General features: G+C 34.0%; 4 protein-coding genes across 5 annotated transcripts; 2 read left to right on the forward strand and 2 right to left on the reverse strand.

The window, feature by feature from the left end:
- The first annotated feature begins 11197 nt into the window (after positions 1 to 11197).
- Positions 11198 to 15987, forward strand: LOC120089687 (transcription initiation factor TFIID subunit 6-like). 2 transcript variants are annotated; one of them, XM_039047050.2, is made up of 13 exons: positions 11198 to 11350; positions 11472 to 11709; positions 11991 to 12077; positions 12762 to 12863; positions 12947 to 13055; positions 13205 to 13299; positions 13368 to 13505; positions 13600 to 13695; positions 13885 to 14009; positions 14407 to 14539; positions 14798 to 14911; positions 15030 to 15153; positions 15461 to 15987. In XM_039047050.2, exons 2-13 carry the CDS (start codon positions 11584 to 11586, stop codon positions 15811 to 15813), a joined length of 1602 nt encoding a protein of 533 aa, XP_038902978.2. In that variant the 5' UTR covers positions 11198 to 11350; positions 11472 to 11583; the 3' UTR covers positions 15814 to 15987. The 2 variants fall into 2 exon arrangements, with proteins under 2 accessions (XP_038902978.2, XP_038902979.2); XM_039047051.2 differs by having other exon boundaries at positions 11217 to 11350; positions 11491 to 11709.
- Positions 15988 to 16774: 787 nt separating this feature from the next.
- On the reverse strand, positions 16775 to 21667 carry FTSZ1-1 (homolog of bacterial cytokinesis Z-ring protein FTSZ 1-1). The gene is made up of 6 exons (XM_039050336.2): positions 21155 to 21667; positions 20723 to 20822; positions 20340 to 20569; positions 19738 to 19905; positions 17421 to 17654; positions 16775 to 17278 (listed from the first exon to the last, which is right to left on the reverse strand). The coding sequence occupies exons 1-6, from the start codon at positions 21410 to 21412 to the stop codon at positions 17000 to 17002; spliced, it is 1269 nt and encodes a 422-aa protein (XP_038906264.2). The 5' UTR covers positions 21413 to 21667; the 3' UTR covers positions 16775 to 16999.
- Positions 21668 to 24983: 3316 nt separating this feature from the next.
- Positions 24984 to 38440, reverse strand: MSH5 (MUTS-homolog 5). Its single transcript, XM_090306571.1, is given in 36 exon segments — positions 24984 to 25246; positions 25714 to 25808; positions 25933 to 26048; positions 26291 to 26314; positions 26491 to 26522; positions 27057 to 27142; positions 27225 to 27278; positions 29411 to 29472; positions 29569 to 29630; positions 29876 to 29962; positions 30052 to 30128; positions 31343 to 31401; positions 31493 to 31557; positions 31646 to 31735; positions 31866 to 31962; positions 32039 to 32138; positions 32212 to 32319; positions 32322 to 32344; positions 32696 to 32777; positions 32867 to 32917; positions 33188 to 33265; positions 33516 to 33560; positions 33648 to 33749; positions 34346 to 34402; positions 34539 to 34625; positions 34760 to 34817; positions 34909 to 34940; positions 35015 to 35042; positions 35108 to 35209; positions 35310 to 35464; positions 36047 to 36110; positions 36295 to 36367; positions 36441 to 36521; positions 36756 to 36850; positions 37296 to 37327; positions 38321 to 38440. Coding segments are annotated over 35 exon segments (2481 nt in total). The 5' UTR covers positions 38357 to 38440; the 3' UTR covers positions 24984 to 25246; positions 25714 to 25727.
- Positions 38441 to 55232: 16792 nt separating this feature from the next.
- LOC120091781 (Rab3 GTPase-activating protein catalytic subunit) lies at positions 55233 to 62549 on the forward strand. Its single transcript, XM_039049902.2, has 14 exons — positions 55233 to 55627; positions 55740 to 55816; positions 56332 to 56532; positions 57123 to 57220; positions 57444 to 57634; positions 57763 to 57941; positions 58211 to 58552; positions 58631 to 58695; positions 58779 to 58827; positions 58930 to 59077; positions 59383 to 59467; positions 59564 to 59633; positions 61248 to 61388; positions 61908 to 62549. Exons 1-14 carry the CDS (start codon positions 55528 to 55530, stop codon positions 62220 to 62222), a joined length of 2061 nt encoding a protein of 686 aa, XP_038905830.1. The 5' UTR covers positions 55233 to 55527; the 3' UTR covers positions 62223 to 62549.
- The last annotated feature ends 9540 nt before the right edge of the window (positions 62550 to 72089 follow it).

Raw genomic sequence — 72089 nt, forward strand, 5'->3', positions numbered from 1 at the left:
ATTATTTCTCGATGGCTCGAATAATTGCTCTTTCTCCCTCTATTAGGGGATTTCGAGTGATGCCTCATCTCTTGAATTCATCAATTAAGTCAAACAATCGTTCGGTCGCTGTGTACGCAGCTGGAAGATCCTATACTCTTTGTTCATATAATTTCGTTTTTGCCCACAATTTCAGACCTACGGCAAAACAGAAAACTTTATCTTTTACGGATATATCTCGTATGTCCAACATCAGCTTGGAAAATTGTTTTACATAGTCCCTAATAGTGTCAGTATTTTTCGATTCCTGTAGCTTACGTCTTGCCAAAATTCAATATTCTCATGGAAGAATGAAAACGCAACTTCTGTTCTCCCACGTGTTAATGGTGCACTGACCCTCTTGGGTGTCCATGAAATGGGACCTTCACCATAACTTGGCATCCTGCTAGATGCATCATCGCTAAGGTGATATTTGACTCTTCAGTAGTTATGTTCATAGCTCTGAAATACTGCTCCATATCAAAGATAAAATTTTCTAGCGCTTGCATCACGAGCCTCACAGAAAGGCTTAGGCTCGGGTACTTTTACCTTGTTGAATTGGACTGCACCCACAGTTGGGGCCTGGTTTCCCACTGTTCTCATGGTGAGGTTAACTCTTGCATTGATGTTCGCAGTCTCTGCCTGGACGACATTGAGGGTGAATCGAAAGTCTTCAAATAACTCAGTCACCATCTGAATTATCGCTTTCTACAAGCTGTCTAGTTCTTCAACACGCTTTTCCACAGGGGCAACAAAGTTCGACGAGCCATCCCCAAGTTCGAAACTATCATTCTCATAGCTTTCACCTCTAGGGTCTCAACCTTAGTTAACATTTCCTTGATGGGCATCCCGTCTAATCGGCCAGCCACCGCGTTGATTTCATCGGCCTTGTCAGAGACTTCTTGTAACCAAGTTTCTATGAACCGAACCTGATTAAGGTCTATTAAATAGAGCATTTGCTCTTCTATCTTGATCAACCGATCAACATAGGACTTGCCCAACTGTTTCGTAGCAGACATGATTACATCTTCTCGATTCCACGAGCCGACTTGGCTTTAATACCAACTATCACAATTGCACCTTCGTAAGAGAATCAAGGCGATTGTGCGGCACTTGTTTTCGCCTTCGAACAAGTCAACCAATCCAAATTCAAATAGTCGATGGCACAATGGGCGTTTCTCACAACCTCCACCCGTGTTCTTGAGAAAATGTTTTAGAAAACGACTTTAGAGAAAAAGATTTTCGCAAACATTTGAAAGCATGATTAAGCAATGAATATTAGTCGTACAGCTAGAAAGTAATAAACAACAATGACTTTATAGCATACAACTCTCGGGTATGAGGATATGATGGTTAGTCTTACCCCCATATAGTACATTATGAATAAAAAGACATCTGCATATGTAAATGGGTGAGCGGTCACACCTTAAAAAAAGTACATAAAAGTAAACAAACTAGCAAAATGAAATATATAGGATGGAAGCATGGTAAAAAGAAGTGGAAATGGACATGAGAGCATTGGCAACTCGTCCTGAACAAGCATGACCGTGATACTGGTTATACCAACTACGAAGGAACTTTAACACATGTAGATGCCAACGTTACCATCTAAGTGATTAGACGGATGATTGCCAACCAAAAACTCCAAAATAATTCTTCAATATTAAACACTCTACTACTAAAAATGTAATCGAACGAAATAGAGGTTGTACTAAAGATGCGTCGAACAAGTTTGTAGGACTCGTTCTTTATATGACATAAATACACAACAACTACTTATTTAGGGTGCGTTTGGTGCGTGATAAAAGTAGAGAGTTGAGTTGAGTTGAGTTGGTAATTATTATCTAGAGAGTTAAATTATCTAGGGAGTTAAATTGTCTATGTTTGTTTGCAGAGTTGAGTTGATTTGGTAATTATTGTCTGTGTTTGTTGTGTAGAGTTGAGTTGAGTTGGGGGATCTGGTGTAGTTTTTTGTGAATGAGATTAATTTTATTTTTTTCTATTTGTTTTTTATTTCATTCTTTTATTTTTTTAGTTTTATGCTTTGCTATTGTTGATTAAATTTCAAATATACACATATTTTCTCAAATAATTTATGACATAAAATAGACAATCTCATTTTTTTTCTCAATTTGTAGAACATAATAGATTATTTTTCATATATTCTTTTCAAAAACTGTAATAACTCTAATTCTCTTCAATCTGTAAAATATACCAACAAAATATATTTCATATTGCTGCTCAATTAATTGGTATATTGTATATTGTATGTATATATATTGAAGGTAATTATCCTAATTACTAATTAATTGGTATATTGTATGTATATATAGTGAATCTTGCCAACTTAACATTATTATTTCACATATCATACGATTTATTTTTATATAATATAGATAGTATATTTGGAATTTAAATTGTACATAGGATAATTACCTTTCATTTGATTATGATGGTGAGAATGTGATGTAGTACAGTAACATTTTTCATAAGATCACAAAAATAATATGAACAGACTGAACATGTGGCTGTTTCCAAAAAAATTCATAAAATATATGTTCTTTTCGATACTTATAATATCCGTGTCATAATACAAACACAAAAATTACATGTCATGACGTGTCCAAAAATATCATTCTTTTCGACATGAGAGTGCATTGTCCATTTTCTGTTATCCAAAAGAACTATAAACAAATACAGGGGTACTGGTTCAAATATCAGTGGTCAGTCTATATGTTTCTTCTTAGTAGACGGAGGCAGTATCTCTTTCGTTCGTGTTCTGATACTGCAAGGAAGCAATTTGTCTTCTGAATGTCTGTGACAAGGAGGTCAATAAGGGTGACTTGATCATCCTCATCCAGGCCATCAATGCTGCATATGGCGTTTACTACTTCATTCCAACACCCGAACTCCAGCTCATACTTCTCCTTCTGCCACGATGCAATTCTACCCATGTATGTGTTATGCATTTCAACAGTCGATCTCATGATGTTGATCATTTCAGCTTGGAATGTTGGCCTCTTCCTCTTGCTGCCTCGAGATGACTCAACAGGTACACTCGCTCTGCCTGTAGATTGCTCTGCTGGCTCTTCATCTATTCCATCTTGATTTAATGGTGATTCTATCTGGCGAACCTCAGGTGTGTGACAGTCCTGTGATCCAAGTCGAATCTCATCTTCAAACTCTCTGAATGCATTCGTCGCCATCACTTATGGGTCATCACTTGATTGTCCTACTGCTATGTCTTTATATTATAACACATACCCGTACAATTTTTTTTTCTAGAATCATACCCGAACCCAAAGATCGAAAATATCCTTGTCGACCTGGACACATTTGAACTCCTCGTTCCAGTTGAACCCCGACTGATTTAACTTCTCTGATACTGTGTTGTATTGTTTATTCAGACTCCCCACTTGCACTCAATGGTGTTCTGATTCAGTGCACGGACACTTTCTCATGCAGAATTCGCTCCAAGTGTTGTAGGTATCCTGGTTGAAACGTCCCATTTTCGGACCTCCAACTGGTCTCTAACTAATACAATAGGTCTTCCATGAACTTAGCGTCCTCCACCTTCGACCATATGTATTTCGACCTCTTACCATTACCTGCCATTATGCTGCATGCATACGTTTGTTGAATGAAAAGATGCTATAAATTAAACACATGCACAAACGAAGGATAAACTGCTGAAATTATATGTTCCAATTTAACTTGTTCACACAGAGTCTTGGCACAAAACATTTTAACAACATACATGGAATGTTCCATAATTAAATTCTATTTAGTTGTAAAAGAAAAGTAAGCAATGAACATTGAATAGTCAGGCTCTCTGCCATTGAGTAAACATTTCAACTGCCAAGTCATCCCTAAATTTGGTCCATTCCTCCGATGATTCAACAAATTCAATATGATCCCCATCAAGACCAACTGATGCAGAATTCTCCTCATCGGGCATGTCAAGCATTGCACCGATTCCTATCTCCCTTGTGATTAAGTTGTGAATAAGGCAACATGCAGTTATTGTTCGACATTGGACTTGTATTGGGTAGAATGATTTTCCCCTAAGAATAGCCCATTGCCCCTTTAGCAACCCAAACACTCGCTCGATAACGTACCTTGCTAAAGAATGTTTCATGTTGAAAAACGCTCTTGCAGTTGTAGGTGCGTTTTCTACTCCACACCAATCGAAGTGATGGTATCGTTCCCCTCTATACAACACCAAGAATCCTTCAGTGTTAGGGTATCCAACATCACATAAGTATAGTATCCTGTACACGTTTCAAAATGTCATGCACATGTGTTGTGGCATGTGCACATGTTTAAATAACGTATACGGTTATTATAATACCCTTTGGAACCCTTAATTCGTACGGTCGCGAAACCACATCCCTAAAAACCCTTGAATCGGCTGTAGACCCTTCCTACTATGGCAAAACGAAGACGAACTCCCCATTTTGATCACACACTACAAGAACGTTTGTGGCAATCTTTCCCTTTCTCATCCTATATCGAGGTCGATAGACGACACTAACATTCATTTTAATGTATGTGTCGTCTAATGCACCTAGACAATTCTGTTTCTCTCGAGTGATCAGAATGAATTAAAAAAAAATCTATCGTTGCATGCATATTTATGACATATTTATATAAAAAAATTTAGTACTTTTTGTACCTGAACCACTTCCATCTTCCATCGGTGCATGTATTTATGATCGGTTCTGGTTTTCTCAACAAAACAGTATGAAGTTGTAAGACTGCCCTAAAAGCTGCGTTGAAATATCTTGAAACCGTCTCACCAGACCTTAAAAATTCATGCGTACCACTCAATTCTTGACATCGTATGCAAGAATGTGTAGGAATATCCCAACCATCTCTTCGACGTCCACAAATCTTGTTGGTTCCAAACAACCAGTCAACTATAGCATATTACATAGAATCGTAAAGGTACGTCTATCCATTCGGGTGCTTTCACGACATGCCAAGTCACTCTCGTAAATGAGGTGGAATAAGGTCAACTGCCTAATGCAGTGCCTAGCATATGCCGGTTGTCTCTCTTCCTTCAATAGTTGTTCAATAACGTGATTAGTGTTATGAACAACTGTATTTGAGAGTGCAAAATAATTCTCATGATCGAAAATAGGTTTTCAATAGTATCCATCTTTATAAGGAAAGGGATACACAAGTTGTTCCTGAAAGGGTAAGGTATTTGGCAGATTATGTTTCATGATTAAGAAAGAATAGCAAACGATGTCAAGCGTCGGTACTAGGCATATTAGGTTATAGTTTAGTTTTATGGTATTATTTCCCAATGTACCTATAATAATCTAAAAATACATGTTTTCAAGGGCTTAGTGGGTTTTTTTCTTTTCCCTGAGGATAGGGTTAAGGGTATTTTAGTTAAGTCTTTTTAAGGGCTTAGTGGGTTTTTTTCTTTTCCCTGAGGATAGGGTAAGGGTATTTTAGTTAAGTGTTTTTAAGGGCTCAGTGGGTTTTTTTTCTCTCTCTCTTCCTTGTTCTTCTTATTTTTTCCTCTAGATTGGCTTATGAACAATTTATATCAGCTTCTAAAAACATTGTTGTCATACTCTTAGTTCCTAGGACAACAAATTTCCATCGAAATATGTGTTAAAATGATGTATATAGAAAAAAATATGCATTTTTCCGTACTTTCAAAACTTGGTGAACTGATTGTATGAATATTGATGTGTATTTTTTTTTTTAATTCTTATGTCAACGATTAGAAACTATATTTTTTAAAAATTAAACATTGGTTGTAATATTAACATCACCGTTTCATTACAATTACATAATTTAAAAAAGAATGTTAAATTTCAATTTTGATTGTGAAACGATAGTAAGACGTACTAAAATTAATCCTGAAACCAGCTTGATAATAACACACAAGAATGTATAGAATAGGTTCTTATTGAAGCTAGAAAAAAAAAAAGAATTGAAATGAACATATTATTAGATGAAAAAAAAATTACATAACAGTACTATTTCACCAATAATTCACCAAAAATTTGAGAAGTATCAGATTAAAAAATATAATGTCGCCAACAAATAATAAAAAATCTGTCAACTAGTATTCCCCAAAAAAATGTGACCAACAATTAACAAATAACATATTTTCATTTAAAAAAAAAAAGCTCCCAACTTCAGTAAAAAAAGGAGATACTCCGAACATCAAAATAACAAACCTCAAACTAATTAGAAATGAGTTGTGCATTTAGTTTGGACTCTACAAGAAACACACAATAATGATAGTTAGATTAGAAATAAAATAAAATAAATTGAACTAAGGAGTAACGAACAACAACATATCTTTTTTAAAGTTCAACACTAACACACTATATCAAAGAAGATAGTGGAAAAATTTGAAAAGTATGAGGGGAAAGTCGTCTATAAATAGAAGAGGGAGAAAGTGTGGTTGTTGGAGAGAGTTTGGTGCATTTAAGTGCACCTAACCTCATTAATTAAAAAGTAAAATTAATTAAAATGAATGTCAACTCAAGTTTATATAAAGTCAAGTAAACTACAGTTAGGTGGTTTAGCCAGAGTAAATACAAATATGACAAATATGACAGTAGAATGATTTTTCATATAAATGAGGGCCTCAGATAGAATATAATGTGGTTCTTGGAAGAAATCTAACAAAAACAATAAACCAAATCATCATGTCAAATTATTGTAAAATTAAAAAGTAAGCTGAAAACAATTTTAAATGAACCGAAAAAAAATATTTATGTAATATAACAAAAAAAATCTATTAAATTAGCTACCAAATTTGAAATAAAAATCTTATTAGGATGTATAAAGAAAAATAGACAAAGGACAAGATAAATATGAAAATATGAGGGAAGAAATCGAAAAATAGAACAAAAATCCGAAGAAAAAAAAACAGCAGAGGAAAGAAAATGGAAGAAAAAAGAGGGACGGCGAAATAAGAGATAAGATGAGGGAAGAAACCGAAACGTGGGAGAAGAGAGAAGATAATGGAAGAAACCTAATAGCGGGGCGTCGGAAGAAGAGAGAATGAAAAATGGCGTACGAAGATTCCTGGGGGATTCCGCGTTGGATGAAAGGAACTGAGAAATTGTTAGCAATGGCAACCACCATGGGGAAACTTTGGAAAGTGACGTTCCAAAGGTTTGACGATAATAAAAAATAAAAAAAAAAAAAGAAAGAAAACAGACCTGGGGGAGAATCCAAACGGCGAATATGAGAGAAGAGAGAAGGAAATGAAAATATCACTGGTATTTAGGGTTAGTATTGAGTGAGGTAAAAACGGTGGATTTGTTTTTCTTTATGGGCTTAACAAACATGGGTAATAAATACTCACCCAACCCAACAACCCATACCCATTTATCAAACACCCCCTCGAAGGTAATGAGAATGTTATTAGCTATTATTAGAGATGTTCACGGGGAGGGGCGGGGCCAGAGATGTCATTCCCCATCCCATCCTCGCTACCCATTTCATTCCTCATCCCTGTGAAATTCCCCACGGGGAATTTTTTTCCATTACTTTTTTTTTTTTTTTGTAGAAAGCCAATTAATTTAAATCACGCAACTTTTAATTAAATAATTAACTTTATCACTAAATTGTTTGCTATTGTTAGTTTTACATGACAATTTGAATTTAAAGATAAATTACTCGAATTTTGGCTTAAAAAAACTAATTAATTTTTTTAGTAGAAAGAAATAAATATAAATCAAATTATTCACATATATAATCTAAATTTAAATATTTAATTTAAACATGTTCATTATTTTTTTCAATAAATAACCAAATTTAAAATTTAAATGTAATATTTATATAATAATAACATTAGATAACTATACTAAATAAATATGTAGAAACTAATCGGGGCGGGGACGGGGAATGGGACGATGGCGAGGATGAGGAATGCATTCCCCGTCCCCGTCCTCGTTTAGCTCACGAGGAATTTTTTTCCCACTCCCTCTCTCGGGGAATCCTTGCCCGTCCCCATGAGGAAACTGAACATCTCTAACCATTATAGTATGATTTTGATAATATTGGATTCTAGAATATATAATCCTTGGTATATATTTTTGGTACATATTAAGGTCAATAAAGGAATATTGCATGTATTGTATTATAGTAGCTGTTCTGAAATTGAATTTATACCATATCGATAACTAAAAAATATATATATTTTAAGTACATATCAATAACTAATATATTTAAGACTAAATCGAGTTTAATTTTGGTATGGACTTATATATTCATCGTCTCTATAAAGCCTAGCCATAAGATTTATTCAATAAATTATATCAGGAGACTAAATATAATTTAAATGAAGTAACATAACGATTTTTTAAAAAAGAAGTAACTTAATGAAAATAAAAAAGCTATAAACAAATATAAGTCGAGCAAATCTAAATGTGCAACTTTTTAAATAAAATGAACGACATTTGTGAAATTAAATTTAGAAATAACCCAACTAGGGTCGGCATGAAAATAATTGGACTGACATAAAATTTATACAAACAATCTTAAGGTTTGAGGTTCGATTTTCATCCATCGATTGTAAAAAAAAACATTAGACGCAATTATGACTTTATCCTTTAAGCTTAGTGACTAAACTAAACAAGTGTCACAAAAATGACAAAATGACAAAAAAAACATCAACAAGCTTTTATCATTAAAAACAAAAAAAAAAAAAAAATAATAAAAAAATCCCCTGTTTTATAGGAGTATCATGAAATAGTTAAAAAAAAAAAAACTTTTAAGTATAACTCAACTGCTTAAAATATATATTCAAACTAACAAGTTAAATGTTAGAATCTTACTCCTTGTCGAATTAAGAAAAGAGTATTTTGATCTATGTACTTTTGACTCTTATTTATTTTGGTATTTATATTTTTAAGATGTTTATTTGGTCCATATATTTTGAACTTTTATTTATTTTAGTAATTTTTTCAAAATATTTGATTTAATCTTTATACTTTTGAAAAGTGATGATTTTGGTATCTTCATTTTTATGAGAAAAAACTATCACTCTTTCAAACAGATAATTAAAGATTTGGTCCCATATCATAACTTTTTTTTTTTTAATGAATGTCCAATTTATTGGATATTTACATTTATAAGATTTAATGACATTTTTGGACAAAAATAACCATCTTGAAGTAGACTGTTGTATATTGGTGGCTATTTATAAGGGAAAATTTTCCATATTTACAAAGTCCCTTAGAAATATAATATGCATTTATTATAACAATTTATTATGATTTTCCCCATATTTTCGAAAGGCATTTAAAGCTGGGAAGAGATTTTAATATCAATATTTCAAGATTCTAAATTGGTTAGCGTCCCTTCATGATGATTTAATATAAATTTTGTTTCCATATTTTCTCTTCCATTCCATGGTTCAGAATTATCTACTATATCTTTCTAGTTATTTTAAGATATATCTTAAAACATCGTGTTAGGAGTTTGAAAATATTCTAATCAATATATGAATTATACTCAAATTTGTTATATGATGAAATATATAAAATATCGTATCAAAATGTTTTTTTTTACGATAGTAGTTATATTTGAAAGTATATTTGAAATGGACTCAAATATATGGTTGTATCATTCTAAAGTTATTATATTTGAACATTTTAAATTAGTTAACGTGCTTTTATGACAATTTATTATAATTTTTTTCTTCATATTTCTCTTCCATTCATATCTATTCCATCTTCATAATTGTTTTTAAATATACCTAAAAACATAGTGCCGTATGTTTGAAAATATTATAACCACCATGTGAGATATACTAAGACTTATTATATAATAAAATGCACGGTAAAATATTATATTAAGATGTTTTATTTAACCGTACAATGGTTACATTTGAAAGTATATTTGAAATGTACTCAGGTAGATGGTTGTATCATTCGAGAGTTCGATATAACTTGGTGTTCAACATAAAACATGTATATAAGCGTATATATTATCAAACAGCACACGCACGCACGCACACGCGCATACGCGCATACATGTATGCGCACGCACACACATTATAATAACTTAAATCACTATATCAATTTTTTTTTACTTAAATAATTAAATATCTCACTCGTAGATGGCAAATATATGATTGAAATGTTTAATTTTCATAATTTTTAAAAATTAAAATTAAAATATTACAACAATATATCCTAATAGACGGGGCATGGCAGGGCCAGGAATGGGGAATATAATCTTCGTCCTTGTTTAGTCAATGAAATTTTTTTCTCCACTCCCTCCATTCCTCGTCTAATTGGGGATTTCCCATTCCATTTCCGCCCTAGATTAAATGGATATCTCTAGATGGCAGTGACAATAGGGGTGAGAGAGGGAGATCGTGGGTTTGGAGAATTTAAGAAGAAAGACGAAGAAGATCCGAAAAGTGGAGAAAATGTGAGAAGAAAGATGAAGAAGATTGGGATTTAATTTTTGGTTCAATTAAAATATTTTTAAAAAGATAGTTTCTATTAAAGATTGCGCGTGAATCAAGAGACCTTTGAGTTTTCATTTTTGAAATACACGTAACTTCAAGTCGAGATAATTGGGCCTTAATATTCATGTAATTAAGAAGTCCCCTTGAACATTCTTGTAAATAATAGAAAAGTTGAAATGTAAAGCCTTTATTAGGGCTTTTATGTGATGTAAACCCATTTTTAAAAGTTGAAAAACCAAAATGAACTAAAGTTAAAAGTAGATCAAAATGAACATTTTCAAAAGTATAAACATCAAAATGAACAAAAATTCAAAAGATAGGAATCGATACAAGCCTTAAAAAAATATAAGAACTAAAATAAATCAAAGCAAAAAATATATGAATCAAAGTAGTATTTAAAAAATTAAATTACAAATTTAGTTCTTATAGTTTTGAAAAACTTAGAATTTAAACTCTATGATTTTAAGAGTCAGAACTTATTTTTATTATTTGGCAAACCTCATAAAAGTCCTTATAATTGATAAAATTTTCATAAATAGACTACAATAAAATTATCATAAATGGGGATTAAGTCATAATTTTCTTCGAAATATAAAAACTAATATTATATTAACTAAAATATTTTCATAAAACTAATACTATTTAGAGAATTTTATGAAAATATACTAAATTTAAATTTTTTGGACTAAATTTACAAATTAACCCAATTTAAAACACGATACTATCGTCTTGTAGTTGGTATAATTCAACCAAAAATATTTATATTGATGACTCTCATGACGTTCAACGGACCCAACCGGCCAGCCTCTGAACCGGAGAACGACCGGCCGGTGCCTTCCGCCGTTGCTGCTGACCTTCTCCTCCTTTCAGGTGCGTTCAAACCCTAAATTCATATGAGCTTTCTGCAACTTCCTCAGGAGTCAGCCTCAGATAGGTGTTTTAAATGTTCCTCGAGTTCATTGCTTCTTGTTCATGACCTAACAATTTGCAGGGTTCTGTCGAATCCAAAGGTACATGATACTATAGCAGAATTTGTATCTATTAGGGAAAATTGTACAGAACGAACACGAACACGAACACCAACATATACATAGTTTGATAATATGAGCGTTGTTCCGAAGGAGTCGATTGAAATCGTTGCGCAGAGCATTGGGATTTCCAACCTTTCCCCTGAGGTTGCTCTTGCACTCACTCCTGATGTCGAGTACCGGGTCCGTGAAATCATGCAGGTATTCTTATTGAAATTACAGATAGGCTGTTTCTTTGAGGATTTAATGCTTAATTAGGTTAGGAGCATGTCAATTACATCACTGCTGGAGATTTTTTCTCTTTTGGTTATTTGTTTAGTATTTACTCTGGTTAGTTTTGATATTGTTATTCAGTGGAAGTTAGATGTATTGTATGTATTACATTTAGGCTTCAAGCATATCGTTTAGAACTTGATTCATTATCCTCGGAAGGGCTTTTAGTATTTGAAGGTTATTTGATTTCTATTGTTATTAAAATGCAGGAGGCAGTTAAATGTATGCGTCATTCAAAGCGAACTGTTCTCTCTTCCGTTGATGTTGATAATGCACTTAAATTAAGAAACTTAGAGGTGAGTTACGGTAGTGTGGGTAGCTGCTTTCTCCTCTTTCACCTTCTGTTGTTGTTGTTGTTGTGTATAGATTAACATAGCATCTGTTTGGAATTTGATTTATTATTATTATTTTTAATATTACCTACTTTTGTGTTTGATAGATCTAGGTATTGATGTATTAGTTCGTTGTCCCTGTTTTCCTCACTAGTGACGTGGAGGAGTATTTCAATTGCTGCTATTTGAAATCTCTTTTGAGTAATTGGTTCTTTTAATATTTAATTTCATTTCAATAAGGTTAGAAAGTAAATATTTGAAGTAGTTTCTTAGTAGTTGCATCAAACATTCGACTCCATCTGTTTGTCTAATTGTTCTTACAGCATGATCATTAGTTATTCTTCAAAAATCTAAATTGGATTGAAGGTTATCATTTTTCAGTAGTTTCTCCACTTTCTGGTATTGTGTTTGGCAGTGAATGATTTGACTATTATTTCTATAAATCAGTAAATTTGCTAGTGTTACTTGTTTGTTTCAATATCTAGTAAACTAATTGTCCAGCCACATTTTCATTTAGTATTAGCATTGGCTCATGTATACTAAAACCTTTGATTTTCTCTGTATTGTATGTGTTATATCATGTTCTATATGGATCTTATGGCCAACATCTAATAGCCCCTATTTTTATCTATGAATATCTCGCCTTAGCCAATATATGGCTTTGCTGCATGCGATAGTTTGCAGTTCAAAAGAGCTGTTGGACACAAGGATCTCTTTTACATTGATGACAAGGATGTGGAGTTAAATAATGTAAGAGCTATATGCATGTTAAATGCTCCAGTTTATTTGATATATAAGATCCTTTAACCACTCAAGTTTATGCTTTTTTGCAGGTTATTGAGTCACCTTTAGCAAAAGCAACGGTTGACACATCAGTTGTTGCTCACTGGCTGGCAGTTGAAGGTGTTCAGCCTGCAGTTCCAGAGAACTTGCCGACTGAAGGTGGTTTTTTCACTTGCCCGGTGATTTTTTTTTTTTTGATCGATAGCAATCAGGTCTAAGGTGCATTGGTATTCATTTGACCATAGAACATATTCTATTGAAACCAAAGCCACAAAGTCATTTGGATTGTTTATCCATTTTGCTTGTAGAACCCCATGATGGAAAGAAATCCGACTTGAAGGAGGAAGAACTTCCTTATGACACTAAACCACCTACTAAGCATGTGATTTCAAGGGACCTTCAGGTGCAGTATCTTAGAATGAAATTATGTAAGCTATATTGAGAGGAGTTTTATACCTTCTTCTTTTGCAGCTTTACTTTGAGAAAATAACCGGTCTGATCTTGAACAAGTCTGGGTCTACTCTCTTTAGAGAAGCTTTAAGGAGCCTGGCAGTTGACTCAGGAATTCAGCCTTTGCTTCCATACTTCACGTGCTTCATTGCCGATGAGGTACCCTTAAGATCTATTCTTCTTCTTTCTTGACACTTTTTTAAGAAGTTGATCTATTTCCACTCATGTTGAACTGATGGTTCCTACATCATAGGTTTCGAAAAATCTATGTAATTGTCAACTCTTGATTGCTTTGATGAGGATGGTCTGGTGCCTTCTTCGAAATCCCCAGATTCATATGGCACCTTATGTGAGTAAATGGAAAAATGGTAAATTTATCTGCTTATCAATTGTACTGAACTTTGTTGATAGATCTCTACTTTATCATAAAAATCTAAAATTTTCCTTCTCTATATGACTCGCTTTGATTTGATTTAATGATGACATCTACTCAAACAGATAAATTTGTTATGATGTTGTATATTGTTTCTTTCTCCAGTTACACCAATTGATGCCGTCCATCATTACCTGCCTTGTTGCCAAACAATTAGGTAAAAGATTGTCTGACAATCATTGGGAGCTTAGAGACTTAGCAGCAAGCCTGGTTTCTTTGATATGCAAAAGGTTATTGCCTTTATTTTATATACCATGGTACTTTTCTCTAACAGATATCATTGTCATAAATCAGGATGAAAAACCTTGCAATCTTCCTCCTTTCAAATGCTCTGGTTTAAACTGTGTGATTTAGAAATTAGAACTTCGGGATGCCTTGTCTGCTAGAATAGGAAACCATATTCCTATCACATTGATATTCCCTCCTCGAACGGAAGTTATGCGTTGATTTAGATCGTTATCTTGTTCCAATATGTTTGGTATAAAGTTCATGCAAAAACCCAAAGATAGATAATGTTGCACTCCTTGCCTTCACTATAAGGCGGGAATGCTTGGACCTCCTCATTTTATTTCCTCATCGTATTTCTTTTCTTTTATTTTTTATTTATATTATTTTTAATGATTGCAGATTTGGACATGTTTATCACAATATTCAACCTCGTGTTACAAAGACTCTTCTCCATGTTTTCTTGGACCCCTCAAAATTATTGCCTCAGCATTATGGTGCAGTTCAGGGGCTAGCAGATCTTGGTCCCGATGTGGTAAATCCATTTGCCAATGACTTATGTATCATGAACAGATGTCGTAGGATCTATCAACGAAGTTGCAGTTGATTATTTTTAGTGTATCATTTCAACTGAGAATGAAAGATTGCCATCTTTTGTTTTCATGGTTTTCAACCCCAAAATCTGGCACTATTTTCTCTCTTTTTAAATTCGAACTCTTTTGCCTCTTTTTCCATGTCTGATGTGTTGATTTCATCAAGCTGAAATTGATAGAATATACTGACTGCTGAATAGGTTCGCCAGTTTATACTACCAAATCTTGAACCGTATATGCAATATCTAGAGATGGAGAAGCAAAAGAATGAAATGAGGAGGCATGAAGCTTGGCAAGTTTATAGGACGTTACTGGTTAGTTCATGTTTCATCTATCTTTCAATTGATGTTTAGCCTTGCTTGTATGGATTGCCATTATAAGCCTTGAAGCGTGTATCTTTGAGTCTGGACTAACAAACCCTTGTTTTCCTAGCATGCAGCTGGTAAATGTATGCATGGTTGGTTGAAGGTTTTTCCTCTCTCTCCATCTCCACCAATGCGTAGTACTTCGAAGATAAATACGAATATCAATGGGAAAATCGTGAAGACAATTTCAAGTATGATCTCTTCCCCCTATCCTGACTCCAAGTATTACAATTTCCATATGGAATCTGATGCAAAATCAATTTGCGTTTATCTACTAGAATTAAGTGACGTTCCTAACTTCTTCCATGAGTGACACGGTCGATGCCCAGTTTGTTCTTGGTTTATTTGTAAAGGCCAACTGTGGTTTCTATGTGTAATTTTTTCTGGAAATTGGGTGATAGGGTACTGCAAAGAGATCCAATGATGGAAGATAAAAGTTGTCATAAAACTTTATTAAATTTCCATCGACTTCTTACTCTACCTGCATTTAACTTGTAGATAAACGCAAAGCCAGTTCAGACAACTCGGTGCAGCAACCAGCACCCAAAAAGATGGCAACAGATAGCACATTGGGCGCAATCCCGATGAACTCCATGATAGTTGATATGCAAGGAGCTACAACTGGGCTCCCGACACCACTCGGAGGTTCAAACATCGGCGTCGGTCGAAATTTCCCAAATGAAACAAGGCCAGGTAGGGAAGGTGAACTAGGCTTTAAGGGTTCCACTGCTCTTGCTCTAGCATGGAAAGAAGATTTGGGTGCTGGGCCATTGCTGACTTCGCTTTTTCCACTTTTTGGGGAAGATCTGTTTTCCTTCATCCCAAAACCTGAGCTATCCTTCTTTTTGTGAACCATTTTAGAGAATATTTTGAAATTTTCTTATCAAATGTTTTTTTTGTTTACAGCAAGCAACTAGATTGTGTAGCCACAGAATGTGGTCATGTTGTAATTATCACTAAAAAATCTTGAAAAGGTGGTCATATCCTTTTGAAGAATAGTTCAATTCCATTTAACTTTTGAGGAATATTGTTATGCAAGGCTATGTATCGTTTAGGGTTGGAAAGTTGTCTTTAGCAGATAAAGATAGCTATAACCTTCTCCACTTCTACATAAAATTTAAAACAATAGTTTTAATGCCATTCTAAAATCTACTTTATGAAAATAGTGAAAAATTTACCGAGGATTTAATCAGTATGCCAGAAATTAGAGTGGAAATTCAGGAATTGGAATCAAATTCACGACCTTTCCTTCATCTATCAACAATGAAACGAAAAATGATTATCGAGGCAATGAAGAGAGTACAAGAATTTGGATGGCGAATTTCAAAATTTTTTATAAACTTTCTTTTGGTAGTTGAGTATGAAAATTTGAATCCACCGACCTTAAAGGGAGTAGATGAATTCAAGCATTTGACTCAAATTCATGACATTTTCCACTCATCTATTACCAAAAAATGATTGTCGAATCAACAAAAGGAATACAAAAATTTGGACGGTAAATTTCAGAGAGTTTTTATAACCTTTTTTTTTTTTTTTTAAAAAAAAAAAAAAAAAAAATAGTTGGGGAAAATTTGAACCCATTGACCTCAAAGGAAGATGACATTTAACAGATTTTCTCGTAACTTGATAGATAAAACCAACTTTGTGATATCAATAAAGCAAAATGTATATATACCAAAAGAGTGCTTACATCATTCTAGAAACAGGTATATTTCCTATGGTAATTTGTTTAATAGGCAAGATAAAAGTTGGTATGATGAACAACCCATAGAGTGTAAATCTTTTAAAAAGAAACAAGAAAGACAGTGGTCATATTCACAATCAAAACCAAACTAACTATTACTTGATTCAAATGACGAAAATTACTGATTACAAAATCAATGTAATTGGCAGGAAGGGGATGCCTGTTAAGGCTATTTGTTGTCATTCAAGTTGAAGCAACTACACTAAACTGGCAAAGAGCATAACATATACAAGACAGATTCATAAGGCTTTTGTGCCAAGGCAGGTGAAAATTCTGCAAGAATGGAATATTGACTAAAAGAAGAGCCTTCGACCTCGATTAGGAAGCGTCGGTGAAGCGGCAGGTGATAAGCTAAGAGGGAGGGTTGAAGAAGCCTTGCTGTTTTTTTCTTGACCTCCTCCAGTCACTTTATCAATAAGTTTTGAAGCCCTGGGGTCAGCTAACAATGTCTTCTGAAAGGACTGAGAAAACCCTGTTGCAATTATAGTTACATGGATTTCTCCACTGTACCTATCATCTACAACTGCTCCAAATATTATGTTGGCAGATGGATCTGCCAAACTTGTCACAACCTGCCAATTATTGATCCCCAAACAAAACATCAGTTTGTATTTGAACTCTGAACAATACAAGAAAATAGCATGGAACGAGGAAAGAAGGCGATCGAATATTAAAAGATCCATATATTAAGTTCAAGTGTCAAAAGTTCTTAACCTGAGACACTCTGTTCACTTCCTGTAGAGTAATGTCCTTTCCTCCAGTAATGTTATATACCACTCCTGTAGCTGACTGAATTGAGGATCCAATCAACGGGGCCAAAGTTGCTTGCTCAGCTGCTTCTTCTGCACGATTTTTGCTAGAGGAAACACCAACTCCAAGCATCGCAGTTCCCGAGTCTTTCATGACAGCTTTCACGTCAGCAAAATCCACATTGACCAGCCCTGGAATCTGGAAAACGAGGAAGTGAATATTAAATAAATAATATGCAACTAGTGATGATACGACTGCAAACTTTTTCCTCATTTAAGTGAACTCCAAAAGCTACTTACGATATTGACATAAGAAAATAGTACTGACAAACATTTAGAAAACTTGGAAACAGTTGAGGCCCCAACAAAGATATATGATGCAACACACCATGTGCCACATAGCATATGCATTGGAACGTCTGTTTATTAGTTCTCTAACTATGCTCCAACCAAATAATGGCCAATCATATGGAAGTGATTAACTGTGAAAATCGGGAAGCCTGAAAGACTGACCATCGGACTGATCCCAAATCATTACCCTTGCTTGGCCAGCTTGAAGGGAAAGCAGTATGTCGACACCTCTCCATCTCCAGTGTCCAAGGGCAAGCAACTCATAGACCAGTGTTTTGAAATGTGCATGAAAGCGTGCACTTATGCAAAGGCATGCCACCTTTAGGCGCACACACACAAATCAGTTAGTTACTTAAGCATCTTGGAGAATCACACTCCAAAAGCCAGCTATTGAGGTGAGAGCCAAGCCACTTAAGAACTACATTGGTCATCCCATTCTAACTGAAATGGGACAAAGGTAGCCAATGCTACCTTGGTTCCTAAGAAAGTGACTACACCTATCTCAAATGGGTTGAGGCGTAAGGCAGCATGCCTCGGCGATTCAATTGTTTATATATATCGGCTGGAGATCAGCCAAAACACATCATCATATGAGTCTCCTTCCTTAGTATTGTGGGTAACAAATTGATTTCAGCTCACTCTCTTTCTACTTCCCTCTCTTTTTCTTAATCTTCCACTCTCTCTCAATGTCAAGCATATATTGTCAAAAGAACAACCTGAGAATGATTGTTTTCTTCAAATAAATGAAAAGATTCCTCTCTTTCTCAACGTTCAGCAAAACAAACGAAGTTAATTGTGGATTCTATTCCTGTAAATCAAAGTTATTTCCCTCTCTAGTTACACAGGACAAGAATGGAGGTGGACTCTTTTGAACACCTCCATTGTCCTGTCAAACTCATTGTAGGCTCGAACAACTCCATCATAAGCTCTCATATTTGTAGGCTGTTGTGGATTTGTTGGACAACCCTACTGTTCTGTCAAGCTTATCCATATTAAACAACCTTATTGTTCTGTCAAGCACATCCGTAGATTAATAAAATAACTCAATGCTTGTGTCAAAAACAACCCTATTGTTCTATCACGCTTGTCCAAAGATTGATAAAATAACCCTATACTTCTTCCAAGCTCCACAACAGCCACTCCACTTCAACATGAAATGTGAGCTTCAATGATAAAATCAATGATCCCCCTAGCCCTCTAACAACAGTCTCTAACAATAACTCTCATGATCCCCCCTAGAGAAGATCCCCTGACTATCTTGGAAAATTTTGTGAAAAACGGAAAAAACATCACTCAAATGGTTTCTCCCTGCCCATGGGCCATGGTAAAGACAGTCCTTGATTTTCCTCAAACTTGAAGGTTTCTCTAGCCACTACCTATGTCCAAAGCAAATCGACAACTAATCAATACTATCTGCAGGAGGCCTCAGGGATCATAAAAATTAACAATAAAAACTAACAATTTACCTCTCAATTACTTCCACACTCATAAGAATCCAGGCAACCTCAATTTGCCTCATGCATACACAACTACTCTTTCTCCCAGTACTAGCAATTAGTGTAGTACTTTGACAGAAAGAGAGAGAGAAACTCACGACTCCACCTCCACTTCACTTTGACCTTCAGCTATCCCTTTATCTCTCTCTCTCTCTCTCTCTCTCTCTCTCAGTTATTATTATTATTTTTTTTTAAAATAAGAACAGCTATCCATTTATCTCATCTTTAGGGGAGCAATTTCTCTAGTCCTTCTTTAAGCTCCCTCTAAAACCTCTAAATTCTTGCAACACCATGCCCCTTCTCTTCCAGTTCATCAAACACCACAGTGAATGCCTATTCCAAATTAGTTCTCTATTTTTCTTTTAACTCAAACCAAGCATTCATCACACATACAAAATATGGAGGAAAGATGAATATATCACAAACACTTCTCACCGTAATTATATCAGAAATTCCTTGTACTCCTTGACGTAGGACATCATCAGCAAGAAGGAAAGCATCTTGAAGAGGTGTCTGTTCATCAGCAATATCAAGCAACCGATCATTGGGGATCACTATAAGAGTGTCGACATTTTTCTGCAACTTTTCAATGGCCTCCAGTGCCTAAGAAGAAATAAACACTAAAATATAAGGAAAAAAATATGAAGTCAAAATCTTCAATATCACTTTATGAAAATAGGCCTGCCCTCCATGCTATCCAAAAGTGAGTGATATTTCAAATATAACCGTTGTTTTCATGAAAATATAATGTGAAATCAGTAGCCAACTTATTCCACAGCCGGAACACAAACTATTGACTTGTTGGATATAAAAAAAAAATGGTCCTTAAAATATTCAACAGAAGGCTACCCCCTCATAAACTTATTTCCTTGATACACACCACAAACAAAAAAATTGAAGGGTCGAATCACACACATCCCCAAGATAATCTAAACCCCAGGGAGGTGGGGAAGAGATTGAGTCCATTTAATCTCAAAGGAATCAGTCAACAAGTAAATATGCAATCATTATTCATTTTAGAAAAGAAAAAAACCTACCTGCAAGGATCGTTTTCTTCCTTCAAAACTGAATGGAAAAGTAACAACACCAACGGTAAGGTAACCCGCTTCCTTGGAAATCTGGGCAACAACAGGGGCTGCACCAGACCCAGTGCCTCCACCCATACCAGCCGTTATAAATACAAGATCAGAGCCCTTGAGAGCACCAGCTATCGCTTCTTTTGATTCTTCTGCCGCTTGTTCCCCTAAAAGTGGATTCCCACCAGTACCTGCATCTCTATCAATAAACAAATCAACGAAAGTCAAAGACATTCATCAATAGGCATCAACTACTTAAGCCGCAAGGGGTACTTGGTCACAAAAACTTCAGAACACATTCCCAAAAGGCCAAAAGAACCAAAGAAAAAGGTGAAGTTCCTGACCTAGACCACGCGTCAAAAGCTCTCCAATTTGAAGTGGATTCTCAGCAGCAGACTGTAGTAGAGCTTGAGAATCCGTATTTATAGCATAGAAATCTACACCCTAACACAAAACTCAATAATCGTAACCATCAGTCTCCATCATACCCAAGCAACAAATATCAATTCAAGCACACATTATACCATCAATACAAACAACAAAACACATTTCTATTTAATTGAATGACCACACAATTCATAGTAATTCAACGAAGTAATGAAGCTGGTTTATGGATCCAATAAATGATTTATCCATCGCCAAAGACGAAAGAAACAACTGGCTAAAACCAATAACCGGCTTCAAAGAAGAAATGCACAAATCTACGCGAACTTCTTCCACTCTTGTATGCTCGAACTTAAAAGTGAAAATTATGCAATGCAAGGAGATAAACCCACCTTCAAACCACTGCCAATCATGCGATTAACGGCATTGTTGCCGCCTCCACCAACTCCCACAACCTTAATCTTAGCGGACTCCATAGAGGAAAATGAGCAGCTCACAACACCGAGATGGTGTCTTCGATACGGAAATTTCCGCTTGGCATTAGAAGAGGAACAACTGCAGGGGAAGTTGGAGGGAAAGAAGAATGTTTTGAGATGAAACTGAGGGGGAACTGAAGAAGATGATAGATTTGTGAGGTGAAAAGTTGCCATAATCGGAGAGTTGTTACAGTTTCGCAAGGCCTGGAGTTCCCCCAGAAATGGAAGATAGAGAGGGGCAAGGGGCAGCCGGGCAGGGGCAGTCACAGGTTTTTAGGGTTTTAGAAAAAGATCGATATTATCAACTTTCAAATGGCCAACGTCGTTGAACGGAACGAGTTGTATGAGGCCAAACGTTATCATTTCATCATTAACACATCTATATGACAATTAAGTTAGGTTCGTTTTAGTCCGTTCTTTTTTTCTCTTGATTTTTTATGATAATTTATATGGAATAAAACACATTTTCGTTCATTCGAGGTTAATGTTTATTTGGTCACAAAAATTTTAAAAAATTATTAGTTTATGAGGTTTGAAAAATACTTCTAAATAGTTCTCGACTAAAGAAAAAGTGGCATGATATGTTGAGTTGGCAAAGTTTAAATTGGGTGACAATTTTTACTACTTTAATTTTTCTATGGGTGATTTTTTGTGTGCCTATTTTTAATGATAGTCGAGACTTATGTAGAGTCACTACAACCAAATAAAACTTTTGAACTACTCCGACAACTTAATAATATTAGTAGCAAGATCGAGTCAAGGTGGGTGGGTTGAGCAAAATATTAAGTATGAGAAATAAAAAGAGGCCTAACTTAGAGTTCAAATTCAACCAATTATTTGATTGATCATAGAACGTTTAAAGATAGTTTTCATTCATTCAAGCTCTTAGCCTACTTACTTGAAAACGCTGTAACAAGTGCCTAAACTCAACAATTAAAAATCTAATTAAACTAGATGTTCAATTAATTGGGTACAATAACATTCCATATAAATCTCATATCCACGTTAACTAAGGGTGCACTAAGACGATTAGCCACTTGGATAACCTAAGTTTACTAATCGATTTTGTTCTTAATCCAAACTGATTATGCAAGGATAATCAAACCTAACATACCTCAAAACATATAAATTAAAATAGAAATTAAACTCACACGACACTACATGGTGTTTCCAGGGACATTTTGGGCGTATGCATCTATTTTTAACCTGACTGCTGAATTAAGGATCCAAATAGGTTGTTTAAGCTTTGTTTTCATCCTAATACTCGATTCTACATCTTAAATACTCGAGATCTACAAAATCACGTAATAAACATATTAAACAACGTTAAGTTGAGTAAGATAAGTGTTATCATCTAGCACATATTTTGCCTACACTTCTCTCTATTTTTTATTATTTATTTTTTTTATCTACCTTTAAAAGATCTTTCCCCAATTTTTTATCTCTACATAGCTTCTCTCTAAAATATTTATCCTTCTCGTCTAAAAACACCTCTTTGATTTATCTCCCTAAGAATCAAATATTTTAACACAAAATTTTCTCGCAAACTTTTTTTTGGAAAATTCACTGAACTTTTATTTCCCTCTGATAAATGTGTCTCTCATTCTTTTGTGAAAAGAGTCTCTTTGAATTTTCTTTTGTCACAATTTTTTCTTCTCAATTATCTTTATTTCTCTAACAAAATTCTTACTATCAACCAAGTTTGAACATTGCATCACTTATTTAAATTTTGTGTCCAGTTAGATCAAATTAAAAATTTAAAGTTCAAATGGATACCATCCAAAACTATTGTCTAGAAAAAAATTAAAATTAATTATCAAAATAATTCTTTATTTTTAATTTTCTATTTAAAAATTGAAAACAAAAAATAGTCACCAAACAAGTTGCAATTTTTTGTTTTTCTAAAATAGAAAACAAAAGCAGTTGTTAAGCCCATGGACACTACTCCCACCTCCAAATTCCTTATTCTGTTATCTACTTTTCACCAATGATTTAAAAAATCAAGTCAAAATTTGAAAACTAAAAAAATAACTTTAAAAAAGTATTTGTTTTCGAAATTTAACTAAGAATTCACCATTGTACTTAAAAAGGATGCAAATTATTGGATGAAATATCCTTAATTTTAAAAAAAACAAAAACAAAAAATCAAATGGTTAACAAATGAAGCCTAAACATATATGACTTTTGTTTTTAAAAAATTAGGAACCAAAAACCAAAAAAAATAAAAATAAAAAATTGTATGATTATCAAATGACATAAACTTTCATGCTTGTAGTAAATAATTCTTTGAAGTTTAAAAAATATCAAACATGTTTTGAACTTTTTATTTGTGTCAATAAGTCTCAAAACTTTTAAGAAAGTCAAGTAGGTTAATAAACTTTCAATTTTTGCTAATAAATCATCTGTTTTCAATATCTTTCAAAACTTACAAATCTATTAAACATAAAATTTAATTTAATTTGATAACCATTTCATTTTTAATTTGATCTAATTTTATGTTTTTGAGATTTGTGCTTGTTTTTTACTCTAATTTTCTTATCATGATTTTTATTTACCTTCAATAACATTTAACTTCTCAAACAAAATCTAAAAACAAAAACAAGTTTTTTTTTTTTTTTTTAAAAAACACTATTTTTAATTTTCAAAACTTGGCTTAATTTTGATAACATAGATAAGAAGTGAACATAACAAAGAAATTTAGAGGTAAAAGTAAGACTCATAAGCTTAATTTTCAAAAAAATATAAAATCAAACAATTGTCAAATGAGACGTAAATTTTTAATGTTGTGTCCAACAAAATTTTAAAAATATCAAATAGGTCAAATACCTATTAAACATTAAAATGAAAAATTTAATGACTTAACAGGTACAAAATATAAAGTTCAAGGATTAAACACTTTTTAAAGTCCAAATGACTGTTAGACACAAGATTGAATGTTTTAGAGACCTGTTAAAAACTTTTTAAAGTTCAAAATCCCATTTAATGAAAACCTAAAAGTTAAAAGATCAAACCTGTAATCTATCCTAATTTGTTTAGATTTTCATGCATATATAAATTTACCGTGTTACACGTAAACTAAAAGAAAGCTTCCAAAAGCCAAAGTTAGCTTGAAATCAGAAGGTTGTACTTGAAATTTTTGCAATTATCCTAGTGTTGTACTTGAAAAAAGAGGCTGCCAAAACACGAATATAATTCTAATTCAATTGGATAATTATCAATAGATTCCAAACGCCATCTCATACTCATAACTTTTGCCTTGTTTTGCTATTATAGCATTTAGTTTATTCATCAAAACTATAATCAGATTTTTGTCCAGATGACTTTCTCATCAGCGCCTTTATATTTTTTAACCTACCCCTCACAAACGTAGAAAATCTAATATTTTACTTACGTCATACTCACTACCGCATTTTATAACATATCACGTTAGAAATGACCAAATTTATCGTATCACTAACACAATGGTCATCTCTATAGCGACTTATTGCGTTATGAATAACCATGTGTAGCCCTAATGCAATAATCATCTCTATCACGATCTCTTTTTTTTTCTTCATAAAAAATGCAACAAACTGGAAGAAAATGGAGAAAGCACAACAGAAATATTTTATTGTAATAGAGACGATTATCGCATTAGGGTTACGATAAACATTATTATACGTTATAAAATGTAATAGTGGAATATGACGTAAAGAGGGGTGGGTCAAAAAACATAAAGGCACGTGTGAAAGGTCATCCGTAAAAAGAAAAAAAGAAAAAAAAATCAAACGTATATATCTTGAACTTTTTTTTTCCTTTCATTCTTTGAATGAAAGTTTCTGAACAGGCTATATGTATTTTGAATGATAGAGATTGCCGGACTAAACTACATATATTTTGAATGATAAAGATGCATGATCTTGAGCGAAACAAACATGCCCCTTGTCAATCTGTATTACCTTCACTACGGGGACGGAATCTTCTGCCAGCCATACAACAAAGTTTCTCTGAAAATGCTACAATTGGGAACTGTACAGAAATAAATATACAGATTAAATACAAATTTAGTCCGTTAACCTTAATAATGGTATTGATTTCGTCCCTTAATTATAAAAAACTTTAATTTCAAGTAAACCTTCTTCATAGTTTCATAAGTTTCAATTTTGATTCTAATAAAACTTAAACATGAACATGACGATTTGGCATGATGAGATGCATGCAAGTAGACCAACGTTAAAACAAGTGTTAACATATCACAAATTTCATGCACGTCTATCCTTCTTATCCAATAAGTCTAGTCACATCGACCCAAGTGATAACATGGTTGCCATGTCAATGTTTATATAACAGTAATAGTAGTTTTACAACGTAATTGGAACTTTCCAAACTTCATAACTAAATAAATATAATCATCAAACATAAGTAATGTAGATTTAAATTTGTAATTTAAACTAAGAAATGTGTGTGTATGTGGATAGAGAGCGAAACAGGAATACCTTAAGATGTCCGATTAAGAAAGAAATATGTCCTGAAAGAAACGGCTAAGATTACACTTGTTAACATCAAGTCTTAGCAACTTGTCGACCGCATCCTGTGTTGAGTTCAAAGTTTAAACACGTCATTATTCTGTCAACAGCTTTGTAAGGCTTCATAAATAATGAAAACTACACAAATACTTTACTACAACCCAAGGAAAATTTCAAGTCATAAAACACCTGGTATAGCTTATCTTGAACGGATAAATTCTCATTGTGCAGCCGCTCAACATGCTTATTATTCTCCATAGCATCCAAAACAAAGGCTGCTCTCTTAATAACCTCATCAGGAACGCCTATACAAGAAATAGGATTAGTTTGCAGCAGCAATAATGAGTGCAGGTAATTATGGCACAATCAACGACCCTAGAGCTTTTTTGACTGTCGAAAATTCTAAAGCAAACTAAGTTTTTACTATGGGGATATTTGGTCGAGTGTTCGAACAGGAAAGGGGGTCGGGGATCAAATAAATTTCTACTTTCTATTTGACGAATGCAGAAATATTTAGAACTCATCTGTCTGAGTCTTTGAGACATACCAGCAAGCAATGCACAATGCAGACCTGCAGAATATACATTTACCCTTCTGAAATTATTTGCCGAAGTGTATGTATTAATGCAGTTTACATACGTTGGTGAAGAAAGATTACAAATGATGTATATTTATGTTTATATATGTATGCAAGCACGGAGTATATTTACATAAAGATGTAACTATGTATTTATATCACCTACTTACCATAACTAGGAAGTGCATGTCCTGGGATCAAACTGCAATTTGCGAAGACAAGAATATTGTCAAACATGAGAAATTTGAGTGTATTAAGCTGTCTTAAGGCTAAAGAAGGATTAAGATTGAGAATATGTCCCATAAGACAACATCCAGAGACAATGCATAGAAGTCAACTGTACTTTAGAGCAGTTAATTACCAAGGAGTAGCAAAACATATTGAATATGTTGTTAGATATTTAACTACCAGCAGGCTGTCTAGGGGGATTCAGCCCGCCCAAAAAGACTATGAAAACCAACAAAGAAAGAAAAATGATCTTATTTTCAGGTTATTAAGAATATATGCTTGAAATCATCTCATTTCTAGTTTGAGTTAAAGCAAAGGTTCCTGCTTCTTTTCTTGTAAACATAAATACAATGGAACAAATGGTAAAGTGTCCATCTTCCTTTTCAATTTCCAATTTAAAGAAACTAATATAAAAAGAGATTTTTAAAAGCAATGAAAAAAGAGTGCTATTATAGGAGAAGCTGAGATTATTAGCAACCTCGCAAAAGATGAGTATCACATGTATTACCGATAAAGAAATACAATATCTTCATTTTCAGTGCAATCATTGTCAGCTCGTATCACACTCATGTTGTAGAACTTGATCCTTTCGCACTAAAATAAGTGAAATGGGAATTAGAAATTCCATGTCACGAGATCACAAATGTTTAAGAATAGAAGAACTCAAATGAATTACCATTGGCAGTAGACTCTCATTAATTAGCTCAGTTAGATGAGTGCACACCAGCACCTGGAAACATGAGCATTCATTTTATGGATTGCCTAAAATCTAACCCTACGTAATTTTGAAACAAAATGGTGAAGGCCTTTCATTATCCAGAAGCAGCTTCATAAAATTATTATTATATTTTTTGTTTGTCCTTTTGCTCTTACAGTTATTTCAGTTTACTCATAACACAAATAAATATTTTCTTTTTTAACTCCGAACTTTGCATACAAATCCCAAACTTTGGGGATTGTATCAATTAAAACCTCAAACTAGTAATTCTTTTAATTTAAACACTAAACTTTCATAAGGGAATCAATTTGGACTTTTCATTAGTGATTTCATTTTACTTATAACACAAATAAATATTTTCTTTTTAACTCCCAACTTTGCATACAAATCCCAAACTTTGGGAATTGTATCGATTAAAAGCTCAAACTAGTGCTTCTTTTAACTTAATCACTAAGCTTTCACAAGTGAATCAATTTAGGCTTTTCATTAGTGATTTATAACCATTTTCACTTGAAATATACTCAAAATCACTTAAACAAAATTATCCTTCTCCCAAAATCCTACCAAAGTAGCCATAAAAAATGATCACAACTTTTTCTTGAATAAGTATGACTTTATGAGAAAATGCTTCTACCAATTGAGTTATGAGTTTTTCTTTTTCACATTTTGGATAATGGTTATGGGTAGCAAAATTGGTTGCCATATTTGCAAATATGTCAAATTTTCAAATAATGATGGGTAGAAAACAATTCAAATATCACTGATTTACTATTTTTAATTCCATTGATATGGTATATTAATGATACATTTAATAACAAATGAACATGAAAATATTCAAAGATAGAAAAAACCAAAAGTTAAATACTATTTATTTATTTCTATTTGATTGATAATATATATCAATAATAAACTTTAAAAAAATCGAACATGCAAGAAATCATCTAATAGTAAATGAAGTAAACTAATACAATTCTTAGTTATGTACCATATTTATATTCTCTTGATATGATATAAATGAGCATAAAAAGCATTAATGATAGACACCCATCCCTAATAGACCTCAATCATTGATATACCTTGGTCAATCAGTGATAGAGCTTTGTCATTGATAATTCTTGTGACAAACCTCATTGAGTGATAGGTTTTGATAGAAGTTAAAATTATGCTATATTTGCAAATAATTTTAGATTGTGCTAGGTTTGCTATTATTTTGTGTTAAATTGTCATATATGTAATTGCCCCTTCAATTTTTCGATTTATTGTTTGACGTTTCTTTTTAAAAGCTAGATTTTACATGTTAGTTTTTTTTGTCATTTCAAGTTTTCTTTAAAGTTTAGTAAGTTTATGCTTCTAACGTTGCTTGTAATTTATAAGGTAGTAGTATTAAATTTGGTTCATTCTTGTACTACATAAGGGTGAACTTTCATGCAAAGTTTGCATCACCTATTTTTTTTCTAATTCAATAAGAAGTTTATTCATATATTAGATTTCACTCTCTTATTTTTCATTTTCTTCTCTTTGTTTATCGAAAATTAATATTTTGATTATTGCTTCTGCAATATACTTTTATTTTATCAACAATATCTATTTGATTATAGCATTTCTCTCTAAAATATATTATCTTGATCCTACTTTTATAGACTTATACACAGGTAAATGTTATGCATTAATGTTTTTAACATGGAATTCTGATAAGGATTTAAATTGATTCAATTATGAAAGTTGAGGTCTTAGTTTATACAATAATTAGTTTGAGGTTTTGAGTGATATAACTCCAAAAGTTTGGGGTATAAATTGCATATTTTTCTCAAAATTAAATTCAATTACACTAAATTCTCATAAAAGTTCACTAAAAGATACTAAAATAGAACGAATATGAAACTCACGAGATCAAAATAGGACATTATATTAAACAAATATGATTAATGAAATAAAAATAAGAGTCGAAATGAAAACTGAATTGAGGTGATGAACTCAGGCTTAAGAAATAAAAATTGAATTAAATAGTTTCTTAAAACAGAGAATTTGAAAATAGTTCCATGGTTTTGTAGGTATAGGACACAAAGAGCTGTTGATGCTTCAAAAGAATTGAAACTTTAACCAAGCAATCAAAATAATATACTATTAAGGAGAGGAAGTCAAACCTTTGGAGAGTCATTAGAACTTGCAAAGTGGGTGATCGTTCCACCAAGAAGACCAATGCCATCTTTAAATGTACAGACAAAACAGTAAGTTCACTAAATTCTACGCATTTCAACTGCCAAACATAAATCATACGCAGGAGCAGATTGGTGAGCCTAACCTTCTGTAAGGGTACCTTTACCAAATTCATCTATCAAGCACAAAGATTGACACGTTGCCTGCCTGAATTTTTCACAATCATAGTATTTAAAATAGAAGGGTTAGTGTATTTTGTTACTAAAACAAAAATCAATGATAGAGAGAAGTAGCAGATTCAACTGTTAAGGTCATGCCATTGCTCAGGCCCTCGAATCTAAGTTTCCATGCTAGACATTGCTATATAACAATAAAGATTTATTCAACAAATATCTTGAACCTCTGCTGCTTTTCTGGTTATGCATGCAGTTAGAACTATTTATCAAATGTACCTCAGCATCATCCCCACTTGAAGCAAGTCAATCATAAAAGTTGATTGTTCTGCAGTCATATGCTTGCTGCCCATAGCACAGAATATTCTGCGAAAGCCCATTTTGCAATCATTGATGAGTAATAATTTAAATGCAACACTAAAACGAGAGAAGATATTATCACAAGGAAGGCGGACCTATCAGTCAAACCCACAGTTGCAGCATCTGCCGGAACAAAGCTTCCTATATGAGACAGGAATACAATAAGAGCAACCTGGAAGGAGAGAAGAACTGGGATTATAACTACGTAGCCTTGTTATTCCTCTTCAACTCATTAATTTACATAAAAGGAGGCAAAAGCTTTGCCCAACCTAACTATTACTTCTTAGCCACCTACTAGCTCACCTTACGCAGAAGCAGAGCAAAGAAGAAAAGAGAGACTCCTCTTAGCTTTTTGTAATTCAGAAAGTATACGTAAAATATTGAAGATTTTGCAGTTTTTACTAATTTGGTCGTCTAAATTTTCAGAATTAAAATATTTCGTGCATAAAAAGTTAGCAGGTAAAATTTTATTCCTTCGTGAGAAAATTTCTGGTCCGCCCCTAGCCTCAAGTCCTTCCACTCCCCTTCGTGACTACATGATGCGTACTAGACGTTTCTCCTTATTCTCAAAGTGAAAAGATAGAAACTGTTGGACTGCAATGTGGAACAGTTCCAAGGATCATCACATACCCATGCCATTTAATGAGTGCTCTGACCTACTCCACTAGGTTGCTTCATGCAGTCCAATCCCTAGAATAGTTTAAGGCGTCACAATGAGTTCACTATCAGAACCTATGGGTAGAAGTGGTATACCTTCAATTATAGACCCACAAGCCAGATGAAGTTGTTTTTTCCTTTTCCTTTTTTTTTTTTTTTTTTTAAGTTTAACAACATTCTCTTAGTCGAGATTATACATCTTAATCCATTGAACTATGCTTAGGTTCATCAAGCAAGATGAGTTTGTGACTCATGAAACATATAACAAAAATTTGGCAAGAAGTCAAGAACAGATGATAAGCCGCGTTTCCTACCATTCCTTCTACAAGGACCATAGAATGTTGAGCCAATTTCTTGTTTACATACTAGGCAGTGCAAAACTGAATCAACCCCATACAAAACTTAGCTCTCTCAATCCCCGGTCTGCCAGTCTTTAATCCATTGCTAAGCTCTCCACAGTTAAATATAACCTCTTCTAAAAATATCGTCTCTAAACAGTTCATCTACAACATCATTAGGAGTTGCTAATCTCTGGAAGTTAGCTTGCACGGCCACTACCATAATGTGACTTGAAATACGTAGTTTTAACAGATGAATGATGGCAATTTGATCCAATGAATTCCAACACATACCAAAGATATGTAATGAATTTATCAAATAAGCAATAACGTGGGGAGAGACAGGAAGATAACACACCATTCTAGAAAGGAAAAATGAACATTTACTTACCTGTTTTATGTAGATACTTTTACCAGAATAATTTGGGCCAGTAATGATATTAACTCTTCCTAAAAAAACATGAACTAAAAAATTATTAGAAACAGATGCAAATTTCTAGATTGAAGTTGAATACAGATATTCAATGCACCATCAATTTACCATCATAAAAAATCTTCGTGTCATTTGGAATAAATGTATCTACTGCCATTTCCTGCAAAACATGCCTACAAAAATTGTACTACTAATCTAAGCACTCGCTTATCAGAGATTGAGTGAATATTCAACATGATCTGCACATTCAAAGGTTCCAACCTTCCATTCTTAATATCAAGCATGCTATCTGCAGTTAAATCTGGTCTTACATAGTTGTTCTGACGTGCAATCAGTGCTAGAGATAAAAAGCTGTATAAAACCATCAAGATGTGTTCAAATGCACAATGAGAGTGCCAGCTATATTGAGAGTCCTACAAAGGAGTAGGAGTAACATGTAGAGACAACAGAGCATAAGTGAAAAAGAAAAACTTATTCTCACCAATCCAGTTCAGCCGCAAAATCTACAGCCTTAAGCAGATGCGCAGAGAAAACAAGTATATGTGACACCAAGTCTCTAATAATTGCCCTCTCCATATCTTCTAGAAATCAATATATGCAAGGTCAAATAGAAAATAAGAAAAATACAGAGCAATAGGAACTAACTCGTAGTACCTAAGATTTTGTGATAAATGTCTCCAAGCAGATTATCCAATTCTCGTGTTTTTGGACTATGGTAAAAGAATCTCTTTATATCTCCATCCACATCAGAGAACTACAATTGTAAAACTTTTAGGAACTTGAATAATGTAAGAATTATCAGTTATAACAAAGATTAAACAACTTACAGCAAATTCAAAGTCTCGTAGGATCTCTAATGTGCTTTCGTCAAGTTTCTCTTCAAATATGCATAATAAATACCCTGGAGGGGGGAAGGGGTTGGGCATGGGGAGAGAGAGATAAAAATCCTGGCTCCCGTTGCTGGAAGATGAAAACACAAGAACACACAAGATATGCATAACACTGACCATACAAGAAAACGAGTAGCTTTTCTTTTCTCTTCTGTTTTCTTTTTGGGTTTTCCTTTTTCACCGCATTCAAGAGTGGTAATGATCATGTCCTACTCACTTAAGGGTGCAATATATGGGGCGAAAAGACATTGAAAATCATTGCATAAAATCACTTTAATAGGCCATTTTATATACTGAGTCCCAGTTATCCACCAGAAATGCCTACAAAGTATGGATAGTTTCTTATCCACCAGAAATGCCTACAAAGTATGGATAGTTTAAAGAAACTTTTTCAGGGGAATGCTCTGGAAAGAATGCCGACCTATTTGATGTATATAGACTATACAGGGGGCAATCTTGTCTTTACACAACTGAGGGAATTGAGCAAGTTCCATTGATGAAACCTGTCAGGAGTGGCAAAATTAATAGATAAACGCATTTGTACATGTTACTGGACGTCTACTTTTTGAAGTTTAAAATATGCATTATGTACCTCCTCCAAAAATTCAGGCAGTTCCTCGTAGATTTCCCTCAGTTCATCCAACTATTAGCCATTCAAAAGAAAAATATGTAGTTCATATCCAATGTAAACCAGAAATAAACGTTAAATACCAAGTCAGATTTAAATTGTTCATTATTATTCTTAAAGATACAAATTAACTCTATCCATGATATACCAACATTTTAATAAACTAACCTTGGAAAAATAACAGGAAGAGAATAATCAGTATCTTGTCGGACAGGCAAAATATGCTCTAAGAATATAGTAATACTTAGGTAAGAAGAGCACTTATACTGGTTAACTATCTCTTACCTCTTCACAAAAACCCTCCTTCACAATCGTCTCATATGACTTCTCTTTGCTTCTACTAACATCCAAGACGCCAATAACCTTCAAGATGAAAAGCAAAATATTTTATGAGGCCCATCGAAGAAGTGCTTAAAGGACAATCCAATGGGGTTATAGAAAATTCAATCATAGTAATTAACATTTAAAGGGCACACGATGAAGGAACAGAGACCCTTACTAGTTCCACCACCCAAATTATGACAAGAAACCCATGATTTCTTTTCCATTATTGCAACATCAGCAGATTAAACAGAAATATAAATAGAATACCAGGGAAGTGAGAAAGAATAACCAGTTCGTAAACATAAGCCAACTCTGTTGTAATGCATGTATTGGCCTGCAATAAACAAAGATTCACTCAAGACTCGTTAAAATGGCATTTTGACCAAACCGAAAATGAGTCAAAAAGGCTATTATTGAGTACCTTCTCAACAATGTCCAAATTCAAGTACTTCATGTTTTCTCTAAGATTCTCTGACATGCCAACTTCAAATATCTTATTCACGTGCAGAAGAGAGCAAATACTCTGCAATACAGAAAATAAAAGGGAAAAAAAAAAGATCAAAATAAAAGATAAAAAAATTTATTGCTAACGAAAATATGTCTCGCAATAGGGAGAGGTACAGATGGGAAAAAGATAAAATAATAACAAAAATGGAGAGAAAGAGAGTTGGCTACCAACTCCCCCTGAATTTTCTCCTCATTAATAAAAAATCACATGATAACTGGAAATGTAGTTGATGTGATGGAAGGAATTCTAGTACAATGTTGGCAAGGAAAAATGATTTTCCCAACCTCACATGATCACTATTTGATTTGTCTATAATGATGGTGCAGTAAAAACCATATTCATGATGATATAAAAGATTATTTGATGAATTTAACATTAAACAATGGCAACTTATTCGATTATCAACTCTTTAAGTGTGATACACAAGTCACAAGCAAACCAAAGGTGAACAAAAGTTGAGGCGTCATCAGAACAAAATGATGCAACAATTCTCTCACAGCTTGGACATGGCTCTTTGACCAATACTTGAGGCACTTCCAAACGTGGATGTTTACTAATAATGTGGAACAGAGTCAAAAAGTCCTAGCATTTGGAAAAGGAGGTTAACATACCTTCAAGAATGCGGTCCAATCACCAGAAGAATATGTTGAGCTTGGGGAATTGAATTTCTTCCATGTATGAAAATTTGAAAAAAAAAGCATATTAAGCCAATTACAAGTGAAAGCTAACTGTCCATGTTTGTGGCTAATGTCTTTGACGAGCAGAGATTATAGAAATTATGAAAAATAGAAGGAACCCTTCTACCTTGAGTATATGGGGAATGTCCTTAACAATCTTTAGAGTTTCTCGTAACGAATGCATCAATTCATCGGAAGAAATAAAGAATGATATCTTTATTGTGTTAACTGTTAAAGAACGAAGGAATGTTCTTCTCTCTTTTTTCTCAGAATTTTATGACATAATACATATTGCTTATACATTTAAATGTAAGCTCACTTCTATATTGTCAAACAATGGAAGGATACAGCATTAAGTCGCTTATTCAAATTTTCAAGATCCAGTAATGGCCTCAGGAACCAGTTTCTAAATGAAAACAGCCATTATCCAAGTTTTTGGAAAATTAGAGATATATGGAGGAAAGACTGTCAGTAAGTTCCTAGCAGAAAATGTATACCTCAAGAGGCGTCTACCCATAGGTGTCACACACTGGAATGAGGAGATTGTATCAATAACCAATGTATATGTGCTTCAAATTATAAAATAAACCAATACATACAAACCTTATTCATCATGCCAAATACGGAGAACCTGCAACAAGAAATATTGGTTTAGTATCCTTCAGAGCGGCACTGAAGAGTAAGTTCTCAAATCACCCTTCTTTTGCCCTTCCAATGCCCATATGGCTGGGATGTTTGTCAGTTTGAAATATTTGCAATGCTTCCAAAGCTGTTGCATCGAGTTTTAGAAAGTTGTTTCTGTTTTATCAGAAATGGAGGGATTAACATAAATTTCTCTCATATGTTCAAATTTTAAGTACAAGTAACTTGGCTTATAAGATAACAAATAAAAGCATACAGTGAAATTTCTATGACAGAACCAATCGTTATTGATGAAGTTCCAAGGTCCTTTTGTTCAAGCGTGTCCACGATTCTTTCATTTTCCAGTATGGCAAGAAGACCCCCACTAGCACGAATTTGAACGTCACTTCCCACGTCCATCATAGAACTCAACTAGAATTGTCGGTAGGAGGAAACATTCCCACCCCCACCAAAATAATTGTTCAATTCCAGATTAAAAAATTAAATTGATAATGGAGCAGTGGAACTACAAAGAAAAATTTTAAATGGAAGTAAACATCAACAGAAAACAAATTTTTTTATCACAAATGATGTTACATAATGATTCAAACAACATTAAAAAAGTATTAAACAGATAAACAGCAATCTTTTTACAGTTCATACACATAAATAAGCAAGTATATGGAAAAAGTAGCTCTAAAGAATGAGCAAACTTTGATGGTGTATCCTTTTTTGGAAAATAACACTTTGATAGCATATCTATTATCTATTTTAATAAATTCCTGCGGTAATCCACAATAAAATACTCCAATAGTATCAGATTATTTTATATATTCTTGCTCATTGAATAGCCAATTAATAAAGTTAACATGTTTGCAAACTAGGATAGCATCACCAGCTCAGTAGGCTCTAGCTCTTTTTTACAATATATAACTGAACTTCTACATCAACAGTAATCATAAATATAAAAGAAGCAAAAGAAGTCTGAAAAATATGCATCGGTTATCAACTTACAAAACAAATTCTCTCCTTGATGTTTAATCCATCATCCATTCCTGTTACTCGTAGGTATACCAGTCTGTGCAGCAAGAGATTGAGGGTAAATCAATAAATGAACTACTTCAGTTAGAGGGTTAAAGGTCAGGGATCAAACTAGCCTGTTTATAAATACAAGTTTTTTCTCATCCTGAAGAATGAAGATCGCAGCATTCAAATATTTTCCATAGTTACTGAAAATCAAACAATAGTTCTGTGCTTCATACCTGTGCCACGCTTGTTCATAGCTGAAAATTGAACTCTTCACAAGCTTCACTGTAGGGGCCTCAGACATCCCGTCTGCATTGCTTAAAAGTTAAACAAAGACCAAAGAATTATACTCCATAATTAAAATAAGCAAAAGTCAGCATACCACTCCGTTGCAAAGCAGCTAAGAAAGACTCTTCACTTTTGGTGCTAGTATATATCATTAGGGGCTTAGCTTGATATTTCACTGAATCAACAAGAAAGGAAAAGAAGGGGCAAACATGATACACAAAGCTATTAGAATTTGATAACTGCAGTCAAAGAAATTTAGAGAAAAGATATGTGAACCGTAGGAATGGTATTGAAGCAGTATTGACTAAATCTCATTAAAGTTCTCCAGCTATAACATCAGGCAACTTACCCAATTGAATTAAAGCATATCAGAAAGCTTATATCCTTACAAAGTGGCTTGAACTCATACCTAGATCGATGAGAGGATATTCCATGCTGCCATCCTCCCAAACTTCCAGCACGTGAAGCTGGCGGATGCTAGAATCATAGTATGAAACTCCCACTCTGAGAAGAAAACTTACTAAGCCATGCATGTCTTACAATTCAGCAATAATTAATGAATATTTACATCCTCCTTTTACCAAGATAACCTTATACATCAACTAAACCTTTTGTCTCTCAGAACTTAGCGACATAAATATTATGAAGAACACATTTCAGTTTTTCTTCTTTTTTGTCTTTTTGTCAATGCCTAAGAAGATGTCCATTAGTTTCCCGTAAATGTGATAGAAAACCATTTTAGATATTTATCCAATAGATAGTATAAGTATGCATCTAACAAAGTCAATCACCTTTCGCTCCAAAAAAAAAAAAAAAAGGTCAATCACCTACTGGCACTATACTTTAAATAAGTGTAAATTTCTCGCATAAAGTTTTCTCTTGATACTAACAAATATCCAGACAAGTGGTAGGAACCCATAACACTATAGTATGGCAGAAAAATCCTCACCTCTGACCATGTTTGATACAAGCCATGTATATCTGTCGTTCAAGCCAGGGGAATAAAAAGGGAAACAGAGTGAGAAAGGTGGTGAACTACTAAACCAGTGAAGAACATTTCTCAATTAAAACTGTCAGTGAATGTGAAGCGAGTTTGTAATTTCAACATAATAGAAGACAGGCAAACTCTCCAATTTCATTTCACGTGATGCACCATCAATTCTCTTGTACCTAATTTTACCCTGATCTAGATTTCGTTACATATCAACACGGATACTGATTCACTTAAAGAGGAAACTCAAGGAATACATTAGAATTTGCTAAAGCTGTTTGAATTCGAGTCTAGAAGTTCAAGATACGGAAAACCTTGACGTAATAAATAATAGAATCTATCCATTTAAACATTTGAATTAGGATAGCTTTGATTAGCTAAGTTATCCATTAATTATATCAAATGACATTAATTCACCGTAAACAGAGATTATGAAGAAAACTGACTCCTTATAACCTCTATTCCATAGCTTTTCCTTATTTAGAAGCTAAATGCCACGTGATTCGCTGGGCTTCTCCTCCGTCTTTTTTCCATTCAGCATTTACTTTGTTTCCAAACTATTAACTTAACAACGAAATTAATAAATCTGATTTCGAAAAAGATAAACTGTTTCACGCTTCTCTCTGCTCCTCAATTTTCTAAACATCCAAATCGAATTATTAACATACACCGGAGAGATCAAATCCAAAGTAAGATTCAACAAGGCAGAATCAGTAGTCACGCTTATTTTCCGTTCTCATCCAGTTACACTACAAACCAATCAAAGTTTCCTTTGCTTTCCTTTTCATCCATTTCTCACCAACCAGAGATGAATTGTAAGACGAAGAAATGCAGAGAAGATTAAAATCGAATTCTTAACTTTTCTCGTTTCATTTAGACACAATTCAGAAGAACATTCATCCATTGGATCGATCTTGTTTATACGATAAGAAATTTGTGAAAAAGATAAATGCAGAGTGAAGAGGAGAATGAAAGTGATCAACCTGAGGCACCGCTTCCGTTTCGTCCACTTCCTCCATTCGTCCCGAATGAAGCTCGGAAACTCAAAAGCTCTCAGATACTGAGCCCGCGAAATTGAATTTGTAGGTGATTTTAAACGAGTCGGGTCGGGTCGTATGCAGTATTAAATTTCCGTGACGTATTGATATTTCCATTCATATTGTCATGTCTTCAACATCGATATAAGAAATAAATCAATTTTTATTATATTGTAAAAATATACTCCAAACATAAAAAAAAGATATGCTATGATATAAATAATAGACGTGTTAACTTACATACAAATTATAAAATATTTATTGACTAATTTAAATTTCTTTTTTAATTTTTGTTTTTATAATTTTCTAGAAACATGTATTCACATTGACATTTTATCAATATTTTTATTGATATTTTAATAAAATTAAGGTCTTGATATTTTTTTTTAATATTAACATTTCAAACTTTGGTTATAGCTCCTAAATTTCAAGTAGTGATATGTGAAATTGGTGAAAAGCATCAAAACTATCAATAAATAAGTTTTAGAAACTTGGGTTTCGTCAAAATATTAGAAGAGTAATTGTTCGTTAAAAGATTCAAGAGAGTAATTGACTCAAAACACTATAAGAGAAGTTCATGCCTTTGGTTTATAATTATCCCAATTTGAAACACTTTTTTTTAAACAAATGCAAAGCACTTTAAGTTTAATGTACTAACTCTATTATGTGAGTAGTATATTGTAATAATTTTTCATATAGTAGTATTTTTCTAGTCCTTGGTTTTTCTTTATGGTCTAGAGTTTTTCCACTTTGATTCTTGTAATCCCAATTTTTAATAGTTTTTAAATTTCTCCATTATTTTTTTACTAACTCATCCTAGAGTCGTGAGAGGTTTTTTCAACCGAAACAATACACTATGTGTGCCATCATTGGTCGACCTTTAATTTTGGGTAATCTTGGATCAACCCCTAATTTTGTTTATTTTTTTTTTATTATTATTATTTTATATCAATCCTTATAGTTTGTTGATCTTTTTGAACCGATCCTTAATGTTGAGTTTTTTAATCCATCATTGATTTGTTATCTTTTGTTCACAAAAAAGACGATCAAAGTTTTAAAGTTTTGTACACTTCGTATCTTCAAATGTTTAGTGATGGTCAAAGTTTTCAAGATTATGAAGGAGTCAGTGGTATTTAGTCTCCATAATTTGGGTGTTAAAAGAATTGAAAATTTATTTTAAATGATAAAATTGCTAAAAATATTTAGCAGTAATAGTAAAATATCACAATCTATATACAATAGATCGTAATAGATCGCGATAGACTACTATCTGTATCTATCATGAAACAGATAGATACAAATAGTAGTCTATTACAGTTTATCACGGACCACGGTCTATTGCAGATAGATTATAACATTTTACTACTATTTATAAATATTTTAATTCATTTTTCTATATTTGAAAACAACTCTAAAAATTAAGTATGAAATTTATCAAGTTAACGGACACTACCATAACTTTTCTTAATCACGTTTATAACTTTATAGAATTATTAAAAAGGTTGGTCGCATGTACACTCTTCTGTTAGATGATGACCAATATAAATAATCAACGTTGATTTCTTAAAAAGAAATGGTCAAATTATTTTTATGGATAATATAGAAAGAATCATCATTTTTGTATGGTTAAACTAAAAAGTGGCGGGTAGGAAAATAGGTTGAAAGCTAAATCAAAACATGATCCATTCGTAGATGGAATGCCCGTTGAATTCAAATCAAATCGAAAGGTCGAAGTAAGAGTTTTAAATTTTTATTTAATCATAAAAATCGCTATCAAACCCAAATCAATTGGATATTGTCGTGTATGTAAATGCCCGTATACCTATTTATTAGGTCCTTCTTTGTAATTATCTGGTCATCTATTTTTATTTTTATTTTTTTTAAAAAAAAAACAACGAGTGATAGATATGATAGACACTAATAAACATCTATCATTATATATTATTGATAGACAATGATATTTTATTATATTTATAAATAAGTTGACCCATTTTTCTATATTTGAAAACAGTCATATAGAAAATATTCTTGTACTTTGTAATTAATTTCACGACATTTCAAAAGTTTTAATAATGCTATTAACTAAAAAAAAATAAAAAGATATTTCTACCATTAGTTTTACAAAAATTGTTTGTACGATGTTTAAAAAATAACTTGTTTCAATAATACTCTTAAGTTTAAAAAAACTCTTACTACTAGTATATTGGATAGAAAACGTTAGTATACTCCATTTAAAAACAAAATACTCTAAACTTTCAAAAGTTATAGTAATATTCTTAACCTCTAGAAAAGAGAGAAAAACTTAGGTGCAGTCGAGCTACACCCATCTCTTATGCAGCCACTGTTGCATTCAATGAAAAGTTGACACGTGTCAACTTTCCTTTTCTAAAAAAAGATAATTAAAAAATATTTTTTCTATGGCTAAAAGAAGAGGTGTATGAGACTTAGATGCAACCTAGATTGCACCTAAGTATCGCTCCTAAAAAAATGGGTTAAAAACATGTGTTTATCATTAGCATATAGACAAAAACCATTTATATATACGACTATATCCCATCACTTCACTATTCCATTGCTTTTCTCTCCAATCTATGACCTAACACTTCCTTATTTTTCTTTTTTTCCTCTTTGTTCGATACTCTCTCATCCCCTTTTTCCATCCCCTAATATCTAACACGACCTTTGGAAAAAAGGAAACTTTCTAGTTTGTACCTATCGTCGTTCTTTTCCCACCTTTGAGTGAGCATCATAAAAGTTCTTTAAAATTTTTAACTGTCTTTCTTCCGTTGGACCCTTCCTTGCCATCAATTCTATTAAAATCTAATTCTTGTATGTTATAGTTAATCCTATGATTATGTTAAAATAGTTGTGGTAAACTCACGAATCAATATTTACAACATCAATCAATATGAGTATATCTCAACTGACATAAAGTTTGTATCATTGACTTTGAAGTTAGAGGTTTAATTCTTCTGACCATACAAATTTTCTATAAAAGAAAATATAAAAAATTACAACGTTATATTAACTCATAGTTGTAAGAAAATACAACTTTTTAAATAACTTAGCCCGAATAACCAAACCAATAAACAAAAGAGAAAAAAAAGGCAGTAACATAAGAGGAAGCAAAGGCAGGGAATTAAACATATGAATTTTTGTACGTGAAAAAAGCATGAAACCTGGAAGAAAAAACACAAAGTTATGTCCTAGAAAAAAATCCACTAGAAGACTAGTTACATAATTTCCGTCTTCTTAAAGAAAAAAAAAAAGATAAAAAAGAAAAGCAAATTGAGAAGTACAAGAGAACTCCTTTCTTGATGTGTAGTTTATTGTTAATTGATGACGATCTTCCACATGAATTATGTTGGGATTTATGTCCTAAAGCCTCGTAGTTAATTAGTTATGTGACATAATAGTTGATTATTTTAAATATGCAATAATGAGTTATTAATTAGAGTAAAAATCTAAGATTATTTCATAAGACTTGAACAATATGTAGTTGACATACATGTAGAAAATGTTCAAATAATAACCTAAAGGGTTTTTAGTATATGAATAAGGTTAGATGTCTTATCTTGGTAACACTATGGTTACGACCCACTTTGTAAGTGTTACAAATGATGTGATCCAAATCATCTGTGTGGAGACATGCGAGTGGAGGTATCCTATATAATGAGTTTGCATAAGATCAGACAACGAAATCATTAATCTCTCTTTGTAAAGTTGTTAACTGAAGAGATTAATATTTAATAGAATAACCATATGTGACTTGATCTTAATCCTGAGTGGATTATTTACTCCTGCTTGGGAGGGCTAATAATTTGATTTGTGTGGGTGAGAGTGGCCCGAGTCACTGACTCAATAAGCCTATCATTTTGGGACGAGACTGAGTGGGGAGCTAGAAATATAACTATCCAAGATAAAATTCACTCATTCCTGCCTTTAGGGTGAGTAGACGAGTAGTTCAAGTGTCAATTTCGAGTCTTGAACAAAGGGTAATCGCCCTCTCATTGGCACGAGCAGGACTTGGTTTATAGTAGGACCATAAACAAATTGTTCATTAGAGGGATTTGTGATACTTAAGGAGTAAGAGGTAATTATAGGAGTAAAATGGTAATTTGACCCCACTATAATTACGAACAACTCGTGAATGATCGACTTACTTATAATGGTTAAATCCATGGACACAACATATTTTATAGTGCTAAGATTGCAACTATGAGTTTTTAGTAGAGTGATCCACAGTTGATGAATATTGGTTAATTTAATTAAAGAGTTTAGATTAACCTTGAATCATTAGAGCTTATAATCTGTAGGTTCATTAGGTCCCCTACTAGCTCACAACGGGTAAACAAGAACCAATAGTTTTGAAAAAAAATTGAATTGTTCAAATTAATTTAGGGAATAATATTAACTGTATATGATATAATTAATACAATATATAAAGATACATTATAATATAAAGTTAATTTTGAATGAGATTAAAAATAAAACTATATAATAAAAAGGAGATTTATTATATATGAATAAGATTCAAATAATAATATGAATTAGAATCATATTATAATAATATGAATTAGAATCATATTATAATAATATGAATTAGATTCATATTAAAATTATCGATTAAAAATTAACATGAATGAAATTCATATTAAAAACTATAGGTTATAAGAGATAGGGATGACAACCGGGTTGGGATGCACTCCCCATCCCCGTCCCCACTCCATTCCTCATTTTGAGGAGTCGAGGTTGGGATCGGGGAATCCTCGTTCGGAGATGCGGGTCCCCGCAAGAAAAATCTCCGCTTTTTATTTTATTATTTTTATTATTTAAAATTAACTAAGTTTAGTATTTACATTGGAATTGTAAATTTTATGTAAGAAATTAGTATGATTGTTCCGCATATTTGTTTGAATTAACAATTAAAAAAATATTTTAATATTTTTTAATTATAAATTGATAAAAATAAAAAATAAAAAACTGAAATAGTTGTTGTTCAGCTACAGTTTATATATAATAATTAAAATTAGGGAAAAAAAAAACTGAAACATACATACATACATACAATTTATATATTAACAATTTAAAAAATCGGGACAAGGGCGGGGATCGAGTTCAGAGTGAGGATCCCCTTCCCATCCCTGCTCGATCGGGATTTAAATCCCCATTTTGACCTTCGTACCCAGTCAAACCGGAGATTCTCCGCCCCGATCGGGTGAGGAACTCGACCTTATGGGGAATTTTACCATCCCTAATAAGATAGATATATATTTAAATAATATTCAAATAACTTAATTAAAATTAAAAAAATCAATTAAATATTAAATATTTAATTTTTATTAATTGATTAATTAAATTATTGTAATTAACAATTAATTAAATTAAATTAAATTGGTTTAATTTAATTAATGGGTGAAGTGGGTGGTTTTCATTTTTCTTTCCCACTCTACTTTAAAAACAAGGTGAGGGAAGTTTTCTTGTGATGTATGGTTTTTGCATAAGAAAACTTACTTTCTTCCCTTCACATCTCTCGCTCAAGTTTTTGCGGAGAAATGGTTTATCAGTAAAAATACTCCACTGTAACAAAATTGATTCCCTGTTTCTTTCAAAAGAAGATTCCCATGAACCGGTTCATTTCTAGAGAATAGTAGGGAAGACATTTTAGAGGCGCCCCTGTATGTGAGAGATTGGTTGCGGAGAAGATTTGAAGAAATGTTCTTCAAAGATAAGTTTCCCTTTTCCAATATTTCTTACTTAGCCTATTTTATTGTATTGTGAATGCAATATGTTCTTATTTTCTATATTGTGAATTCTAAATAAAATCAAAGCAATATGTGATCACTCGCTTCTGCTAGAGATTCACATCCCTTCAGATTATCTATAAGCTCCCTATGGTAGATTTATGTTCAAGGAACTCCTTTCCTTATTTAAGGTATCAACCATCTTTCAAAGAATCGATCAATACACAAATTAGATATTTCAAATTGATGAATCAAACTTACATATATAAAATTCTCTTTTTAAATCTTAGATGAATTAGAAAATATAAAAAATGTAGGAAACTTATTATAAAGATTGGTACGAAAGACTAGCAATATGCCAAGCCTCAAATAGAGAGGTCATAAGAAATGAAAGAATCATAAAGGAAAAGTCATAAACGAGAGACACAAGTAGGAGTGCTCCAAAAAACCGATGACTTGAAAACCTGATCAACCTAATCCAATTTGTACGATTCGAGTTGGGTCATAAACTCATTTGGGTTGGGCTGGGTTCGAATAAATGAAAACTTTATGGGTTACATTGGTTTATGAGTTCACTTAAAATAATACAAACCAACCCGAACTTAATATTAATTTTAAGGGTAAAATACACTTTTGGTCCAGGTTTGGGGTGAGCGTCTATTTGGTTTGTCAAGTTTTAAAAGATATACTTTAGTCCCTGAGGTTTTAAAAATAGTTTTAAATGGTCCCTCAATCTATTTGATCATTAGTTGACTAATAAAAAAATGACATGACATATTGAGGTGTCAAATTAGATGGATAACTTTATTAAATTTACATTTTATTTCATATTACATAGTTTTTCTTTTTCTTTTTATAATACTCTCTCTCCCTCTCTTCATCTTCTTCTCCAATATTTTCTTTCTCATCTTCTACAATGGAATCATCCTCCTTCTCTTTTTTCTCCATTGTGGTCAACGATTCTCTACCTTCACATAAAATTTAACTCCACCAAAACCTAAACAATGGCGGCCTTCGCTAAATTGCATTATTGAACATACAAAATGAAGTTACACAGTTTAAAATCAACTAAGATTTGAAAAGCATAATATATATCTTTAATTGGTAGAGGGTTAAATCCCATCAATAATTGTTGCACACTTTAATTGAAGATAATATCCCAACTCCAAAAACGTTGCAAATCGCCAATCAGATGGAAGCCAAAAGAAATTCAAATTGCAAAACTTTCATTAGTGCCAAATTAATTTAAAAAGAAAAACAAATGAAATAGAAGAAATTGGGAGTGGAAATGAATGAAGGAAAAGGTAGAGGAAGAGGAAGGTGAGGTAGAAATCTGGAAGTGGACTACATGATGAGGCACTGAGCAGAGTTAGGATTGGCAAAAATCCCCGCGGGATCGGGGGTGGGGAATCCCCGATTTGACCAGGGATGGGGTCAAATCAGGGATAAAAGATGGGGTCGGGATGGTATCTTAGCCCCGTCCCCAACCTCGACCTTGTCCTGAATATTTGTTTTCTTTAATAATTTTTAATAATAATAACAATAATAAATAAATTAATATATATATATATATATATAAAATAGTAGCTAAGCTATTGTTTTATTTTTTTATTTTTACTTTTATTTTTAATTTATTTCATAATATAATTACTCAAACTTTTTATTAAATCTAAAATGTTTTTAATTATTAATTTAAATAAATAAAATAATAATAATGCTACTTTGTTATATTAAATATTTAAAATTTGAATATAAATACCAAAATTTAATTGATTTTAAATAAATAAATAATTAAAAATATAAAATATAAACGAGAAATTTTTCTCTGAGGGACCCAATCCTCGAACGGGGATTCCCTGACCCCGACTCCGATTCCCCAAAATGGGGAATGAGGCGGGGATGGGGAGTGCATCTTCGGCCCCGCGCTGCCTCGTTGCCAACTCTAGCTATTTCAAGCTACACTTTTGTGCAATATTGTTTTTTTTTTTGTGTGTTTTTTTAATGGAATGATGTTAAACTTATCCACTTCATTTAAAATTTGACACCTCAACATGTCATGTCATTTTTCATTAGTTAAATTGATTGAGGGACCATTTAGAGTCATTTTTAAAACATAATGGACTAAAATGTATCTTTTGAAACTTCAGCGACCAAATAGACACTCACTTTAAACCTCAGGGACCAAAAGTGTATTTTGCTCACATTTTAAAAAGTATGTTTCTCTTACTTATGATACAATTATACATACACGTACTTACTTAAATTTTAGTTAATTTCATGATGTTTGGAACTTTATTCTCCAACAACTCTTATAATTAATTTTTTAGCACTTTGTAAGAAAGCTTTCATAATCTAATTGAAATTGAGTTGTTAATCTTGATTCAATATGTTAAAGTAATTAAATAAATTTTATACATGTTAATATTTTACTTATTTTTTGAACAAAAACTTATAGAAATGACCCGAATAACCCAAACCAACCCAATCTAATTATTTCATGGTTGGATTGGATTAGGTTCATTATTTAATAAGGATTATTTAGGTTGAAGAGTCTTCCAACATGAATAATTGGATTGGGTATAAAAAGTACTTCAACCCAACTCAACTCAACCCATAAACACCCCTAAATACACGACCAAAACTTTGGTTGCATCCAATAAATCTCATTGGAAAAATGATCAAAGATGATTTTTCAATCACTATGGGCTATTGAAAATTGAAGAGAATGGATGATCATTGGAGCTTGCTGGGTGTCATGGTCATGCTTATCCAGGATCTGTTGCCCATGACCGCATGACCATCTCAACCCCTTTTTATGATGCTTTCATCTTATATATTTCATTATGTGAGTTAGTATGCTTTGTTAGTTCATCTTGTTGTAAGTGATCACTTGCCTCTGTCTATATGCAAGGGTGACAGTCACAAAATTGCTAGAATGCACTACATGGGGATAAGACTAACCATATATCCTCATACCCGGAGTGGTATGCTATAAAGTCGTTGTTGTTGCTTATTGCTTTCTAGCCTACTACAATATTTCTTCTCTCAACTTATACTTTCAAACGCTTGAAAAAACCTGTTTTCTTCAAAACAGGGGTAGAGGTTGCGAAAGGCACCCATTTTGTCATCGACGATCCGAATTCGAAGTGGCTAACTTATTCGTGAGTGGGAACACGTGTTGCACAATCACTAAGTGAAACTTCTGAAAGTGCGATTGTGATAGCTGGTATCAGAGCTATGCCGACTTACAGAGGGAAAAATCAGTAATCATGTCAGCAACCAAGAAATTGAACAAGTCCCAAGCAGACAGATTGGTAGTAGGGTTGGCCAAAATCCCCACTGCAGGGACCTGCTTCTCCGGTGGGGAATCCCCATCCTTGTCCCCGCCTTCAATTGGCGAGGACGGAGGCAGGGATGGGGGGAAACACCCTCCGCGAGGATGGGGATGGGGAGTCCCCCCGCCACGCCCGACCTTGTTGCCAACCCTAGTTGGTAGAGATGGAAGAGGAAATGCTCTACCTAAGAGAAGTCCCTGATAGTATTTGTTTCTTGGAAACTCGATTGCAAGAAGTTGCCGAGAAAGTTGATAAAATTGATGCGGTAGTTAGCCGCCTAGACGAGTTACACGTCAAAGAATTGATGATAAGGGTTGAGACCTTAGAGACAAAGGCTGCATGATCTGGCAGCTTTGAGCATGGGGATAGCTCAACAGTCTTTGTTGCCCATATAGAGGAACACATTGAAGAGTTAGATGACTCCCAAAAAGCAATAATTTAGATGGCAACTGATCTATTCAAAGATTTTTTTTTTTATCAATTCTCAATGTCGTCAGAGACGAGATTGTAGATGTGAGTGCGAGAGTGAATCTCACTATTCGAGCTGTAGGGAATCAAGCCCTACCTGGGAGAGCAATCCAAGTTAACAGGATAAAGATCCCGAAACCAAAACCCTTCTGTGGGGTGCGAGATGTGAAGGCCTTGGAGAATTTTATTTTCGACCTTAAGCAATACTTCAAGGCGAAAAACACCGTGATAAAGGAGTCAAGAGTCATTAGCAACCATGCATCTAGCTAAACATGCAAAATTTTGGTGAAGATCACGATTTATGGACATGCAAGAAGGATGTTGCACAATAGATACCTAGGATAAATCGAAACAAGAACTTCATTCACAGTTCTTTCCTGAGAACATTGAGATTTTGGCCTGGCGGAAACTCCAAGAATTGAAACATATAGGCAAAATTAGAGATTATGTAAAAAAAATTGTGGGATTTATGTTGGACATACGTGATATATTTGAGAAAGACAAAGTTTTTTGCTTTGTCGAAGGGTTGAAACCCTGGGAAAAAACGAAGTTGTATGAACAGAGAGTACAAGGTCTCTCCTTTACCTACGCGGCAGCAGAATGACTATAAGACCTCAATAGGGACTCTCAAGATGTGAGAAAGCAACCAACTTCCTCAAATCAAGGAAATAGAAACATTCGTTCAAGTCTTCCCAGGCTTGGGGGAGGAGACAAGAACACAGGTGGAGATCATAAGCCCTACCAGCATAAATTTGGGAACAATTGGCAAAGGTCGCCATAATAGTATAACAACTATAATCATCCACTGTCCTGCTACATATGCAAAGGACCACATAGAGCAAGTGAATGCTCGAATCGAATTGCCTTTAATACCTTCCAAGCCACCCTAGCTTCGGGCTTGGAAGACAAGACCAAAAAGGTCGAGCTTATACCCGATCAGGCCGAAGAGAATGACAATCCCATAATGGGAGCATTAAAATTTTTGTCTGCTCTCTAGAAGAAGATGGGAAAGATGAAGGAACCGCTGCAAAGAGGGCTCATATACATGGATGCGTGGGTCAACCAGAGATCGGTCAAGAGTATCATAGTTGACTCTAGGCAAACTGCAAATTCATGACTGAAATAGAGTCTCGTCATCTGAACCTACCCTGGGAAAAGACGTTGGAAAAATGAAAGCCATGAACTCCGCAACCTTTCCTATTACAGGGATAGCAAAGAGAACGCCAATAAAGTTAGGGGATTGGAAAGGCCTTGCCGACTTTGTAATTGTTGAGATGGACGATTTTGACATAGTGTTAGAGATGGAATTCTTACTCGAGCACAAAGTTATATCAATGTTCCTCGCCAAGTGCCTATGATTATCGGGTCTACGCCCACCGTAGTTCAATCCAACATCAAACATCTAAATGGGATAAAAACGATTTTAGCCCTTCAACTAAAAAGAGGCCTTGCACATGAGAGCCCACATTCATGGCCATCCCGATTGAATCAATCAAAACAGTGGAAGAAAAGGTCCCTCAAAACATCATGTGTGTCTTGGAAAAGTATCGCGATGTCATGCCATATAGTTTGCTTAAATCCTTACCTCCATGGAGGGGGATCGACCATGAGATTGAACTGCTACCAAGGGCGAAGCTGGCTGCTAATAATGCATATTGTATGGCTCCGCTAGAATTGACTAAACTCCAAAAGCAACTAGATGAGTTGTTGAGCACAAGGTTTATTAGACCAACAAAAGCTCCATATGAGGCCTCAGTGTTGTTTCAAAAGAAGAAAGACGGAAGCCTTCGGCTATGCATTGACTATCGAGCTTTAAACAAGCTCACTATTCATAATAAGTAGCCTTTACCCATCATCACAGACTTATTTGATGTCTCCATGGCACCGAACATTTCTCGAAATTAGACCTCTGGATGGGATACTACCAGGTTTGGATTTCCAAAGAAGATGATCTAAAGGCGACCTGTGTCACGAGGTATGAGGCCTTTCAATTTCTAGTGATGCCCTTTAGCCTCACCAACGGCTGACAACTTTTTGTACATTGATGAATCAGGTGTTTTACGAATACCTTGACAAATTTGTCGTAGTATATCTAAACGATATCGTGGGCTATAGTGCGTCAATGGAAGATTACCAATGCCATTTCCAACTAATCTTCGAAAAGTTGAAGAGGAACCAACTATAGGTAAAAAGAAAGAAGTGTTCTTTGCCCAAGAACGTATGAACTTCCTTGGCCACGTGATCGAGTGTGGTCGAATTGGCATGGAAGAGGGTAAAATGGCTGCTTGAGATTGGAAGGTGCCAACATCTGTGATAGAGCTATGTTCCTTCCTCGGACTAGCTAATTACTATAGGTGATTTGTAGAAGGATTTTCCAGAAGGGCAGGACCTTTGATCGAGTTGTTGAAGAAGGATAACCATTGGAGTTGGACTCCTGAATGTCAAGCTGCCTTCTAGGGCTTGAAGAAAGTGATGATTGAAGGGTCAATTCGCGAAATTACTGGCGTGATCAAACATTTCGAAGTTGAGACAAATGTTTCTAATTTTCCGTTGGGTGGTGTTCTCCTTCAAGACGGACACCCCATCGTTTACAAGAGCAGAAAACTGAATGATGCAGAAAGGAGGTATACAACATTTGAAAATAAAATGTTGACAGTATGCCTGGAGACAATATCTCTTAGGGGCCAAATTCGTGGTCAAAACATACAACAACTCTATTTGCCACTTTTTCAACCAGCCAAAATTGTCGTCAAAGCAGGACGATGACAAGAATGTTTAGCAAAATTTAATTTCCAGTTTAAGTATAGACCGAGTAAATGCAACCAAGCGGCGGACCCTCTTATTCGAAAGAGCGAACATGCGGTCCCGTGCATGTTTGCGCATCTGAAGGCAAGCACAGTGAGTGGAATGGTGCCTGAAACTGTCAAGGCGCACTTGACAAATGACACATCGGCCCAAGCCATTATGCAATTAGCTAGGGAAGAGAAGACACACCTGTTTTGGGTCGAAGACGATTTATTCTATGCCAAGGGTAATCGTCTTTATGTTCCTCGATCCAGTGAGCTACGAAGATTACTAATGAAAGAATGTCATGACACGCTGTGAGCAAGACACAATGGTTGGCAGAGGACCTACGTGCTATTAAAACATGGTTATTATTGGTCGAGTCTCCGAGACGATGTTATGCAATTTACCAAGACTTGCCTTATCTACTAGTAAGATAAAGTCAAAAAGGGGAAAATTATCAGGTTTGCTGGAACCTTTACCTATGCCCTTTAGATTGTGGGAGAGTGTATCCCTTGACTTTATCATCCATCTACCCAAGGTTAGGGTGTTCGAATCAATCCTTGTTATTATTGATTGGTTCTCAAAATATGCCACATTTATCCTAACATCGAAGATGTGTATGACCGTGATAACTGCCCAATTTTTCTTTAAGTACATTGTGAGATTATGGGGTGTTCCTGCGAACATCGTTACTTATCACGGCGGGAGATACGCTGGAACCTTTTGGACGAAATTGTTTAAGATTTTGGGATCTACGCTGAATATTTCTTCTAGTTATCGTTATCAAACAGGCAGCCAGACTAAATGTTTTTAACAACATGCTTGAAGAATATCTACGTCAAGTTATCGACGCCAGACAAAAGAACTGGGTTCAGTTATTAGATGTTGCTCAATTCAACTTTAACAGTAAAAAAAGCTCCGTAACTAGGAAGACACTCTTCGAGATAGTATGTGGCAGACAACCACTCATGCCATACCTGGTGGATCACCCTTATGCGGGCAAGAGCCCTCAGACGCATAATTTCACCAAAAAGTACAGTCAAACCTCTGAGATAGTATGTGCCTACTTAGAAAAAGTGTCTAGGAGAATAAAGAAATGGGCTGATATAAAGCGCATACCCTTTGAGTTCCAAGCTGGGGACAAGGTTCTGATCAAGTTGTGACTAGAAGAATTTTTTTTTTTGGGCCAGAGAGACCAATGCCTTATACAGAAATATGAAGGACTAGTTGAGGTGATTGAGAGAATCGGGAAAACCTCGTATAAGGTTTAGTTACCCTCATGGATGAAGATCCATCTTATCGTCCATGTGAGTATATTGAAGCCTTATCACCCTGACCCTGATGACAAGTAGCGTAACATGTTGACGCGTCTACCCGTCACGATGAATAATCCTATTGAGAAGGAAGTCGAGTGGATTCTAGACAAACATATATGCTGTATTGGAAGACCAAGATGAGAATTGACAAAATTTTGGTGAAGTGAAAAGACCTTCCCCACGAAGAAATCAGTTGGGAGCGCGTGGAAGCCCTGATGAATGCTGCTCCAACGATTATTGAGTTCGAGGAGAGTTGGTTGACAGGGACGTCAACCAATTAAATGGGGGAGAATGTCACAATTATGCTTGTCTAGGGCCTGCTGCCCATGATCGGGTATGCTATAAAGCCGCCGTTGTTGCTTATTTCTTTCTAGCTTATTACAATCTTTCTTCTATCAACTCATACTTTCAAATACTTGTGAAAACTTTTTCCTCTAAACCCGTTTTCTAAAATCGTTTTCTTCAAAACGAGGGTAGAGGTTGCGAGAGGCATCCAGTGTGCCATCGACGATCCAAATTCGAATTGACTGACTTGTTCATGAATGAGAACAAGTGTCACACGATCGTTAAGTGAAGCTTTTGAAAGTGCGATTATGACACTGAGCACTCCAATCAAGCAACAATCAAAGAAAAACCATAAAGCTTTTTACTAAAAAAGGAAAAGAAAAAGATATTTTAGATAGTAAGAAATAGAAAGAGAGTAAAAGGGTATTGAAGGATAGATAGAGAAAAAAGAGAAAATTACTTTTCAGTTCTTAAATTTTGAAGAATATGTGTGTTTGGTCTTTGAGTTTTCAAAACATACCTTTTTAGTTCCCAAGTTTTTTAGAATAGGTTCATTTGGTCCCTAAGTTTTCAAAATATACCTTTCTAGTTTCTGGATTTTTAAAAATAGGTTTAAAAAGTCCCTATATTATTTTTTTTGTTATTATTTTAAATTAAAATTTATTTTCTTAAAGATTACCTATTTTCTCTAAAATTATTTTTTAAACATATTTTTGTTATTCAAAAATTCATATAATTAAATAAAGTGAAAAAAAAATTACTTTAGAGACCTTTTAAACCTATTTGGGACTAAAAAGGTGCATTTTAAAAACTGAATGACTAAATACACCTATTCTAAAAAGTCAAGGACTAAAAATATATGTTTTGAAACTTGAGGACCAAATGCACATATTCTTCAAAATTCAGGACTAAAAAAAAGTAGTTTATCTAAAAAAGAAGAAAAATAAGAAAGGCAAGGTGATAAAGTGTAGATAAATGATTTATGTCCACCTACATGATAAATAAAACTTTGAACTTTTAGTTAAAAAGTTGAAAATATTAATACAACTTTGGAAAGTTATTTTCGATATTAATAACCCTTTAATTAGATATTAACTTTACTTTTTATTTTATTTTTTTTTAATCTTGTTAAGTCTAAGGAATTTTAATTATTCACTTTTCAATTTATGAAAAAAAATTGAGAAAATTTAATCACATCAATTTTCTTTTCTATATTTCTTGTCCATTTATATCGTTTCGTTATTTGTTTTTTTTTTTTTCATTATGTATTTTTTAGTACAACAATTATGAGATAATTATTGGACTTTCAATCTCAAGAAAGGGAGTGATGCCAATACTTAAGCTAGGTTGGAAAAAAATAAGGGTGTGTTTGGATTAACTAAGGCTCCGTTTAGTAACCATTTTATTTTTTGTTTTCGTTTTTGAAAATTAAGCATATAGATACTACTTCTACTTCCAAATTTCTTCTTTTGTTATCTATTTTTTAACCAATGGTTTAAAAAACCAAGCCAAATTTTGAAACTAAAAAAAAGTAGCTTTCAAAAAGTTATTTTTTGTTTTTGAAACTTGACTAAGAATTCAACCATTATACTTAAAAATATGCAAATCATTGTAAGAAATGTGGATGAAATAAGCTTAAATTTCAGAAACAAAAACCAAGAACCAAATGATTACTAAAGGGGATTTAAATATTTAATTTAGAAAATAAGTCATTTTATAAAAAATTGAAGTACTTGACAACCACTCAAAATATTTTTGAAGTGTATTTTAACCAGATTTTATTAACCAAGTTTAAATAAAAATGATTTTTGAAAATATTTTTTACTCTAGGCAATCCAAATGGGCCCTTAAGTATAGCTGAAGTAGTGGATGTTATATTTCAATTTCAATTTAATATTGTTATTAATATGGCCCATATGCAGTATCTACCATTTTATCTTTTTAGGCCTATTATTTTATTATGCCAATTAAGTAAAAGATAATTTCTAAATTAATTAACAAATACTTCCCTAATTAAACACCATATGTGTCTATATAAAGATAAAAACTCTAGCGATTGATCCTCTCCTCATTATGTAGTTATTTTCTACTCATCAATAAATCTAATTAAGTTTTAAAGGGAGAGAAACACAATCCATTGGGAGACCATTACCATGGATCAAACTATGTTATTATAACTAATGTTATTGTGAAAATCATATAGTTAAAAGATTTTGGCATTTATTGTTTTATATAATATTAGGGTTTTATTGTATAATCACGAAGTTAAAACTTGTAATCGACCATATATTTTTCGAAAGACAAAACAAAATTGAAAACCCTACTAATATGAGAGTGATTAAGAAATTGTTAAAATCATTTTTGTCATTTTCTAAATCACTCCAAAATTGATTTCAATAGTATAAAAATTGTGTTTAAAAGTGCAAAATTAAACATTAAATTTATTTTGAGTGATTAAAAATTTGGTTGGGAGTAATTTTAAAACAAAAATGATTTTAACAATTTAAAAAAACACTCCAAAATATGCTTTTAGTGATATAATAAAAAGAAATCAATTTCATGAATCTAAGGATGTATTTGGAGTACATTTTCAAGAGTTTAATTTAAAAATTAAACCATTTTGGAAGAAATTTAGATGTTTGACAACCACTTAAAAATAGCTATTCAAGTGTATTTTAATAAGTTTTTATCAAAATATTTAATCTAAACGGACCCTAAATCTTCTTTGGTGGTAAGTTTAAGGTTAGTTTTCCATTTTGTAGTAAGGCATTATCACTTGACCAAAGGATCCAAGAAATATAATAAAATAAAATAAAAAATTAAAAAAACGCAACCAAAAGATAAATTCGATTTCTCACAACGAACTCATCAAATAAAGAAAAAAATATATAAAGAAAATATAAATTTCATTTGCAGGGTTACCATATTAATTACATGATGAGAACCAATCATAGTAAGAAGAAAGAAACCAACTGTAGAATAATGTTAAAAAATTTTAAAAATAAATAATTAAATAAATGATTTTTTATTATTAAAAAATTTAATTTCGAAGTGACATCCAGAGCATATACAATACAAGACGAGTCTGGTTAATTGGTTTCTTCCTCCATTGTTTCATATTCATTTTCATTTCTAACAGATGCCTTCATCTCCATTCTATTTCTATCTTTGATTTCCATTTTTGTGCTTTTTTTTTTTTTTTTTTGCTTTACCTGATTATGGAGGCGCCCTCCTTTGTTTCTAAAGCGAGGACTGCCTTTCATTCCGCGGCTGCTAAAGCGGAGCGAGTTTTCTTCGACTTTAAATCCGATCCAGCAGGTTTGCACAATCTCATCCATTCTCTAAATTTGCTCCCCCTTTTTTTGTTGGATTCTTCATTTCGTTTTTACCCTTTTCCCCCCTATGATTCTCGGTCTCTGAATCGCTGAAGATTTTGATAAACGAGTGCCTAAGGATCTGGTGAAACCATCCGACGACAAGACTTCTAAGAACGAAGATGAGATAAGGGTATGATTCTGTTTTGTTTTTCTTTGTTGACCCAGTCCCTTTTGATTGACTTATGTGCTTTTAATGCTCTTTGTTTTGATGTTCATTGAAATTCCATAATCGAAGCTGCTCATTTTTCCTTTTCGCCATTAATTCAGGAAATTATGTTGTAGTTTTTCTGTTTAGATTTCTTTAGAAGAAAGTAAGATAGGAGAGGAAAAATGTTTTCAACGTTCTTTTATTTGAAAAGGGTCAACTTCATTAGCTGAAGTGGAGATCAGGTTGACCGGCTATTTTGCCTTTTGTTGTACCTTATCACCATTTCATACTTATCTTGTAAAACAAATGGAGCGCAGGCCTTTTATTGAATTTGGAAATGTCTATTTCTACTATCTATGGTCATTCATAATCTGCATTTACTCTGGATAAAGTTTCAAAAAGAATTTCAGTGTTTATATATCTTCGGTATAAGACAATTTCTAAAGCGGATGTTATAATATAATTGCATTGTTTTCATGCAATGTGGGATGTTTCAGAGTCACAGTGAGCCAAAGCACTCGAGGTGGAGACCGTCGAACATAGGGACAAAACAGGACTGGCAAGATAAATTCAAAAACATACGAATAGGAAAGAAAGCTGCCGAGGAGACTGAAAAAGTTGAAAATCCAACCATGGCTGTACCATTTTATGATGAGAATTTGTACCTACTGAACATGAAAAACGATATTGAAGCAAAGGTATTAAACATTCATAAATATATAGTGTTTTCTGATGTATTTTGTCTTAATCTGTATAATCTCTATTAAGTTACCTAGCATGGTGCGTAAGTGGATCCAACTTCCAAGCTGTGATATCATATGTAACTAATTCTTTTATTAGAGAGAGAAAAAAGGTTTTACAGACATTAGCAATTAGGAAAGGAGTAACCTTAATGTGATTAGGTAAACTTGAAGAAAACCCCATAACATTTGCAAGTCAACAGGTGTCATTGACCATTATAGGCAATACATAGAGGTGATGACTCTGGAATTAATCATAATCTTTATAATATAATTAAGAACTGTCTTGTTAAATGAATTTTTTTTATTAGAGAGAGAAAAAAGGTTTTACAGACATTAGCAATTAGGAAAGGAGTAACCTTAATGTGATTAAGTAAACTTGAAGAAAACCCCATAACATTTGCAAGTCAACAGGTGTCATTGACCATTATAGGCAATACATAGAGGTGATGACTCTGGAATTAATCATAATCTTTATAATATAATTAAGAACTGTCTTGTTAAATGAATTTTTTTTTCTTATACTAACTTGTCTCATATTTATTTAGAATGCAGAAATAGTTCCATCAGTTGAAAGTTTTTTGGCTATTGACAAAGCTAGTATTCCTCCCCTTTCAGTTATAAAGCAGTTGGCCATAGCTGTTGAGTGAGCTTCTTTTCTTTCACATTTTCGATATTTTGCTTTGCATTCTTTTGTTTTTCTTAGATTTCTTGGTGGATCTTGTATTCACACAGTTATTTTCAAGGATAAAGAACTCCCTGGTACTTGGTTCTTAAGTGTTGACTTTGTTCTCCTATAAACTATTTGACAAGATGAGCTTGCAATGCGAGTTGTTTCTGATACCTCAATATCCATACTTTTGACCTAGGGCTGGAAAGAAATCCAAGTCAATGAAGAGTTTGGTTGCTTCATCAGGAGATTCTTCACCAAGAGAGAAATCTGGGTTGAGTCTATCTTCTGTTAGGGCATTAATGCTTCGTGAAAAGGAGGAAAAGAGTTCAACTGCATTTCGTCATGATGAGAGAATTCAATCTTTGATTTGTTCACTCTTTGATGCAGGTACATGAACATTCCAGGTGATTCATGATGGATTTACTTGAGGAACAATGATATATTCTAGTAATTTCTTGCATATTATCCTGCAACGATCTTTCATTTCCGTTGTAATATCTGCAAGATGTGCGCAGAGGGAGATTTTCTCAAAAGGAGCTTTGGCACTGCTTCAGAGGGCACAATTGTGACATCCTTGCCTAAAGATATTCATGGTGCTCCTCCAGATAGCCTTCTTGTTAAGATATCTGAAGTTATAGGAAGCTTTAGATCTGTACGGAAAATGGCACTTTTTTGGTGCAGAATTGTTGATGAAGTGAGTTCACAATGTAGAACTTGACTATGCTATCTAAGGAATGGTTACAAATCATGAAAATAATCTTTTTGTACTCAAAGCTTATTGTTCAAAATTTTGTAGATATCTTGTTTTAGAGGAAGAATTTGCATTCATAAAGTCTTCAGTTTAATTTGCATTTACACATACTTTTTCATGTCCAAGGACACTTTGTTCATGCTTACCTGATAGCTCAACCCTTTTTATGTCTGTAACTAATGAAGTTTGTTTGGAATCATTTTTTTATGCAGATGAGAAGATTCTGGTCAGAAGAACAATATCTACCTGACATTCCAATAGATGAAATTCCAGATTTAAATTCATGTCTTCTATATCAGCGATTCCAGGTTATAAATTGTTGTGTCTCTCGCAAAAGACGTCATGAGATAGCAACTGACTCGTTAGATGCTGCGCTACGGGAAGCAAGTTCAAATGCTGAATCAAGAACATCCGAAATAACTATTCCTGGAAACACTCTCTTGTATGCGAGACTCAATAATGGGGAACTTGCACTTCGACTAGGTGCTGATTGCCCATTTGGTAACCATAAAATGTTGGAAACTGGTGAAGCAGTTTACTCTCCTGTTACACAGGTTAGGCTAATAATATTGGATCTTTTCTTCAGTGTTGAAGAATGCAAAGGCTTAATCAAACCTATTTTTGGTGGACAGGAAGGACCGCTGCTAACAGAAGACGTCATTAAAGAAACAGAGGAGTTTGTCCTTCGAACTGGAAGGTATATTATTGCACCATTTTTTAGTCTTATCAGTATATCATTCGGTATTTCTGCCTGACAACTGCAAAATCTCCAATGCTCAGTGTGGGTGCTGGATGTTCTCAACTTCTTTCAGACATGCAAGCTTTCAAGGTCACTTTCTACTGTCAATATCTGTCGTCCACCATATTGATAGACTGTGTACTTAAGTTGATACGTGTTGGTAGACTAACTTTGCAGTTACTATTAATCTAGGCTGCCAATCCTGGGTGTATCTTGGAAGATTTTGTAAGATGGCACTCCCCTCCTGATTGGACAGAACCTGAACCGAGTAATGATAGTATAGATTCTCCTGTTGGTAGTGATTCAAGAGGTCAACTTAGTAGCCGAATGCAAAAAGAAGGTGTAGAACTCTATCTGATATTCACTACGACTTAATTTTGTCACATTATGGATGATATTTCTCATAAATTGGATTTTTAATATTGGACTTAGTTTGAGGGACTGTCCTGCTATTTAATTTATTATTATTATTTTTGAATTGGAGCGACAGAAGCTATTAATTTTTTTTTTAGCTTGCTTTGGCTATAGTTGTATGAATTAGGAACATTCACTGGGGGATGAATGTCAGTGGGTATAATAGCCTTGTTATCCAGACTTAGAAATTATGACATACACGCTAAGTTTTATGACTTCTATTCCTGCCAGGTAATTTGTGGCGTGAACTGTGGGAAACATCAAAACCGGTGCCTGCTGTTAAACAGGCACCACTCTTTGATGAGGATTTGGTTGTGTAAGTTGAAGGAATAAAAAATTGGTTACTGTTTATTTACTCTATATTTGACAGATATGGATCTTGAAACTGTGGCACTAAACTCTGGTATTGCAGGGAAGGGATTCTGAATGATTTAGAGGACTTGCCACCTTCTGAGCTGTTTGAGCCGCTGTTCATTTCTTTAGTAAGTTGATAATTACCACACTTCTTCCTATTGTCTTAAACTACTTCCTGGGAAATGTGCATGAATTTATCTGTCATCTTGAAAAGTTATAATTCTAGGCAGATTGGATCTCAAGAATGAAGCTTATCATTTTCGCACAATGTTATTCCTGCAAAGTAATAAATCAACTTCATCACTATTTTTGTATAGTTAAGATTCAAGAACGAACTGTGTGGGTGCTTGTCCCTGGTCATGTAGAGTGATGTTTTTGATGGATACAACTGTCATGTTGGCTTTTGTTAGTGTTAGGAATTGATGCGATAGGAACCACAAAATTGAAATAGAATATGTTCTGAAAACATGAAGAAGAAAATACTTCAGTAAAATATCTCAAGTAGTTTTCAACAACTTGAACACCTCCCTCCCGACTCTTGAGGGAGCTCCAACCAACACAATCATACAATTATTTGTCTTTCACTCTCTTGTACTCTATAACACCTCCCTTCTAGCTAACTAAATAAAAAGGAAAGAGAGAAGAAAATTTGTAACTCAGTAGCTGTGATGAATGACAAACTCACTTGAACACAATCATATCATGATGCTCTGTAAACTCTTTAGCAATCAATGTATATTTGTAGATTATATTTATTTTTGTAAATTTGTTATATTATTACTATTAAGAAATGTAGGGAAGTTCCTCAAGCATGCGATTCTTTAATCTCTTTTTTTCCTTTTTTTTTGGTGTTCCCTCGTCTTCTTTCATTTTTAAAGCTTGGTTTCTTATTAAAAAATCTCTCTTTTCATAGTTTCCTTGCATACATTCTGACATGCACTGTGATGAGTGTTAGTTCCTGAATGTAATACTCACTATTTGAAGAGAAAGATAGAATAGGAATTTATGAAAATTTAAAAGGGCAAATGATAGGACTGTCAGTTTAAACATATGTCCTTGTTAGATTGATGTTTCATATCTATAGTCCAAATCATACCCATATACGAAATTTTATTTTGCAAACACTTTGACCCGGATAGGTATAATAAGGAAAAGAATGCAATTGTCTAGTCAAATATATGTCATAATTAGACTATGATTTTTCATATGTATGGTCTAGATTACACAAAAATATGAAAGGATATACTTTTTCATCGTATCATCACTCAATCTTAATAGTTGTAACCGGGCAAAGGACGTGACTCTTTGTTCAAACATATCTTTACTGTTAGAATGTGGTATTTTATATCTGTGGTTAGATCACATCCGTACACAAAAATAATACACCACTTCACATGTGACTACCTCGACCCGAATAGTTGTAACAAGGAGTTAAATAGGAATTATTAAAAAATGTAGGACAAAATGGAGATACAAAGATTCTCTCTTATAGCCCCTTTTATATATAGTATAGATTATTGACTGATATGGATAAATCTTTATTATTATTATTAATTTTTTAAAATATATATGAAAAAAGGAAAAAGAAAAACTTTCTTTCAATTGAAGGTGTCTGTATAATTGTAACGAGAGTTTTCCATATGTATTGTGAAGATAACGAATGTTCCAAATTTGTCAGTCATCAATTATCACTTCGATACCACGAGTCTCTATGCTAACATAATCTTCTGCTCTATGTGCAGCTTGGTTTAGGATTCATAATGGCTGAGGAAAAGTTGGGTAAAAATAATAATTTGTCAAAGCTGTTCTATGACTGCAAGGGCTATGTTGTAGCAACTTGTCAAGGCAGCTCTTGGAGCAACAAAGTTGATGACATCTGTCAGGTTCGCTCCGTTGAGACTTCAATTTATATTTCTATGAAATTATTTTGGTAACAGAACTATCTCTCGTTTCTTACAAAGTTGCACTAATGGAATGGACGTGCTTTTCTTGCATTTGACGTGCAGCAAACTAATAGGCGAAGAGAAAAAAGAAAGAAAACTTATCATTTTACATCCATGTATCTGTTCATCTGAGATAGTCCTATTTCTTCTGGTTTAAAACTACAACTTTTTGCTGTTTTCATAATCGTATGGACGACAAATCATTTTAATGCTTTGGGATTGTGGCATTGTATGCAGTATTCAATTGCTTATGAATTAAAATGTGTAGATCTCACATACAACCATGTCTTTCTTGATCACAAGAGAGTGTCGATTATTGCCCATGGTGGGCATAGGGGCAGCTAATAGAATGAACAGCATTTTTGAAACTTTTGTCGTATATTTATCGATTAGTATCAAATCATGATCGTGATTGAAACTGATGTGTAATTATTTGAATCATTTAATTGTGAGAAACAGGTCTATGAAACAGTGGAGACTATGATGGTGAATCCAGAGGAAATTCTGAAGGCCATGAAGCAGCCAGAAGAATCAAACATGACAGCCAGTGAGCTGAAACGTCGTTTTAAGAAGCTGAGCCTGAACTTTGTGGGCAAGGATGGACAGTCAAGAAAATCTTCTCCAAGAAATGCAAACTCGGACGAAAGGCCCTCCTCACCACAACCGTTCTCGTCGTTCTTCGACAGTAAATCATCTTTATTTGCAAAGAAGCCTCCTAAGCCAGAAACTCCATCTGCTGCTACTCCTGTTGAAAATGGTTGGACATTTGTTTAGACAGACAGCTGAAAATTCTTCTGCCTGCCTCTGAAGTTTGGGATTTTGATTTTGATTTTTTGGATATCCTTTGGGATGGAATTGTAAATTTTACTGGTCCTTGTGTAGTATAAACAAAACAAGAGAGTCTTCTTCTTTCCTTGCAAGAGGAAATGTCTTTCTTTCTTTTTTTTCCTTTCAACCCCCCCCCCCCCCCCTCTCTCTCTTCTTTTCTTTTTCCATGTACATATATAGCATGGGATTACATGGGTTTTTGTTGATTTACTTCTAATTTGCTGATAAGATATTAAACTTGACTGAATAAAGAGATTACTCATTTGTTGAACAGTACAACTCCCTATTTTCTCTTTGTGCCCTTTTTAAAAGTTTAGTTACATATTTAGTTTGTTATTGTGTCAGTGTACTTAGATTGCTCCATTTTAATTTCTGAATGGTTATGATATCTTATAACTAGTTTTGCTGTTAGTTCATGGGGAAATAATATGACGAATATACTGTGTAATGTGTATGAAATGTGCCAAGGTTCCATATGAATGCTAAAATGAACTATACATTTGTAAACGCAAACTGCTTCACTAACTTCATTAGATTTTTTTTATGATCATTCATGATGAAATTAAGTCGAATGATATAGTAGATATCCAATCCAAGTAATACCAAAAGAACAATGTTGAAGGTGGCGTACGATCTAGAAATGAATTTAGAGTAACTAATGAAGATGATCGTACTTTCCATAAAGAATTAATTGAAAGTTCAAGTCTTATTAGAGCAGATCATACTCTTGTCTTTTGCATCAAATCCATTCCTTTACAATCCCTTTGATTCAAGTATTATTACAGAAGCCTAAGGTTCAGACATCTAATGAAGTGGGCAATCGAGTTGAGCGAAAATGATATTCACTTCAAGTCGTGGACAACAACGAAAGGCGCATGCAATGACTGGAGATATAACTAAGATCGAGGTCAACCAGGAAGGGGAATTGAGGTCGTGGTCTTCAACTCACTACTTTCAGTAAATCTAAGAGTGTGTTTGGTTTAACTTTTAAGTGTTTAATTTTGAAAATAAATCATTTTGAAAAAAATTATAGTATTTGGCAACCACTCAAAATAGCTTTTCAAGCACTTTCAAAGTGTATTTTAAATTATTTTCATCAAAAGAATTTAAATAAAAACGATTTTTTTGAAAAACATTTTCTTTCTCTAGTCATTCCAAATGGACACTAAACCTCTATTGGATCTTTTCGGTTGATGGATCATCCAAAACATGAAAGGATGTGGTAAAAGAACTTCACTAGTGTCTCCTAATGGGGTTATATGAGTCTGCATTCAACTTCAACTTTCAAGCCTCAAATAATGAGGCAGAGTATGAGGCATCCATTGCAAGATTGAAGGTTGCTTAATAAATGAGTGAATATTAAACTATTGTCCACAAGTTAGTCACAATCTTATGACACAATGAATAACAAGATAAATAGCACAAAAAATAATAAAAGTAATTAAACACAAGAACTGATAATCCAATTTGATGCAAAGTCACCTACGTTTGGAGATAGTTTGCCAATTGGAAAGAAATTTCACTAAATAAAAAAGTTCAGTAATTACAATGCAACACTTATTTGTAAGAAGCACTTAATAGAGACTCACGAATATCCAACTTCCACGAATGTTTTACACTCAACACAAGTTTGAGATCCCTTTAAACTAACTTACTTAGGCTCCCCCTAAGTATCAACTTTTATTCAACTTCTCTTCATAGGAATGAGAGAGATAAACCAGCTTCGAGGATTTCCTTGAAGAAATTAAATAAAGTGTTTATCTATTAGAAACATGTACAATCACTATTATATATTTGTGTTGGCGTTTGTTTTAACTAATACAAGAGTGGAAAAATTGAACCTTTAATCTTGGGTTGATAGTACTAGCTTTATGTTAGTTGAGCTCTGCTCATGTTGGCTGCAATGTGTGTTTTATTTGCAATGTGTATGTTTGTGTCAATGTATGATGAAGAGAGTTCAATGAGTGTTAGACGTCGATAGATTCGAAAGCTAGTTGCTGTGCTGGAAACCACTGCCTTGAAAGAAAATTTGGCACGCTCGTGGTACAAATCGTTCTTGTCGGTTGCTCTCCAAAGTTAACACAATTCCCTCTTCAGATGTGTGCTCGTCGGATGGAGGGTTGGAATCACAACAAGAGAAGTGTTTGCTCAGAATCGGTGGAGAAGATCGGTGAAGAAGAGAAAATTGTAATAGGGATGCAAAGAACTGATTTTTAAGATCTGGGAACTCTGGTTTTACAAAGCAACTGTAGACAAAGAAGGAGGTCAATGGTCATAAACGTCCAGAAAATAATAAATTCCGTTATGGAATGTAATTGCTTCATTAAAAACCTTAGACATTTTATTTTTAAAACAATTAATGTTTAAGATTTTTTTAAAAAGTTTTTAAAAAAGAACTAAAACTATTTTCTTTTTTTGTGCAAGCACGATTATCCTTATTTCAAACCCAAACCCATCCATCCATCTATTCGTGTTTGGACAGGCGGCAATGATGACGGTGCATGTGGTTAAAGGGTTATATTTCCATCACCAACACATTTTTAATAGTCCCTAGAAATGGTCTTCTATATATATCATCTACCCACTCCTTAATTATCCAATGTGGGATAAGTGAAAGGTGTTACTCCCATGTGCCTTTGTAGGGCTTGGTCCTAAAGTGTATGTGGGTCATTCCCAACAGTCCCCCATGAATGACCGACAGACACCGAACAAATGATAAAAACAAGAAGATGATTATGAGCAATGGAATGGTAGTAAACTTAAGCATCAATATCTTATGGTTTGAATTGATGCATAGTGAAGTAGGGCAACAACTACATTCATAAAGGTGAGTTACCTCTTGAACTTTTGTGAATTCTGGTTGAGACCCTCACAACATGTTTCAATCATTTTAATTTCTCTCTTGATTCTGCGATAAAATCATGCATAAAAAGCCATTTGGACTATTCACATAGAACCTTGGGTCATCGTGAAAGCTCTAGAAAGAGACACTCAAACTCTTTTATAGAAGGTAGTCCACACCTTCACTTTCACGTTAGATGCTTCATCAAGTCTATTGCAATAGACCACTCAAAATTGAGCTATGAAGAATTTAGATATTATCCATAAAATCCACCGCAATAGACCACCCAACATAAAAAGCCATGGATCACTCACAAATTATCCATAAAGTAATCGCAGTAGACCAACTAAAATAAAGAGCTATGGATTACACTAAGGGTTTGAGTCCTATACTAGTTGAAGAATTTAGGATTACTCTCTTTGTTAGGTCTTTGGTGAGAGGATCTGCTAAATTCCTCTCAGACCTACATACTCTAAGTAGATAATTCCTTCCTTCAACAGTTGTTTACAGCTCCATGTCTTAGAAAAATATGCCTTCTTTTGCCATTATATACAATACTCTTGACAATACCTATGACAACTGTTCGTTGCTATCGTGATTCGAGCTAGGAGTGTATTGTATAAAATAATTTGGAAAAATAAGTATGAATGATGCGTTGATGTATTTGTAACGCGTTGATGCGTTAGATATGTGAAACAGAACGCGTGACACTCCTCTATTGACGTTCAAGTTTTCCTAAATCAGACCAAGTATAAATCTATTTAGGTTCCTGGTAAGTCCAGAGTCGATCTTAGGGATTCAGATTAAGCTAACGCAGACCTTGCATTGTAGCTGTTGTAGGGGTTTCCTAAATGTATGAAGAAATGTGTTATTTATACTAAGGTGATGTGTGTGTGCAAGAAGATACAAAAAGGGTTGAGCAGAGAATGATGGGTCGTGTGAAAAGGGATTTTTAATGCAAGTGGTATGTATCGATCTAAGTTGAATGTACACGAACTAAAATGTGATGTGAATGAGATGGCTTTCTTATCTTTGTTTATGCATTAGACTCTTATTCAACACTTCTCAATGAGAATAACATACAAAACGTATCTCTAGGATGTATGTGTCAAACACAGGATGCAATAAAACACCTAGTAATTCTATCTCTAGATGTACTATGCGTTCTAACTCGATGCTAGCTTACTTATTCTCTCAAATAACCTAAGCTAAAGATGCTTTTACCAATTGATCAAGTTGGCTTAAGCGTTTGAAATGAAATTTTGCATGAAGTATAGATGCATCCAACATAAACAAGAAATAAACAATGGCAAAGTATGATAGATCAAATATATGAATTTATAAAGAACCAGATTGTCTTTAAAAAAGCAATACTCAATCAGTATGAAATGATAAAACCAATAAATAAGATGAAAGGAAATGAATCAAGTCATAGAGTACAATCTCTTGTCCTCTTTGGCTCAATTTTAGTTATGTACAATCACTTGTATAAGAATTGGAAGAAGTGTCTCTCTCAAGCTTGGCTTCCTTTGCTCCTTGATCAGCGGTGGTGGTGGTTCTCTTCCCTTCTGCTCTTCTTGGCACCACAACATAGCTTTAAAAATCTAACACTACGACTAAGCTAATACTGAGAGTGAGAACTTGAAATTTTTTGAACTTTTAACTCTAGAGGGATTTCTTCTATTTATAGGTGTTGGTCTTCCCCAGCTTGGTGATGGGTAGCATTAAAGTCCATGCCCTAGTCAGCCGCTTGACACTCAGAAGCTTTTCAGATACCGCTTGCTGCAGGTGCCCATGCTTGCATTGCTGCAGGTGCCCATGCTTGCATTGCTGCAAGTGCCTATGCTTGCAAGTGGTGATTTGACATAAACAGCCTGAATCAATGAATCTTCCTTGCATTGAATCCCTCCGACGCATGAACCATGTGTTAGAATTTTACCTGCGACACTTCTTAATCATGCGTTAGCCTCTTGTTGAAATCATACAATATAATGCGTTAGTGCCGCAGTATTTTAGTAATAAACATTCTTTTGCATGAGTTTGCTAATGTTTGAGTAATTCCATGCGTTTCTTCTAAAATGAGGAGATTTTATCATTAAAAACCTTAATTGTTCCAACTTAAGAGCCACAATAACTTGTATTTCTACAAGTTATCAACAACCTATGAATCACAATGCAAAGATAATGGTATAAAAGTCTCCCACAGTGGCACGCCTCGTAATAGATTCTTAGCCACTCTGCTTCTTGTCCAGCTAGCTCAAGTGCTATAAACTCCGACTCCATGGTGGATCATGCTATACAAGTTTGTTTACCAGATTTACATGAAATAACTCCTCCACCTAGTATAAATACGTATCCACTAGTGGAACTTATTTCGTCGTTATCTACTGCCCATTTTGCGTCACAATATCCTTCTAACACTGCAGGAAAATTATTGAAATGCAGACAAAAATCCATTGTACCTCTGAGGTACCTTAGCAAATGACAAATTGCTGCCTAATGATCCTTATCAAGATTATGAGTGTATCTACTCAGTCTACTCATAGCATAAGCAATATCGGGCCTAGTATAGTTCATTAAAAATATAACACTGCTAATAATTTTTGCATATTTAGGCTAAGAGACACTTTCACCTTTATTCTTCTTAAGACTCATGCTAGGATCATAGAGTGTTCTTACAAATGTAACATCAAAACTGTCAAATCTTTTTAACAACTTTTCAATATAGTGTGATTGACATAAAGAGAAACTATTTTCAGTTTTACTTATCTTAACACCAAGTATCACTTCGGCCTCACTTAGATCTTTCATTTCAAATTATGAGAATAAAAATAACTTGGTGTCATTAATTATATATATGTTTGTACCAAAGATCAACATATCATCAACATACAAACAAACAATTACATAGCCAACTCCAAATGACTTTGAATAAACACAAGAGTCAAAATAGTTTACCTTGAAACCACTGTTTACCAAAGCAGTGTTAAATTTTTCATACCATTACTTAGGAGCTTGTTTCAGACCATAAAGAGATTTTGTAAATTTACAGACCTTATTTTCTTGATAAGCCTTTAGTTTGTGTCATATATATTTCCTCTTCTAAGTCCCAATTGAGAAGTGCCGTATTGATATCCATCTGATGTATTAGAAAGCCATGTATTGCAGCATAGGCTATCAAAGCTCTAATAATGACTATTTTAATCATAGGTGCATAAGTATCAAAATAGTCCATGCCTTGCTTTTGTATGTATCCCACAACCATTAGTCTAGCCTTAAACTTATCTATTACACCATTTGGTCTCATTTTATTTTTAAAGGTCCATTTACACCTAATGACTTTATTTCCTTTAGGTAGTTCCACTAATTCCCATGTTTGATTCATAACTAAAGAATCTAATTCACTCTTGATTGCCTCTTTTCAAAAACTAGAATCTACTGAGCTTAAGATTTCTTGATAGGTTTTTGGATCCGCATCTATTAAGTACATGCAAGCAAATTGATTGTCTATTTTATCTGAATTTTCAACTAGAAAGGTAGTTAGAAAATCAGGTCCAAAATCCTTACTAACCCTTTGTCTTTTACTTCTTCTAGACTTTAATTCAAGTGTGTTATTAGGGCTAGAAAGATGGAGTTCAGATATTTGATTGATGCTTGAAGTACTAGCAGTTTGATCACTGAGTGAATTATCTACTGATTTATCACCAGTTTTATTCAGGAGAAAAACATACTAAAAAATATAGCATCTCTATATTCACACAATAAATTATCACTTATAAACCTATATGCAACACCATTATTTACATAACCAATGAAAATGCAATAAAAAGTTTTAGATCCTAATGTGGATTTCTTGAATTTTGGATATGCTACCTTAGCTAAGCACCCCACACTCAAAAACCGCGACGTGAACGCATACTTTGTCATGTTAGTGTGAGAACCTTAAATAAACTAACGATCAAGATTTTTGATTTGTTTACTCAACTTGTAAAGGCAAACAAAAAAGGGATCCGCCTCGAATCAAAACTCTTTCTCCTTAGCGCAAACACTAAGTAAGCAAGCTACCTTTCTTTTCTATGCTACGATCTTTCTTCTCTTATGAAATTTAGAGTTTGTTTGATCGAGGGTGCTTCTCTACGCGCTAACAGCTTGAGCAAGAAGGCCTAGCTTTTTATGGTAGCTGACGCTAGGATTTGGGAAGAATATACATGAGATTCGTGAGTGTGAGGAGAAAGAGCCTTCCCATTTCTGTTCTAGACCCAGGAAGACTTGCCTTTTTCGCTATCACGTCCGTCATAGAGCTCTAACAGGAAGGAGACCTATGAATGCCTTGGCTCTAAGCCGTACGTACCACCGTTCAATGCCGTCTTCAGCCGGGCGGAAGCTTTTGAGCGCATTCATTGCTTTGAGGGAGCAAAGAAGTCTTGAGTTGGGCGCGTAAGGTGTTGGGTGGTGTGCTTGGATCAACCTCAACCTCAACCTGACTGCTTACTAAAGGGGGACAACCCGACGCGATGCCCCCCGCTGTACCTTCCCCCCTTCCCGGGTAGAAAACCACTCCAACTTCCACTCGAAATGCAACTCTATCGGCAAAAGACATGGCCTTCATTCAAACTTTTCGCTTGGCTGACACAATAATGACATCGAATAATATGCTGTAGTTTTCAGTGCCACTTTTTATCTACCCAGGACAAATAGGCATTTTCCGGATTTCTTTCCTTCGATGCGAGTTCAAGTGTCAATTTGCTTACCACTGGCAAGTAGAAATTCATCTTTCTCAAAGTAATAGGCTCTTGGTTACGCTGTTAGAGTGGCAGCTAAAGCGGTTCCCGCACTGAGGGATTTTGTGAAAAGTGGTAGAAGTTCCTCTTCAGCTAAAGGAACTAAAAGAACAGTAGTAGCAACAGTAGCTATTGGAAGGGATCTCAGTTTTGCAAAAGCAACAGAAACCACATCATCAGCAAAAGAAAGTCCTTCAGCAGCAACTCGTAACTCTCCAAAGGAAGGGAAGGGGAATTGCTCCCCCAAACAAAGCCCCTACCCCTATTTATTGTGTTTACTTACTGAACTTGTTAGTCCCTCACGTCAGTGTCAACATCCTTAGCAAGATGAGCTGACGACTGGGCTGGCTTGTGTGAAAAGGCTTTTATATGGGCTTGTATATGGCCCTCCATAACACGACCTCACCGTTTTCGAGTAATAATTTGATGCCAGCTAGGTTCAGGATGAGTTAGAATCGTCACTTACTGTTTATGATTCCCATTCTTTTGGCCTCCTCGATTTGTATAAAGAATTTGTGGAGTTTCGTTTCTTCTTTTTCACCCGGTATTAGATTAGTGTCTTCAAACTCCCCGTCTCGTGTCGCCGAGAGGCATGTTGTGGTCCTTATTGACCTTACTTTCGCTCCCGACCGTCAAACATGGAACCCTATGGAAGGGTGAGCTTGTCCTCCTATCGGTCGAGTCCTGTTTCTCCCTTCCCCCTCTCCCCGTTCTACCGTCCAAAACAAGGCCGTATGGAGCTAAAGGAAGGGAAATCAACTGAGACCCTATTAGTAGCGGCGAGCGAGAGCGAATTGGGGGTTTGAAGAAAGACAAACACGAAGCTTCGTTCCTCAGCAAAGTGTGAATGTGGACCAGAAAATAAGGATGATTTTTCAATCCAGCGGAAGGAAAAGCTTTCGCATGTAGTTAGGCAAATTCTTTATTCTAGGGCTCGCGTATGGTTTAACGCGGGAATAAAGCTCATCTCTTTCAGACTTTTTGACTTACGGCTCCCAACCAATAGGCTCTTTTTTCTCATATCGCGCGCGCATCTTCAAGAGAGGTGCCGAGTACATAGACGAGGCACGGTCCGGGGAATGAAAGCCCATTCCTTCATGCTTTGGAACTCCTTTACTTTGGTAACCGACCGCATCGGCTCGGTTACCTTCATCACCGTTGGTTCCCTCAACCATTTCTTTTTTTGATGTTTTTATTTCTGAAGGGCTTACGGGTCATTACACCAAAGGCTTGAAGTGAACGAGAGAAGCTATCGAGACAATTATGAATCATCTTACTTAGATATAAGAGTCCCGTGCCAAATTCTCATCTTTTTCTTTTCATATTTTGCAAGAGTCCAAGTCGGATGGGGCACCAAAGATTTTTGGTTGTGTCTAGCTCTTGTATGGTTTTGGTTATATCTAGGATAATCAACCTAAACAATGTTGGAGGATTGTGTGGTTGGTTGGTACATCTCACCATTTACATAAGGTTCTGTATAATTTATGTATAAGTCCTTCGTACATTCTGCATTATAATAATAACTTGTTATATATAAGATAACTTTTTGATAATTGAATGAAATTCTATTTGACTTTCCTTTGATTATTACAAAACAATAGGAGAGGGTTCCGAAGGAATATCTTCTTCTGTTAAGCGAAATCGATGTTCCATCTCTCGACTAGCTTATTGATTAAATATCTTTTGAAATGAAGCAAAAAACCCCGCCCTTAAACTTCAAAAAAATGATTAATTCCCTCGCTAAGAGAGATGGGATTCTTGTTTGATCTTATTAATATCATATTTCCTTGAATTAGTAATGGGATGTATATCTAGTTCAGTGTGAATTTGAATGATCTCGATTGTTGCAAATTCCAATTTGAGTATCAAAGTCTCTTTATTCCTACGTTCATATGTATTTCATGCATTACATCTATTACACCTATGAAGTTAGGTCAAATTTCATGTGATTCAGTAAACATAATATAAATTCCATCATTGCGTCATGGGATTTTTTTGATAAATGGGAAATAAAATGCTTGGGGGTGGAAATGAGAGAATGTCTACAATACCTGGGTTTCTATCAATCGGAATAAAGGAAGGCCTGATCAAAGGCACTGCTTTTAGTGGGTTGTAGCCCAAAGAGAAGAAGTATTCCTAATTACTTGATTTTGTATGGGAAAATAAGAAAATTTTCATATGTAATTCATC

This window comes from Benincasa hispida, chromosome 11 (genome assembly GCF_027475165.1).
Source record: "Benincasa hispida cultivar pf3 chromosome 11, pf3_genome.v1.1, whole genome shotgun sequence".
In the NCBI taxonomy this organism is placed as follows: Eukaryota; Viridiplantae; Streptophyta; class Magnoliopsida; order Cucurbitales; family Cucurbitaceae; genus Benincasa; species Benincasa hispida.

Coding starts and splice junctions, on each gene's coding strand:
- FTSZ1-1 (XM_039050336.2), bottom strand. CDS start 21,412: ATGGCAACTTTTCACCTCACAAATCTATCATCTTCTTCAGTTCCCCCT. Junction 20,570..20,722: donor GCTTTTGACGCGTGGTCTAG/GTCAGGAACTTC, acceptor ATAGAGATGCAG/GTACTGGTGGGAATCCACTT. Junction 19,906..20,339: donor GAAGAAAACGATCCTTGCAG/GTAGGTTTTTTT, acceptor ATTTCTTCTTAG/GCACTGGAGGCCATTGAAAA.
- LOC120091781 (XM_039049902.2), top strand. CDS start 55,528: ATGGAGGCGCCCTCCTTTGTTTCTAAAGCGAGGACTGCCTTTCATTCC. Junction 58,828..58,929: donor CAGACATGCAAGCTTTCAAG/GTCACTTTCTAC, acceptor CTATTAATCTAG/GCTGCCAATCCTGGGTGTAT. Junction 59,634..61,247: donor AGCCGCTGTTCATTTCTTTA/GTAAGTTGATAA, acceptor CTCTATGTGCAG/CTTGGTTTAGGATTCATAAT.
- LOC120089687 (XM_039047050.2), top strand. CDS start 11,584: ATGAGCGTTGTTCCGAAGGAGTCGATTGAAATCGTTGCGCAGAGCATT. Junction 11,710..11,990: donor GGGTCCGTGAAATCATGCAG/GTATTCTTATTG, acceptor ATTAAAATGCAG/GAGGCAGTTAAATGTATGCG. Junction 15,154..15,460: donor AATCGTGAAGACAATTTCAA/GTATGATCTCTT, acceptor TTTAACTTGTAG/ATAAACGCAAAGCCAGTTCA.